This window comes from Triturus cristatus, chromosome 4_2, assembly GCF_964204655.1.
Source record: "Triturus cristatus chromosome 4_2, aTriCri1.1, whole genome shotgun sequence".
In the NCBI taxonomy this organism is placed as follows: domain Eukaryota; kingdom Metazoa; phylum Chordata; class Amphibia; order Caudata; family Salamandridae; genus Triturus; species Triturus cristatus.
In genome coordinates, this window is record NC_140586.1 from 507598105 (window position 1) to 507669917 (window position 71813).

Below are 71813 nucleotides of genomic sequence, written 5' to 3' on the forward strand. Positions count from 1 at the left end.
TGACTGGAGAAGAATGTTTTGATTTGTTCTGCATTCCGTCCATCAATTGTGAGTCTTTTGCTCTCTCGCCTTAAGTGCGCCGAGTATGCCCAGACGTGGGTCCCAAGCTCACTGTGCCACTGGTTTCAAGCTATCCTAGATGAAGATGGGTCAAATCCCGAAACCGGTCCTAGGATGCTTGTTTCCGGTCCAGTGATGACCTGGCTTGGCAGTTCGGGCTGGACTGTTCCCAAGAGGCACAGGGTCAAGACTGATTTGCATATGTTCACGTCTAAACTGTGGTGGCGTGATGAGCAAAAGAAGGATGGATTTAACCCAGATCTCTTGACTGGGGGAGAATGTTTTGATTTGTTCTGCAGTCCATACATCAATTGTGTGTCTTTTGCTTTCTCGCCCTAAGAGTGTCGGGTATGCCCAGAGGTGGGTCCTGGGTTCACTGTGCCACTGGATTCAAGCTATCCTGGCTGAAGAGGGGTGAAACCCCGAAACCTGTTCTAGGATGCTTGTTTCTGGTCCAGTGAGGACCTGGCTTGACAGTTCGGGCTGGACTGTTACCATGAGGCACAGGGTCAAGACTGATTTGCATATGGCCAGGTCTAAACTGGGTTGGTATGGTGAGCAAAAGAATGATGATTTTAAGCCAGATCTCTTAACTGGGGGAGAATGTTTTGATTTCTTCTTCATTCCGTGCATTAATTGTGTGTCTTTTGATTTCTCGCCGTAAGTGCGCCGGGTATGCCCAGTCGTGGGTCCCGGTCTCACTGTGCCACTGGATTAAAGCTATCCTGGCTGTAGAGGGGTGAAACCCCGAAACCGGTCCTAGGATGCTTGTTTCCGGTCCAGTGAGGACCTGGCTTGGCAGTTCGGGCTGGACTGTTCCCATGAGGCACAGGGTCAAGACTGATTTGCATATGGCCAGGTCTATACTGGGGTGGCATGGTGAGTAAAATAACAATGGATTTAACCCATATCTCTTGACTGGGGAAAATGTTTTGATTTGTTCTTCATTCCGTCCATTAATTGTGTGTCTTTTGCTTTCTCGCCCTAAGTGCGCCGGGTATGCCCAATCCTTGGTCCCGGGCTCACTGTGCCACTGGATTCAAGCTATCCTGGCTGAAGAGGGATGAAACACCGAAACCGGTCCTAGGATGCTTGTTTCCGGTCCAGTGAGGACCTGGCTTGGCAGTTCGGGCTGGACTGTTCCCATGATGCACAGGGTCAAGACTGATTTGCATATGGCCAGGTCTATACTGGGGTGGCATGGTGAGCAAAAGAATGATGGATTTAACCCAGAACTCTTGACTGGAGGAGAATGTTTTGATTTGTTCTGCATTCCGTCCATCAATTGTGTGTCTTTTGCTTTCTCGCCATAAGTGCGCCGGGTATGCCCAGTCGTGGGTCCCGAGCTCACTGTGCCTCTGGATTCAAGCTATCCTGGCTGAAAAGGGGTGAAACCCCAAAACCGGTCCTAGGATGCTTGTTTCCGGTCCAGTGAGGACCTGGCTTGGCAGTTCGGGCTGGTCTGTTCCCATGAGGCACAGGGTCAAGACTGTTTTGCATATGGCCAGGTCTAAACTGGGGTGGCATGGTGAGCAAAATAATGATCGATTTAACCCATATCTCTTGACTGGGGAGAATGTTTTGATTTCTTCTTCATTCCGTGCATTAATTGTGTGTCTTTTGATTTCTCGCCGTAAGTGCGCCGGGTATGCCCAGTCGTGGGTCCTTGTCTCACTGTGCCACTGGATTAAAGCTATCCTGGCTGTAGAGGGGTGAAACCCCGAAACCGGTCCTAGGATGCTTGTTTCCGGTCCAGTGAGGACCTGGCTTGGCAGTTCGGGCTGGACTGTTCCCATGAGGCACAGGGTCAAGACTGATTTGCATATGGCCAGGTCTATACTGGGGTGGCATGGTGAGTAAAATAACGATAGATTTAACCCATATCTCTTGACTGGGGAAAATGTTTTGATTTGTTCTTCATTCCGTCCATTAATTGTGTGTCTTTTGCTTTCTCGACCTAAGTGCGCCGGGTATGCCCAATCCTTGGTCCCGGGCTCACTGTGCCACTGGATTCAAGCTATCCTGGCTGAAGAGGGATGAAACACCGAATCCGGTCCTAGGATGCTTGTTTCCGGTCCAGTGAGGACCTGGCTTGGCAGTTCGGGCTGGACTGTTCCCATGATGCACAGGGTCAAGACTGATTTGCATATGGCCAAGTCTATACTGGGGTGGCATGGTGAGCAAAAGAATGAAGGATTTAACCCAGAACTCTTGACTGGAGGAGAATGTTTTGATTTGTTCTGCATTCCGTCCATCAATTGTGTGTCTTTTGCTTTCTCGCCATAAGTGCACCGGGTATGCCCAGTCGTGGGTCCCGAGCTCACTGTGCCTCTGGATTCAAGCTATCCTGGCTGAAGAGGGGTGAAACCCCGAAACCGGTCCTAGGATGCTTGTTTCCGGTCCAGTGAGGACCTGACTTGGCAGTTCGGGCTGGTCTGTTCCCATGAGGCACAGGGTCAAGACTGTTTTGCATATGGCCAGGTCTAAACTGGGGTGGCATGGTGAGCAAAATAATGATCGATTTAACCCATATCTCTTGACTGGGGAGAATGTTTTGATTTTTTCTGCATTCCGTCCATCAATTCTGTGTCTTTTGCTTTCTCGCCCTAAGTGCGCTGGGTATGCCCAGATGTGGGTCCCGGGCTCACTGTGCCACTGGATTCAAGCTCTCCTGGCTGAAGAGGGGTGAATCCCCAAAACCGGTCCTAGGATGCTTTTTTTCCGGTCCAGTGAGGACCTAGCTTGGCAGTTCGGGATGGACTGTTCCCATGAGTCACACGGTCAAGACTGATGTGCATATGGCCAGGTCTGAACTGGGGTGGCATCTTGGACAAAAGAATGATGGATTTAATCCAGATCTCTTGATTGGGGGAGAATGTTTTGATTTGTTTTGCATTCTGTCCATCAATTGTGTGACTTTTGTTTCTCACCCTAAGTCCGCCGGGTATGCCCAGTCGTGGGTCCCGAGCTCACTGTGACTCTGGATGCAAGCTATCCTGGCTGAAGAGGGGTGAAACCCCGAAACCGGTCCTAGGATGCTTGTTTCCGGTCCAGTGTGGACCTGGTTTGGCAGTTCGGGCTGGACTGTTCCCATGAGGCACAGGGTCAAGACTTATTTGCATATGGCCAGGTCTAAACTGGGGTAGCATGGTGAGCAAAAGAATGATGGATTTAACACAGATCTCTTGACTGGGGAATAATGTTTTGATTTGTTCTGTATTTCGTCCATCAATTGTGTGTCTTTTGCTTTCTTCCCCTAAGTGCGCCGGGTATGCCCAGACGTGGGTCCCGGGCTCACTGTGACACTGGATTCAAGCTATCCAGGCTGAAGATGGGTGAATCTCCAAAACCGGTCCTAGGATGCTTTTTTGCGGTCCAGTGAGGACCTGGCTTGTCAGTTCGGGCTAGACTGTTCCAATGAGGCACAGGGTCAAGACTGATGTGCATATGGCCAGGTCTGAACTGGGGTGGCATAGTGAGCAAAAGAATGATGGATTTAATCCAGATCTTTTGACTGGGGGAGAATGATTTGATTTGTTCTGCATTCCGTCCATCAATTGTGTGTCTTTTGCTTTCTCGCCCTAAGAGCGTCGGGTATGCCCAGAGGTGGGTCCTGGGTTCACTGTGCAACTGGATTCAAGCTATCCTGGCTGAAGAGGGGTGAAACCCCGAAACCTGTTCTAGGATGCTTGTTTCTGGTCCAGTGAGGACCTGGCTTGGCAGTTCGGGCTGGACTGTTACCATGAGGCACAGGGTCAAGACTGATTTGCATATGGCCAGGTCTAAACTGTGTTGGTATGGTGGGCAAAAGAATGATGATTTTAACCCAGATCTCTTGACTGGGGAAGAATGTTTTGATTTGTTCTTCATTCCGTCCATTAATTGTGTGTCTTTTGATTTCTCGCCGTAAGTGCACCGGGTATGCCCAGTCGTGGGTCCCGGGCTCACTGTGCCACTGGATTAAAGCTATCCTGGCTGTAGAGGAGTGAAACCCCGAAACCGGTCCTAGGATGCTTGTTTCCGGTCCAGTGTGGACCTGGTTTGGCAGTTCGGGCTGGACTGTTCCCATGAGGCACAGGGTCAAGACTGATTTGCATATGGCCAGGTCTAAACTGGGGTAGCATGGTGAGCAAAAGAATGATGGATTTAACACAGATCTCTTGACTGGGGAATAATGTTTTGATTTGTTCTGCATTTCGTCCATCAATTGTGTGTCTTTTGCTTTCTCCCCCTAAGTGCGCCGGGTATGCCCAGACGTGGGTCCCGGGCTCACTGTGACACTGGATTCAAGCTATCCAGGCTGAAGATGGGTGAATCCCCAAAACCGGTCCTAGGGTGCTTGTTTCCGGTCCAGTGAGGACCTGGCTTGTCAGTTCGGGCTGAACTGTTCCAATGAGGCACAGGGTCAAGACTGATGTGCATATGGCCAGGTCTGAACTGGGGTAGCATAGTGAGCAAAAGAATGATGGATATAATCCAGATCTCTTGATGGGGGAGAATGATTTGATTTGTTCTGCATTCCATCAATCAATTGTGTGTCTTTTGCTTTCTCGCCCTAAGTGCGCCAGGTATGCCCAGACGTGGGTCCCGGCCTCACTGTGCCACTGGATTCAAGCTATCCTGGCAGAAGACGGGTGAAACCCCGACACCGGTCCTAGGATGCTTGTGTCCGGTCCAGTGAGGGCCTGGCTTGGGAGTTCGGGCTGGACTGTTCCCATGAGGCACAGGGTCAAGACTGATTTGCATATGGCCAGGTCTAAACCGGGGTGGCATAGTGAGCAAAAGAATGGATTTAACCCAGATCTCCTGACTGGAGGAAATGTTTTGATTTGTACTGCATTCCGTCCATCAATTGTGTGTCTTTTGCTTTCTCGCCCTAAGTGCGCCAGGTATGCCCAGACGTGGGTTCCGGGCTCACTGTGCCACTGGATTCAAGCTATCCTGGCTGAAGATGGGTGAAACCACGGAACCGGTCCTAGGATGCTTGTTTCCTGTCCAGTGAGGACCTGGCTTGGAAGTTCGGGCTGGACTGTTCCCATGAGGCACAGGGTCAAGACTGAATTGCATATTGCCAGGTCTAAACTGGGGTGGCATGGTGAGCAAAAGCATGATGGATGTAACCCAGATTTCTTGACTGAGGGAGAATGTTTTGATTTGTTCTGCATTCCGTCCATCAATTCTGTGTCTTTTGCTTTCTCGCCCTAAGTGCGCCGTGTATGCCCAGACGTTGGTCTTGGGCTCACTGTGCCCCTGAATTCAAGCTATTCTGGCTGATTAGGGGTGAAATCCCAAAACCTGTACTAGGATGCTTGTTTCCGGTCCAGTGAGAACCTGGCTTGGCAGTTCGGGGTGGACTGTACCCATGAGGCACAGGGTCAAGACTGATTTGCATATGGCCAGGTCTAATCTGGGGTTGCTTGGTGAGCAAAGAATGATGGATTTTACCCAGATCTCCGTCCATCAATTGTGAGTCTTTTGCTCTCTCGCCCTAAGTGAGCTGAGTATGCCCAGACGTGGGACCCAAGCTCACTGTGCCACTGGTTTCAAGCTATCCTGGCTGAAGATGGGTGAAACCCCGAAACCGGTCCTAGGATGCTTGTTTCCGGTCCAGTGAGGACCTGGCTTGGAAGTTCGGGCTGGACTGCCCATGAGGCACAGGGTCAAGACTGATTTGCATATGGTCACGTCTAAACTGTGGTGGCATGATGAGCAAAAGAATGATGGATTTAACCCAGATCTCTTGACTGGGGGAGAATGTTTTGATTTGTTCTACATTCCGTCCATCAATTGTGTGTCTTTTGCTTTCTCGCCCTAAGAGCGTCGGGTATGCCCAGAGGTGGGTCCTGGGTTCACTGTGACACTGGATTATGTGAGAAGTTGGCCTGGCATATGCTGGTCACTAGTTATAGTGGCCACCTTGCACCAGTCCAATTTGACTCTTATGGTAGATAGGTTTAAGACAACCTTTTAAAGAAAGCTATCCTAGTGGTAGCTGTAGAGAGCAGCCTTCAGGCTAAGTCTCTGAGGAATGTAAAGCAGCTTTGTTTACCTTATAATCTCTTGAATTACCAAATGAAAGGACAACACACAGGTATATATATCAAATATACATGTATTTATTTCTAGACACACTCTGCTAATCTCTTTATGAGATTAGAATCCAGGTACACATTTAAATGTCAACAGTTCTCAATAAATTAAGCACAAATATGGCTGGAGCCCTAGGGGCGTACCAGACCATATACTAAAAAAATGGGTTAACAAACCCGACTTGCAAAATGACAAAGCCTAGGGCCTTGGGAATCGCTTGGGCTTCACTACTGCAGTGTTAGCAGGTAAGTAACAAGCCCACGGGAGACGCGTGCAGTGTCTAAACACAGCCACAGGTTTCCCATTAGTTTCAATGGAGCAAGTTGCGGTTTGAATTTTAAAGTTTTAGGGCACTTCGCGGAAGTCAACAAGCAAGCCACTTACAGGGTAAGTATTTCGAGAGCCAACACACACTTGGGCACCGGAGTGCACGAGTTACCTCACCCAGGGAAGCCGGGTGCATAGGTGTCTTTTGGTGTCGGGTCGAGATGCTGTTTTCAATGGAGATCACTGAAGACTTGCTGCTTGCGACGACTGAAGAGGTGTCCGCTGGAATCCGAAGGTGGATTGATAATGAAGAGGACCTGAAAATTGAGGGGACAGTGTTCAAGGTCACTTTCCAGTGACCGGTGGCCAGCAAGATGGATTACCACCAATGTTGCGTCATTTCAGGTCATCGATGGTGTTTTGTCTCTTTGCTCACAAGGTCCAGGAGTGATCGACGATGACCAGCAGCTGGATTTGGTGGGAGCTGCAAGGTCTACAGCTGATGGAGGTGTCGGCAACCGGACTGGTGCCAATCGGCCTTGGTAACTGCAAGTCTTGTGTAGACTTAAGATTGACGATGAAGCAGACCATCAAAGTATGATGGACTTACCCAGCAAGGGTAGGTGAGGACAGGCCCGGAGGAACCAGGAGAACCCTTGAAGTTGATTAGAAAGTCTTCGGGAGGGTCACTAGCCAACAGGCAAGCAACCGCGAAGACACCTTCACAGGAAAAACCTCACAGGAGCCCACGGCCACTCGGGGCAAGGTAGGCAGCTGATTTTTGGTATACTACCTGCTGGGGACTTGGGCCACAAATGGTCCAAAGCACAACTTCATAGATAATGGTTTAGGGTTTGCACTCGACAATAGTTCACGGTCCCCAGGTATTACTGTTCCTCGTCACTCGTGGGGTCCACTCACCACAGCTTTGCTGGGGACTCACAGGGGCTGTCGCGAAGTCAGTAAATTTGCTTCCAGGGCAGCAGGGACTTCGAACTCCGGTGGGAGCGGCAGCGTTTGCAACCGTTGATTCAAGTTACTGGTGCCTGCCAAGCAGGGGAGTCACTCCTTGACTCCAAGGGAGATTATACTGTCTTCCAAAGACAGTGGAACGTCGAAGGGCCAGGATTCTTCTTTGTAGAGCGTCGTCCAGGGGTAATCTGAATTGCATTGGCAATGCTTGCTATCTTATAGTGAAGATAGGGGAGGGACTAGCTCTATGACCACTCCTCTAGGAGGGTCAGGATAGTGGGTGGTTACACCCACTTCCCTTTGTCCAGTTTCATACCAGAGCTGGGGAAGGTAGCCCCTGAAACGGTTTGAGCAGGCATATGCACAGAGGAGCCTACTGCTCCCCCAGTGCAGGACTTCAAAGCACTCTAAGAGTGCACCCACCCAGCCCCAATACACTAAATCCTGTCTGGGAGGTGGTAACACCTCCCTGTGACAGGATGCATTTTGTTGGGCTTCCTCCACTGCGAGTTTCGGTCAGCAGCAGGAGGGCAGCCCAGTGTCTGTGCTGGTGGCATCCATTTTGTGATGCCAGGGCTCTTGGAGATTTCTACCGTTTAGTACAGTGGGTACATGTCGTCCCCTCTAGAAGGGTGGGATCATACTCCCACACCAGTTACTGGTGTGGGGGTATGATTCCAAGTTGTTTGACACCAAACATGACATGTTTTGATGCAGTCATTCCAAAGTTAGCATTTACCGCGAGGTTATAATGCACTTAAGAGTATATGGTTTAACCGCATCCACAAACAGCAGCAGAGATAGACTCTGCCAGCTGCAGAGGGGTCCTGCTCATGCAGAAGCACCCACTCACATAGTAAACCAAGCACCCTGCCCTCAGGATTGTTAGGGCCTGCAAGAGGGGTGACTGAGTGATAGGTTTATATGTGTGTGTATGGTAACATATAGGAACCTATACCTCAGTGAGGAGTGCTAACACTACCTCACACAGGCTGCAGTAGCAGGCATGTGGTGTCAGATTTAGAATGCTTCCCAGGGGTGGCATAATACATGCTGCAGCCCCTGGTAGGCCTGTGAAGTACCAATGCCCTAGGTACCTAAGTTACCATATACTAGGGGCTCATAAGGTACCACAGTATACAATCAATAGTGCATCTAATATGGACACCAATCATTTAAGGGAGTAAGCAGATAGGCTGGGGTCCTGGATAGCAGGATCCCAGCCAGACTCGTCAAAAACAATTCAAACACCAGGAAAAAAATGGGGGCAACCATATAGTCAGATTCCACCTTCATACAGATTCAAGCTATCCTGGCTGAAGAGGGGTGAAACCCCGAAACCAGTCCTAGGCTGCTTGTTTCTGGTCCAGTGAGGACCTGGCTTGGCAGTTCGGGCTGGACTGTTACCATGAGGCACAGGGTCAAGACTGATTTGCATATGGCCAGGTCTAAACTGGGTTGGTATGGTGAGCAAAAGAATGATGATTTTAGCCCAGATCTCTTGACTGGGGGAGAATGTTTTGATTTGTTCTTCATTCCGTCCATTAATTGCGTGTCTTTTGATTTCTCGCCCTAAGTGCGCCGGGTATGCCCATTCGTGGGTCCCGGCTCACTGTGCCACTGGATTAAAGCTATCCTGGCTGTAGAGGGGTAAAACCCCGAAACCAGTCCTAGGATGCTTGTTTCCGGTCCAGTGAGGACCTGGCTTGGCAGTTCGGGCTGGACTGTTCCCATGAGGCACAGGGTCAAGGCTGATTTGCATATGGCCAGGTCTATACTGGGGTGGCATGATGAGTAAAAGAATGATGGAATTAACCCAGATCTCTTGACTGGGGGAGAATGTTTTGATTTGTTCTGCATTCCGTCCATCAATTGTGTGACTTTTGCTTCCTCGCCCTAAGTGCGCCGGGTATGCCCAGTCGTGGGTCCCCAGCTCACTGTGCCTCTGGATTCAAGCTATCCTGGCTGAAGAGGGGTGAAACCGGGAAACCAGTCCTAGGATGCTTGTTTCCGGTCCAGTGTGGACCTGGTTTGGCAGTTCGGGCTGGACTGTTCCCATGAGGCACAGGGTCAAGACTGATTTGCATATGGCCAGGTCTAAACTGGGGTGGCATGGTGAGCAAAAGAATGATGGATTTAACACAGATCTCTTGACTGGGGAATAATGTTTTGATTTGTTCTGCATTCCGTCCATCAATTATGTGTCTTTTACTTTCTCCCCCTAAGTGCGCCGGGTATGCCCGGACGTGGGTCCCGGGCTCACTGTGACACTGGATTCAAGCTATCCTGGCTGAAGAGGGGTGAATCCCCAAAACCGGTCCTAGGATGCTTGTTTCCGGTCCAGTGAGGACCTGGCTTGTCAGTTCGGGCTGGACTGTTCCAATGAGGCACAGGGTCAAGACTGATGTGCATATGGCCAGGTCTGAACTGGGGTGGCATAGTGAGCAAAAGAATGATGGATTTAATCCAGATCTCTTGACTGGGGGAGAATGTTTTGATTTGTTCTGCATTCCTTCCATCAATTGTGTGTATTTTGCTTTCTCGCCCTAAGTGCGCCAGGTATGCCCAGACGTGGGTCCCGGCCTCACTGTGCCACTGGATTCAAGATATCCTGGCAGAAGACGGGTGAAACCCCGACACCGGTCCTAGGATGCTTGTGTCCAGTCCAGTGGGGGCCTGGCTTGGCAGTTCGGGCTGGACTGTTCCCATGAGGCACAGGTTCAAGACTGATTTGCATATGGCCAGGTCTAAACTGGGGTGGCATGGTGAGCAAAATAATGATGGAATTAACCCAGATCTCTTGACTGGGGGAGAATGTTTTGATTTGTTCTGCATTCCGTCCATCAATTGTGTGACTTTTTCTTTCTCGCCCTAAGGGCGCCGGGTATGCCCAGTCGTGGGTCCCGAGCTCACTGTGCCTCTGGATTCAAGCTATCCTGGCTGAAGAGGGATGAAACCCCGAAACCAGTCCTAGGATGCTTGCTTCCGGTCCAGTGTGGACCTGGTTTGGAAGTTTGGGCTGGACTGTTCCCATGAGGCACTGGGTCAAGACTGATTTGCATATGGCCAGGTCTAAACTGGGGTGGCATGGTGAGCAAAAGAATGATGGATTTAACACAGATCTCTTGACTGGGGAATAATGTTTTGATTTGTTCTGCATTCCGTCAATCAATTGTGTGTCTTTTACTTTCTCCCCCTAAGTGCGCCGGGTATGCCCAGACGTGGGTCCCGTGCTCACTGTGACACTGGATTCAAGCTATCCAGGCTGAAGAGGGGTGAATCCCCAAAACCGGTCCTAGGATCCTTGTTTCCGGTCCAGTGAGGACCTGGCTTGTCAGTTCGGGCTGGACTGTTCCAATGAGGCACAGGGTCAAGACTGATGTGCATATGGCCAGGTCTGAACTGGGGTGGCATAGTGAGTAAAAGAATGATGGATTTAATCCAGATCTCTTGACTGGGGGAGAATGTTTTGATTTTTTCTGCATTCCATCCATCAATTGTGTGTATTTTGCTTTCTCGCCCTAAGTGCACCAGGATGCCCAGACGTGGGTCCCGGCCTCACTGTGCCACTGGATTCAAGATATCCTGGCAGAAGACGGGTGAAACCCCGACACCGGTCCTAGGATGCTTGTGTCCGGTCCAGTGGGGGCCTGGCTTGGCAGTTCGGGCTGGACTGTTCCCATGAGGCACAGGTTCAAGACTGATTTGCATATGGCCAGGTCTAAACTGGGGTGGCATGGTTAGCAAAAGAATTATGGATTTAACCCAGATCTCTTGACTGGGGGAGAATGTTATGATTTGTTCTGCATTCTGTCCATCAATTGTGTGTCTTTTGCTTTCTCGCCCTAAGTGCGCCGGTATGTCCAGATATGGGTCCCGGGCTCACTGTGCCACTGGATTCAAGCTATCCTGCCTGAAGAGGGCTGAAACCCCGAAACCGGTCCCAGGATGCTTGTTTCCGGTCCAGCGAGGACCTGGCTTGCAAGTTCGGGCTAAACTGTTCCCATGAGGCACAGGGTCATGACTGATATGCATATGGCCAGGTCTAAACTGGGGTGGCATGGTGGGCAAAAGAATGAAGGATTTAACCCAGATCTCTTGACTGGGGTAGAATATTTTGATTTGTTCTTCATTCTGTCCATTAATTGTGCGTCTTTTTCTTTCTCGCCCTAAGTGTGCCGTGTATGCCCAGACGTGGGTCTAGGGCTCACTGTGCCACTGGATTCAAGCTATCCTGGCTGAAGAGGGGTGAAACCCCAAAACTGGTCTTAGGATGCTTGTTTCCGGTCCAGTGAGGACCTGGCTTGGCAGTTTGGGCTGGACTGTTCCCATGAGGCACAGGGTCAAGACTGATTTACATATGGCCAGGTCTACATTGGGGTGGCATGATGAGCAAAAGAATGATGGAATTAACCCAGATTTCTTGACTGGGGGAGAACGTTTTGATTTGTTCTGCATTCTGTCCATCAATTGTGTGTCTTTTGCTTTCTCGCCCTAAGTGCGTCGGGTATGCCCAGACGTGGGTCCCGGCCTGACTGTGCCACTGGATTCATGCTATCCTTGCTGAAGATGGGTGAAACCCCGGAACTGTCCTAGGATGCTTTTTTCCGGTCCAGGGAGGACCTGGCTTGGCATTTCGGGCTGGACTGTTCCTATGAGGCACAGGGTCAAGACTGATTTGCATATGGCCAGGTCTAAACTGGGATGGCATTGTGAGCAAAAGAATGATGGATTTAATCCAGATCTCTGGACTGGGGGAGAATGTTTTGATTTGTTCTACATTCCGTCCATCAATTGTGTGTCTTTTGCTTTCTCGCCCTAAGTGCATTGGGTATGCCCAGACGTGGGTCCCGACCTGACTGTGCCACTAGATTCATGCTATCCTTGCTGAAGAGGGGTGAAACCCCGAAACCGGTCCTAGGATGCTTTTTTCCGGTCCAGGGAGGACCTGGCTTGGCATTTCGGGCTGGACTGCTCCCATGAGGCACAGGGTCAAGACTGATTTGCAGATGGCCAGGTCTAAACTGGGGTGGCATTGTGAGAAAAAAAACTGTGGATTTAGACCCAGATCTCTGTACTGGGGTGAATGTATGACATTGTTCTGCCTTCTGTCCATCAACTGTTGGTTTTGCATTTGTCACCCCGAGTGGGACAGATATGCTCTGAGTCCCGTGCTCTCCATGCCACTGGAATCAAGCTATCCTGGCTGAAGAGGGGTGAAACCCCGAAACCGGTCCTAGGATACTTGTTTCCGTTCCAGGGAGGACCTGGCTTGGCAATTCGGGCTGGACTGTTCCCATGAGGCACAGGGTCAAGTCTGATTTGCATATGGCCAGGTCTAAACTGGGGTGTCATGGTAGGCAAAAGAACGATTGATTTAACCCAGATCTCTTGACTGGGGGAGAATGTTTTGACTTGTTCTGCATTAAGTCAATCAATTTTGTGTCTTTTGCTTTCTCGCCCTAAGTGTTCCGGGTATGCCCAGATGGGGGTCCCGGGCTCACTGTGCCACAGGATCCAAGCTACCCTGGCTGAAGAGGGGTGAAACCACGAAACCGGTCCTAGGATGCTTGTTTCCGGTCCAGTGAGGACCTGGCTTGGCAGTTCGGGCTGGACTGTTCCCATGAGGCACAGGGTCAAGACTGATTTGCATATGGTCACGTCTAAACTGGGGTGGCATGGTGAGCAAAAGAATGATGGATTTAACCCAGGACTCTTGACTGTGGGACAATGTTTTGATTTGTTCTGCATTCCGTTCATCAATTGTGTGTCTTTTGCTTTCTCACCCTAAGTGCGTCGGGTATGCCCAGCGGTGGGCCCAGGGTTCACTGTGCCACTGGATTCCACCTATCCTGGCTGAAGAGGGGTGAATCCCCAAAACCGGTCCTAGGATGCTTGTTTCCGGTCCAGTGAGGACCTGGCTTGGCAGTTCGGGCTGGACTGTTCCCATGAGGCACAGGGTCATGACTGATTTGCATATGGCCAGGGCTAATCTGGGGTGGAATGGTGAGCAAAGAAGGATGGATTTAACCCCGATCTCTTGACTGGAGAATAATGTTTTGATTTGTTCTGCATTCCGTCCATCAATTGTGAGTTTTTTGCTCTAAAGCCCTAAGTGTGCCGAGTTTGCCCAGACGTGGGTCCCAAGCTCACTGTGCCACTGGTTTCAAGCTATCCTGGCTGAAGATGGGTGAAACCCCGAAACCGGTCCTAGGATGCTTGTTTCCGGTCCAGTGAGGACCTGGCTTGGCAGTTCGGGCTGGACTGTTCCCATGAGGCACAGGGTCAAGACTGATTTGCATATGGTCACGTCTAAACTGTGGTGGCATGGTGAGCAAAAGAATGATGAATTTAACCCAGATCTCTTGACTGGGGGAGAATGTTTTGATTTGTTCTGCATTCCGTCCATCAATTGTGTGTCTTTTGCTTTCTCGCCCTAAGAGCGTCGGGTATGCCCAGAGGTGGGTCCTGGGTTAACTGTGCCACTGGATTCAAGCTATCCTGGCTGAAGAGGGGTGAAACCCCGAAACCTGTCCTAGGATGCTTGTTTCTGGTCTGGTGAGGACCTGGCTTGGCAGTTCGGACTGGACTGTTACCATGAGGCACAGGGTCAAGACTGATTTGCATATGCCCAGGTCTAAACTGGGATGGCATTGTGAGCAAAAGAATGATGGATTTAATCCAGATCTCTGGACTGGGGGAGAATGTTTTGATTTGTTCTACATTCCGTCCATCAATTGTGTGTCTTTTGCTTTCTCGCCCTAAGTGCATTGGGTATGCCCAGACGTGGGTCCCGGCCTGACTGTGCCACTAGATTCATGCTATCCTTGCTGAAGAGGGGTGAAACCCCGAAACCGGTCCTAGGATGCTTTTTTCCGGTCCAGGGAGGACCTGGCTTGGCATTTCGGGCTGGACTGTTCCTATGAGGCACAGGGTCAAGACTGATTTGCATATGGCCAGGTCTAAACTGGGATGGCATTGTGAGCAAAAGAATGATGGATTTAATCCAGATCTCTGGACTGGGGGAGAATGTTTTGATTTGTTCTACATTCCGTCCATCAATTGTGTGTCTTTTGCTTTCTCGCCCTAAGTGCATTGGGTATGCCCAGACGTGGGTCCCGGCCTGACTGTGCCACTAGATTCATGCTATCCTTGCTGAAGAGGGGTGAAACCCCGAAACCGGTCCTAGGATGCTTTTTTCCGGTCCAGGGAGGACCTGGCTTGGCATTTCGGGCTGGACTGCTCCCATGAGGCACAGGGTCAAGACTGATTTGCAGATGGCCAGGTCTAAACTGGGGTGGCATTGTGAGAAAAAAAACTGTGGATTTAGGCCCAGATCTCTGTACTGGGGTGAATGTATGACATTGTTCTGCCTTCTGTCCATCAACTGTTGGTTTTGCATTTGTCACCCCGAGTGGGACAGATATGCTCTGAGTCCCGTGCTCTCCATGCCACTGGAATCAAGCTATCCTGGCTGAAGAGGGGTGAAACCCCGAAACCGGTCCTAGGATACTTGTTTCCGGTCCAGGGAGGACCTGGCTTGGCAATTCGGGCTGGACTGTTCCCATGAGGCACAGGGTCAAGTCTGATTTGCATATGGCCAGGTCTAAACTGGGGTGTCATGGTAGGCAAAAGAACGATTGATTTAACCCAGATCTCTTGACTGGGGGAGAATGTTTTGACTTGTTCTGCATTAAGTCAATCAATTTTGTGTCTTTTGCTTTCTCGCCCTAAGTGTTCCGGGTATGCCCAGATGGGGGTCCCGGGCTCACTGTGCCACAGGATCCAAGCTACCCTGGCTGAAGAGGGGTGAAACCACGAAACCGGTCCTAGGATGCTTGTTTCCGGTCCAGTGAGGACCTGGCTTGGCAGTTCGGGCTGGACTGTTCCCATGAGGCACAGGGTCAAGACTGATTTGCATATGGTCACGTCTAAACTGGGGTGGCATGGTGAGCAAAAGAATGATGGATTTAACCCAGGACTCTTGACTGTGGGACAATGTTTTGATTTGTTCTGCATTCCGTTCATCAATTGTGTGTCTTTTGCTTTCTCACCCTAAGTGCGTCGGGTATGCCCAGCGGTGGGCCCTGGGTTCACTGTGCCACTGGATTCCACCTATCCTGGCTGAAGAGGGGTGAATCCCCAAAACCGGTCCTAGGATGCTTGTTTCCGGTCCAGTGAGGACCTGGCTTGGCAGTTCGGGCTGGACTGTTCCCATGAGGCACAGGGTCATGACTGATTTGCATATGGCCAGGGCTAATCTGGGGTGGAATGGTGAGCAAAGAAGGATGGATTTAACCCCGATCTCTTGACTGGAGAATAATGTTTTGATTTGTTCTGCATTCCGTCCATCAATTGTGAGTTTTTTGCTCTAAAGCCCTAAGTGTGCCGAGTTTGCCCAGATGTGGGTCCCAAGCTCACTGTGCCACTGGTTTCAAGCTATCCTGGCTGAAGATGGGTGAAACCCCGAAACCGGTCCTAGGATGCTTGTTTCCGGTCCAGTGAGGACCTGGCTTGGCAGTTCGGGCTGGACTGTTCCCATGAGGCACAGGGTCAAGACTGATTTGCATATGGTCACGTCTAAACTGTGGTGGCATGGTGAGCAAAAGAATGATGAATTTAACCCAGATCTCTTGACTGGGGGAGAATGTTTTGATTTGTTCTGCATTCCGTCCATCAATTGTGTGTCTTTTGCTTTCTTGCCCTAAGAGCGTCGGGTATGCCCAGAGGTGGGTCCTGGGTTCACTGTGCCACTGGATTCAAGCTATCCTGGCTGAAGAGGGGTGAAACCCCGAAACCTGTCCTAGGATGCTTGTTTCTGGTCCGGTGAGGACCTGGCTTGGCAGTTCGGACTGGACTGTTACCATGAGGCACAGGGTCAAGACTGATGTGCATATGGCCAGGTCTAAACTGGGGTGGCATGATGAGCAAAAGGATGATGGATTTAACCCATATCTCTTGACTGGGGGAGAATGTTTTCATTTGTTCTGCATTCCGTCCATCAATTCTGTGTCTTTTGCTTTCTCGCCCTAAGTGCGCCGGGTATGCCCAGACGTGGGTCCCGGCCTCACTGTGCCACTGGATTCAAGCTATCCTTGCTGAAGAGGGGTGAAACCCCGAAACCGGTCCTAGGATGCTTGTTTCCGGTCCAGGGAGGACCTGGCTTGGCATTTCGGGCTGGACTGTTCCCATGAGGCACAGGGTCAAGACTGATTTACATATGGCCAGGTCTAAACTGGGGTGGCATGGTGAGAAAAAAAACTGTGGATTTAGGCCCAGATCTCTGTACCGGGGTGAATGTATTACATTGTTCTGCCTTCTGTCCATCAACTGTTGGTTTTACATTTGTCACCCCGAGTGGGACAGGTATGCTCAGACGTGAGTCCCGTGCTCTCATTGCCACTGGAATCAAGCTATCCTGGCTGAAGAGGGGTGAAACCCTGAAACCGGTCCTAGTATACTTGGTTCTGGTCCAGGTAGGACCTGGCTTGGCAATTCGGGCTGGACTGTTCCCATGAGGCACAGGGTCAAGACTGATTTGCATATGGCCAGGTCTAAACTGGGGTGGCATGGTGGGCAAAAGAATGAATGATTTAACCCAGATCTCTTGACTGGGGGAGAATGTTTTGACTTGTTCTGCATTAAGTCAATCAATTTTGTGTCTTTTGCTTTCTCGCCCTAAGTGTGTTGGGTATGCCCAGACGTGGGTCCCAAGCTCAATGTGCCACTGGATTCAAGCTATCCTGGCTGAAGAGGGGTGAAACCCCGAAACCGGTCCTAGGATGCTTGTTTCCAGTCCAGTGAGGACCTGGCTTGTCAGTTCGGGCTGGACTGTTCCCATGAGTCACAGGGTCAAGACTGATTTACATATGGCCAGGTCTAAACTGGGGTGGCATGGTGGGCAAAAGAATGATGGATTTAACCCAGATCTCTTGACTGGGGGAGAATGTTTTGATTTGTTCTGCATTACATCCATCAATTATGTGTCTTTTACTTTCTCGCCCTAAGTGCTCCGGGTATGCCCAGACGTGGGTCTCGGCCTCACTGTGCCACAGGATTCAAGCTATCCTGGCTGAAGAGGGGTGAAACCACGAAACCGGTCCTAGGATGCTTGTTTCCGGTCCAGTGAGGACCTGGCTTGGCAGTTCGGGCTGGACTGTTCCCATGAGGCCCAGGGTCAAGACTGATTTGCATATGGCCAGGTCTAAACTGGGGTGGCATGGTGGGCAAAAGAATGATGGATTTAACCCAGGACTCTTGACTGTGGGAGAATATTTTGATTTGTTCTGCATTCCGTCCATCAATTGTGTGTCTTTTGCTTTCTCACCCTAAGTGCGTCGGGTATGCCCAGCGGTGGGTCCTGGGTTCACTGTGCCACTGGATTCAAGCTATCCTGGCTGAAGAGGGGTGATACCCCGAAACCTGTCCTAGGATTCTTGTTTCTGGTCCAGTGAGGACCTGGCTTGGCAGTTCAGGCTGGACTGTTCCCATGAGGCACAGGGTCAAGACTGATTTGCATATGGCCAGGTCTAAACTGGGGTGTCATGGTAGGCAAAAGAACGATTGATTTAACCCAGATCTCTTGACTGTGGGAGAATGTTTTGACTTGTTCTGCATTAAGTCAATCAATTTTGTGTCTTTTGCTTTCTCGCCCTAAGTGTTCCGGGTATGCCCAGATGGGGGTCCCGGGCTCACTGTGCCACAGGATTCAAGCTATCCTGGCTGAAGAGGGGTGAAACCAAGAAACCGGTCCTAGGATGCTTGTTTCCGGTCCAGTGAGGACCTGGCTTGGCAGTTCGGGCTGGACTGTTCCCATGAGGCACAGGGTCAAGACTGATTTGCATATGGTCACGTCTAAACTGGGGTGGCATGGTGAGCAAAAGAATGATGGATTTAACCCAGGACTCTTGACTGTGGGACAATGTTTTGATTTGTTCTGCATTCCGTTCATCAATTGTGTGTCTTTTGCTTTCTCACACTAAGTGCGTCGGGTATGCCCAGCGATGGGCCCTGGGTTCACTGTGCCACTGGATTCAAGCTATCCTGGCTGAAGAGGGATGAATCCCCAAAACCGGTCCTAGGATGCTTGTTTCTGGTCCAGTGAGGACCTGGCTTGGCAGTTCGGGCTGGACTGTTCCCATGAGTCACAAGGTCAAGACTGATGTGCATATGGTCACGTCTAAACTGGGGTGGCATGGTGAGCAAAAGAATGATGGATTTAACCCAGGACTCTTGACTGTGGGACAATGTTTTGATTTGTTCTGCATTCCGTTCATCAATTGTGTGTCTTTTGCTTTCTCACCCTAAGTGCGTCGGGTATGCCCAGCGGTGGGCCCTGGGTTCACTGTGCCACTGGATTCAAACTATCCTGGCTGAAGAGGGGTGAATCCCCAAAACCGGTCCTAGGATGCTTGTTTCCGGTCCAGTGAGGACCTGGCTTGGCAGTTCGGGCTGGACTGTTCCCATGAGTCACAAGGTCAAGACTGATGTGCATATGGCCAGATCTGAACTGGGGTGGCATGGTGAGCAAAAGAATGATGGATTTAATCCAGATCTCTGGACTGGGGGAGAATGTTTTGATTTGTTCTACATTCCGTCCATCAATTGTGTGTCTTTTGCTTTCTCGCCCTAAGTGCATTGGGTATGCCCAGACGTGGGTCCCGGCCTCACTGTGCCACTAGATTCATGCTATCCTTGCTGAAGAGGGGTGAAACCCCGAAACCGGTCCTAGGATGCTTTTTTCCGGTCCAGGGAGGACCTGGCTTGGCATTTCGGGCTGGACTGCTCCCATGAGGCACAGGGTCAAGACTGATTTGCATATGGCCAGGTCTAAACTGGGGTGGCATTGTGAGAAAAAAAACGGTGGATTTAGGCCCAGATCTCTGTACTGGGGTGAATGTATGACATTGTTCTGCCTTCTGTCCATCAACTGTTGGTTTTGCATTTGTCACCCCGAGTGGGTCAGATATGCTCTGAGTCCCGTGCTCTCCATGCCACTGGAATCAAGCTATCCTGGCTGAAGAGGGGTGAAACCCCGAAACCGGTCCTAGGATACTTGTTTCCGGTCCAGGGAGGACCTGTCTTGGCAATTCGGGCTGGACTGTTCCCATGAGGCACAGGGTCAAGTCTGATTTGCATATGGGCAGGTCTAAACTGGGGTGTCATGGTAGGCAAAAGAACGATTGATTTAACCCAGATCTCTTGACTGGGGGAGAATGTTTTGACTTGTTCTGCATTAAGTCAATCAATTTTGTGTCTTTTGCTTTCTCGCCCTAAGTGTTCCGGGTATGCCCAGATGGGGGTCCCGGGCTCACTGTGCCACAGGATTCAAGCTACCCTGGCTGAAGAGGGGTGAAACCACGAAACCGGTCCTAGGATGCTTGTTTCCGGTCCAGTGAGGACCTGGCTTGGCAGTTCGGGCTGGACTGTTCCCATGAGGCACAGGGTCAAGACTGATGTGCATATGGTCACGTCTAAACTGGGGTGGCATGGTGAGAAAAAGAATGATGGATTTAACCCAGGACTCTTGACTGTGGGACAATGTTTTGATTTGTTCTGCATTCCGTTCATCAATTGTGTGTCTTTTGCTTTGTCACCCTAAGTGCGTCGGGTATGCCCAGCGGTGGGCCCTGGGTTCACTGTGCCACTGGATTCCACCTATCCTGGCTGAAGAGGCGTGAATCCCCAAAACCGGTCCTAGGATGCTTGTTTCCGGTCCAGTGAGGACCTGGCTTGGCAGTTCGGGCTGGACTGTTCCCATGAGGCACAGGTTCATGACTGATTTGCATATGGCCAGGGCTAATCTGGGGTGGAATGGTGAGCAAAGAAGGATGGATTTAACCCCGATCTCTTGACTGGAGAATAATGTTTTGATTTGTTCTGCATTCCGTCCATCAATTGTGAGTTTTTTGCTCTAAAGCTCTAAGTGTGCCGAGTTTGCCCAGACGTGGGTCCCAAGCTCACTGTGCCACTGGTTTCAAGCTATCCTGGCTGAGGATGGGTGAAACCCTGAAACCGGTCCTAGGATGCTTGTTTCCGGTCCAGTGAGGTCCTGGCTTGGCAGTTCGGGCTGGACTGTTCCCATGAGGCACAGGGTCAAGACTGATTTGCATATGGTCACGTCTAAACTGTGGTGGCATGGTGAGCAAAAGAATGATGAATTTAACCCAGATCTCTTGACTGGGGGAGAATGTTTTGATTTGTTCTGCATTCCGTCCATCAATTGTGTGTCTTTTGCTTTCTCGCCCTAAGAGTGTCGGGTATGCCCAGAGGTGGGTCCTGGGTTCACTGTGCCACTGGATTCAAGCTATCCTGGCTGAAGAGGGGTGAAACCCCGAAACCTGTCCTAGGATGCTTGTTTCTGGTCCGGTGAGGACCTGGCTTGGCAGTTCGGGCTGGACTGTTACCATGAGGCACAGGGTCAAGACTGATGTGCATATGGCCAGGTCTAAACTGGGGTGGCATGATGAGCAAAAGAATGATGGATTTAACCCATATCTCTTGACTGGGGGAGAATGTTTTCATTTGTTCTGCATTCCGTCCATCAATTCTGTGTCTTTTGCTTTCTCGCCCTAAGTGCGCCGGGTATGCCCAGACGTGGGTCCCGGCCTCACAGTGCCACTGGATTCAAGCTATCCTTGCTGAAGAGGGGTGAAACCCCGAAACCGGTCCTAGGATGCTTGTTTCCGGTCCAGGGAGGACCTGGCTTGGCATTTCGGGCTGGACTGTTCCCATGAGGCACAGGGTCAAGACTGATTTACATATGGCCAGGTCTAAACTGGGGTGGCATGGTGAGAAAAAAAACTGTGGATTTAGGCCCAGATCTCTGTACTGGGGTGAATGTATTACATTGTTCTGCCTTCTGTCCATCAACTGTTGGTTTTGCATTTGTCACCCCGAGTGGGACAGGTATGCTCAGACGTGAGTCCCGTGCTCTCATTGCCACTGGAATCAAGCTATCCTGGCTGAAGAGGGGTGAAACCCTGAAACCGGTCCTAGGATACTTGGTTCTGGTCCAGGTAGGACCTGGCTTGGCAATTCGGGCAGGACTGTTCCCATGAGGCACAGGGTCAAGACTGATTTGCAAATGGCCAGGTCTAAACTGGGGTGGCATGGTGGGCAAAAGAATGAATGATTTAACCCAGATCTCTTGACTGGGGGAGAATGTTTTGACTTGTTCTGCATTAAGTCAATCAATTTTGTGTCTTTTGCTTTCTCGCCCTAAGTGTGTTGGGTATGCCCAGACGTGGGTCCCAAGCTCAATGTGCCACTGGATTCAAGCTATCCTGGCTGAAGAGGGGTGAAACCCCGAAACCGGTCCTAGGATGCTTGTTTCCAGTCCAGTGAGGACCTGGCTTGTCAGTTCGGGCTGGACTGTTCCCATGAGTCACAGGGTCAAGACTGATTTACATATGGCCAGGTCTAAACTGGGGTGGCATGGTGGGCAAAATAATGATGGATTTAACCCAGATCTCTTGACTTGGGGAGAATGTTTTGATTTGTTCTGCATTACATCCATCAATTATGTGTCTTTTACTTTCTCGCCCTAAGTGCTCCGGGTATGCCCAGACGTGGGTCTCGGCCTCACTGTGCCACAGGATTCAAGCTATCCTGGCTGAAGAGGGGTGAAACCACGAAACCGGTCCTAGTATTCTTGTTTCTGGTCCAGTGAGGACCTGGCTTGGCAGTTCGGGCTGGACTGTTCCCATGTGGCACAGGGTCAAGACTGATTTGCATATGGCCAGGTCTACACTGGGGTGGCAAGGTGAGCAAAAGAATGATTGATTTAACCCAGATCTCTTGACTCTGGGAGAATGTATGATTTGTTCTGCATTCCGTCCATCAATTGTGTGTCTTTTGCTTTCTCGTCCTAAGTGCGCCGGGTATGCCCAAACGTGGGTCCCGGGCTCACTGTGCCCCTGGATTCAAGCTATTCTGGCTGAAGAGGGGTGAAACCCCAAAACCGGTCCTAGGATGCTTGTTTCCGGTCCAGTGAGGACCTGGCTTGGCAGTTCGGGCTGTACTGTTCCCATGAGGCACAGGTTCAAGACTGATTTGCATATGGCCAGGTCTAAACTGGGGCGGCATGGTGAGCAAAAGAATTATGCATTTAACCCAGATCTCTTGACTGGGGGAGAATGTTTTGATTTGTTCTGCATTCTGTCCATCAATTGTGTGTCTTTTGCTTTCTCACCCTAAGTGCGCCGGGCATGTCCAGATGTGGGTCCCGGGCTCACTGTGCCACTGGATTCAAGCTATCCTGCCTGAAGAGGGCTGAAACCCCGAAACCGGTCCTAGGATGCTTGTTTCCGGTCCAGCGAGGACCTGGCTTGCAAGTTCGGGCTAAACTGTTCCCATGAGGCACAGGGTCATGACTGATATGCATATGGCCAGGTCTAAACTGGGGTGGCATGATGGGCAAAAGAATGAAGGATTTAACCCAGATCTCTTGACTGGGGTAGAATATTTTGATTTGTTCATCATTCTGTCCATTAATTGTGCGTCTTTTGCTTTCTCGCCCTAAGTGTGCCGGGTATGCCCAGACGTGGGTCTAGGGCTCACTGTGCCACTGGATTCAAGCTATCCTGGCTGAAGAGGGGTGAAACCCCGAAACCGGTCTTAGGATGCTTGTTTCCGTTCCAGTAAGGACCTGGCTTGGCAGTTTGGGCTGGACTGTTCCCATGAGGCACAGGGTCAAGACTGATTTACATATAGCCAGGTCTATGCTGGGGTGGCATGATGAGCAAAAGAATGATGGAATTAACCCAGATTTCTTGACTGGGGGAGAATGTTTTGATTTGTTCTGCATTCTGTTTATCAATTCTGTGTCTTTTGCTTTCTCGCCCTAAGTGCGTCGGGTATGCCCAGACGTGAGTCCCGGCCTCACTGTGCCACTGGATTCATGCTATCCTTGCTGAAGAGGGGTGAAACCCCGAAACCGGTCCTAGGATGCTTGTTTCCGGTCCAGGGAGGACCTGGCTTGGCATTTCGGGCTGGACTGTTCCCATGAGGCACAGGGTCAAGACTGATTTGCATATGGCCAGGTCTAAACTGGGGTGGCATGGTGAGAAAAAAAACTGTGGATTTAGGCCCAGATCTCTGTACTGGGGTGAATGTATGACATTGTTCTGCCTTCTGTCCATCAACTGTTGGTTTTGCATTTGTCACCCCGAGTGGGACAGGTATGCTCTGAGTCCCGTGCTCTCCATGCCACTGGAATCAAGCTATCCTGGCTGAAGAGGGGTGAAACCCCGAAACCGGTCCTAGGATACTTGTTTCCGGTCCAGGGAGGACCTGGCTTGGCAATTCGGGCTGGACTGTTCCCATGAGGCACAGGGTCAAGTCTGATTTGCATATGGCCAGGTCTAAAGTGGAGTGTCATGGTAGGCAAAAGAATGATTGATTTAACCCAGATCTCTTGACTGGGGGAGAATGTTTTGACTTGTTTTGCATTAAGTCAATCAATTTTGTGTCTTTTGCTTTCTCGCCCTAAGTGTTCCGGGTATGCCCAGATGTGGGTCCCGGGCTCACTGTGCCACAGGGTTCAAGCTATCCTGGCTGAAGAGGGGTAAAACCACGAAACCGGTCCTAGGATGCTTGTTTCCGGTCCAGTGAGGACCTGGCTTGGCAGTTCGGGCTGGACTATTCCCATGAGGCACAGGGTCAAGACTGATTTGCATATGGTCACGTCTAAACGGGGTGGCATGGTGAGCAAAAGAATGAAGGATTTAACCCAGGACTCTTGACTGTGGGACTGTAACGTCCTGGCTTTCTCGGGGTTGGGACCAACAGACGACGGACCAGAGAAATGGAGGTTAAGGATGATTTAATAAACAGATAAACAACTACAGACAACAAAGAATACCGGTACTGGAATCACCAGTTAAAGTACGATACCCATTCACAGCTCTTCTAACCGTCCTCCGCATGCCCACCGGACCCGGTATGCTACAATGGAGGGCACAGTGCTATGCAGTGGCCGACAATGCCACTCGACTGCTGTGAAGGGTAGTTCCAAGGTTGTGGAATCTACGGGGGGGGCACGTGGGAGTCACCCGGCCGGGCTCTCTACCACCTGAGAACAGCCGCTCTACCAGTATCCCCCAGAGTACTGCCACAACACAGAGGCGCTGGGAACACTTCCTAGTGTGCGTCTCTTGTATCCGGGTTTGAGTGATGCTACCCAAGGTGGTGCAGAGAATGGATGGGATCAGCCGCTCTACCTATCCCAGTTCTCCTACGAGTGTCGATGGCTAAGACGCGGAAACACCTCCTGGATAGCGTCTTAGCTCTAGGCGTGTGTTTACCCAAGTAACGAGGGTGGGGAGCTTCGGCTCACACCCACCTCGTTTTCTCCAATTGTCAGGCCGTTGGGAGCTTCGGCTCTACCAACGGTACCTGTGCCCAATGACGTTGAATACGGCTCTCAGAACGGGACAGGACACGGGCAGGAAGCACACGCAGCACCTCTCCTCCGCTCCTTAGAATGTTCCTTCCGACGCTCAACTCTCCAACGGGTCCGTGTACCTCAACCAGGTACTCCGGTAAAGATCAGAATATCCGACGCCGAGTCCTTAAGTAGTACTCTCGGCGTTGTATAACGATGACTCTTGAGTTGTATAACACGAAAACTAGGCGTTACCCTTGGTGTTATGTAACCAGAACTCTTGAGTTGCATAAGGCATTGTTGCCGGAGGGTATTCTGGGAGTTGTAGTCCGCTATCCTCCAAACGCACCAGGTTCACGGCAGTGGCATCATGGGAGGGAATCCATGTGCGGGAGGGGATTCCTGACAGTACATCCCCCTCCCATCAGCGCCCCCCAGCAGGACCAGCACAGGAAGGAAATCGACGATGGAACGACAACACCAGACGAGGAGCGTGAACCCCCGCCGCAGGTTCCCATGACTGCTCCTCGGGTCCGTACCCCTTCCATGCCACCAGATACCATAGTTTGCCCCTGCGCCACGTGGAATCCAAGACCAGCCACCTCGTACTCCACCTCCGAATCCACATTCGCCGACACCGGCGCACGAGGCCTCACTGCGTTCGCGGGTTTCAAGAGGGAAACGTGGAACACGGGATGGATCCGCAGGGACTGGGGCAGGCACAATTTCACGTTCACCGGGCTGATGCATCGAAGGATCCTATATGGGCCCATGAAGCGGGGATAGAACACGCTACTTTTCTTGAATCTCATGTGCCGTGTAGAGACCCAGACGTAATCCCCAGGTTTGTCGACCGGTCCAGTCCTTCTCCTCCTATCAGAAAAGGCTTTATACGAGGCTTTAGCCCCCTCCAGGGCAACTCGAGAACTCAGCAAGGCCTCCTTGATGCGGGCCACCCGCTTGGCTGTTGTCGGCAATCTGTCTTCCCTGACCGGGTGCAGAAACGGCAAGAACCGGGGATGATGGCTGCAGTTACAATAGAAAGGGGAGGCCTTGGTGGAACAATGTGTGGCGTTGTTGTACGCGATTTCCGCGATCCAAAGTAGGTCCACCCACTCATCCTTCCCTTGCTCTACAAAACAACGTAGATATTGTTTGAGCGACTGGTTCAGGCGCTCCGTCTGGCCGTCCGTCTGCGGGTGATAACTCGTGCACATGGCAGACTTGACGTGTAACGCCGAACACCAAGTTTTCCAGAAGTGCGACGTGAACTGAGACCCCCTGTCCGACACAATCACGTTGGGTAGGCCATGTAGTCTCACTACATTCCTCAATAACAACGACGCCAGCTCTCCTGCCGAAGGTACCTGATTGCAAGCGAGGAAGTGCCCCATCTTCGTGAGATAGTCCACCACCACCAGTATGGCCGTCTTTCCTTAATCCTTTGGTAGCCCGACAATGAAGTCTAAGGATTTGTTTTCCCAGGGTTTGGTCGGTGTAGGAAGGGGTTGGAGTAGTCCTTGCGATCTTCTGTGGTCCGATTTCATGGATGCGCAAACGGTACATGATGAACACCAATTCCGGACGTCTGTTCTCATGGCAGGCCACCAGAACTGCCATCCTAGGCTCGCTACTGTCTTTTCGACACCCAGATGGCCGGCACAGGGAGACACGTGGCACCAGGTGAAGGCCTGTTTTCGAAGCCTAGGGGTGGGTAACAACATACATCGTCCTTTCACCGGAATCCCGTCCTTCATCTGCCACTCCTTGTGACTTTGAAGCCACCTCCGCCACATGAAGGTATGGGTCCCCTTCTGAACCCCCCTGAGGAACGTCTGTGGTTGAATCGCCCCTATCACAACTCCTGGAGGGATGATGGAATGTTCGGCAACCAGCTGCGGATCCCTGGCATTCGATTGCCTCGAAAGCGCGTCCGCTTTCCTGTTCTCCGTACCGGGTCGGTATGTGATGTGGAAATTGAAACTGGAGAAAAAGAGCATCCACCTCATTTGACGGGGAGACAAGTGCCGCGCCGCCGTCAGAAACTGGAGGTTCTGTGGTCCGTATATACTGTAACCACGTGTCTGGCCCCCATTAACAAATGCCTCCACTCAGCAAATGCGTCCTTTATTGCGAGTAGTTCCTTCTCCGCCATATGGTAATTGCGTTCCGCGTCGTTCAATTTACGAGACATGTACGCCACAGGATGGAGCAACCCTGACACCTCATTCCTCTGAGATAGAATGGCACCCAGCGCCACATCAGAGGCATCTGCTTCTACCACATAGGGTAATTCCGGATTCGAGTGAGCTAGCACCGGGGCGATGCTGAAGGCCTTCTTGAGGGCCACAAATGCTTTTTGTGCTTCCGGTCCCCACACAAACTCCTGAGACTTCCTTAGTAGTTGCGTGATCAGGGCAACCAAGCCAGAAAACCCCTCAATAAAACGCCTATAAAAGTTGGCGAAGCCTATGAAGCTCTGGACTTCCTTAACTCCTCGGGGCACCGGCCACTCCTCCACCGCTCTGATCTTGCGTTCCGCCATCTCCTGTCCCTTGGGGCTCAGCATCACCCCAAGGAATTCCACTGATGTGACGTCACATTTGCTGAGTTTGCAGTATAGCATGTTTTCCCTCAGTTTGTTGAGAACCGCGGATACGTGCTGTACGTGTTCTTCCTCTGAGTTGGAATAGATGAGTATGTCATCTATGTAAACGACCACGTAAATATCTTATACCTCCCGGAACACCTCATTGAGGAAGTATTGGAAGGCGGCAGGGGCATTGCATAGTCCGAACGGCATGACGAGGTACTCAAAGAGCCCGAACCTGGTCTTAAAGGCGGTTTTCCATTCGTCGCCGTCCCTCATGCGCACAAGATGGTATGCCCCCTTGAGATCAAGCTTTGTGTATATTTGGGCCTTTTTTACCTGTTCCAGGAGGACGCTCATGAGAGGCAGGGGGTACCGTTTTTTTATGGTTATCGCGTTCAAGGCCCTAAAGTCCACGCAGGCCCTCAATTCGCCATTCGCTTTTGGGATGAAAAAGTGAGGCGATGCGGCGGGGGATTTTGACGGCCTGATGAATCCCAGCCCTAGTAACTTATCCAAATATCCCCGTAGATGTACGTTTTCGGGTTCTGTGAGCGCATACAGTCTGCCGCTGGGAACGCTAGCCCCCGGAACCAGGTCGATTTGGCAGTCGAACGGTCTATGTGGAGGGAGCACCTTCGCTCGGATTTCATCGAAGACGTCCCCGAAACCGTGATACACTCTGGGCAGCTTTACGGCCTTTTCTGCTGCCGTGGCGACCGTGTGACCTTCGCCTACCTCACCTTCGTGGGGGTCCTGCCGCATGTCGCACCATTGTTCACAAAACGGGGAAGTCATCTCAATGTGATGCGTAGGCCAATCCACCGTTGGGTTATGTTTTTGGAGCCAGGGTAGGCCCAATATGACCCCGTACTGCGGGGCTCTGATTATGCTAAAATCGATACGTTCGTTATGCTGTTTTCCGAACCTCACCGGTACTTCTCCTGTGTGCTGTCCGATAGGTCCGGTCACCAGACTTCTCCCATCCACGGCATACACCTCCTCTGGTATCTGTTTGGGAAGGAGAGTGAGACCCAGTCTCCGTGCTTCATTGTAGTCCATGAACATGCCCGTGGCTCCTGAATCAATCATGGCTACCACAGGTATCCACTGGTCCTGCACTCCTACGTGTAAGGTAATAAACAAATGTCTTCACCCTCCTTGATTCGGGCTCAACATGGAAGGGATGTGGGTGTGACTCCAAGATGCCCCTTCCCTAGACCCGGAGTCAATCAGTTTTCCGCCGGTGCGTCCACCACTGCTGTCACCGTTTTGTTCGCTCGGTACCGTGAGGTTTTTGGCTTGGCTGGACACTCGCGTACATAGTGCCCCATTTTTCCGCAGTAAAGGCAAAGGCCTTGCTTGCGGCGTGATTCTTTTTCAGTGGCTGTAAGGCTCGCCCTTATAGCTCCTATGTCCATGGGTTCCGTCCTGGTGGAGGAGTTGGTCTCAGGGCCACCCATCGAAACATACGATGGCAGCGCTTTCCCTTTCCTCTTGTGATCGCCCTTTCTTTCGTTCAATCCATGGTCCAGCCGTAGCACCAGGTTGATCAAGCCCTCACATGTCTTGGGTTGGGGGTCGATTTGTGCTACCACATCTTTGAGCTCTTCGCTCAAGCCCTGGTGAAACAGCGCGGTTTGTTTGGCTATGGGCCACTTGGTTTCGGCCACTAACCTTCGAAAAGCATTAAGGTACTGCACCAGATCATTGTTGCCTTGCCTCAGCTCCAACATCTCTCGATCGGCAGTATACAAGTCCGCCCTTCGATCAAACACCTTCAAGAATTCCTCGCGGAAGGCTCCCCAATCGCATAGGATAGGGTCGTCCCTGCTCACCAGTGGGACTGCCCATTGCGCCGCGTTCCCAGTAAGATACGAGATCAGAAAGGCCACTCTGGCTTGGCTGGTAGGAAAGGCCTTTGGTTTGCAGGACAGATGCAGTGCTACTTGAGTGAGGAATACCTGCACTGTGTTGGGGTCTCCGCTGTACCTCTCTGGTGTCGCCAAAGGAATGGCTACGGGCATCTCTACCACAACCGCAGGGGCCGTGGCCGTGTGAGAGGCACCCGCCTATAGCGGATCGTTCTGCATAGCATCCATTCTAGCCTTAACGTCGGCTGTTTCCTGTCCGGAAGCGGTGAGCTCGATTTGCATCGCGGCTAAGACGGCCAACACATCCTCAATCGTGGCCATGTCGTTCGCCCAACCAGGAGATTGTTATGGAAGAGGTCGGATATTATGTAACGTCCTGGCTTTCTCGGGGTTGGGACCAACAGACGACTGACCAGAGAAATGGAGGTTAAGGAGATGTAATAAACAGATAAACAACTACAGACAACAAAGAATACCGGTACTGGAATCACCAGTTAAAGTACAATACCCATTCATAGCTGTGAAGGGTAGTTCCAAGGTTGTGGAATCTACGGGGGGGGGCACGTGGGAGTCACCCGGCCGGGCTCTCTACCACCTGGGAACAGCCGCTCTACCAGTATCCCCCATAGTACTGCCACAACACAAAGGCGCTGGGAACACTTCCTAGTGTGCGTCTCTTGTATCCGGGTTTAAGTGATGCTACCCAAGGTGGTGCAGAGAATGGATGGGAGCAGCCGCTCTACCTATCCCAGTTCTCCTACGAGTGTCGATGGCTAAGACGCGGAAACACCTCCTGGATAGCGTCTTAGCTCTAGGCGTGTGTTTACCCAAGTAACGAGGGTGGGGGGATTCGGCTTGCACCCACCTCGTTTTCTCCAATTGTCAGGCCGTTGGGAGCTTCGGCTCTACCAACGGTACCTGTGCCCAATGACGTTGAATACGGCTCTCAGAACGGGACAGGACACGGGCAGGAAGCACACACAGCACCTCTCCTCTGCTCCTTAGAATGTTACTTCCGCCGCTCAACTTTCCAACGGGTCCGTGTACCTCAACCAGGTACTCCGGTAAAGATCAGAATATCCGACGCCGAGTCCCAGTGGTCTTCTCCTTAAGTAGTACTCTCGGCGTTGTATAACCATGACTCTTGAGTTGCATAACACGAAAACTAGTCGTTACCCTTGGTGTTATGTAACCAGAACTCTTGAGTTGCATAAGGCATTGTTGCCGGAGGGCATTCTGGGAGTTGTAGTCCGCTCTCCTCCAAACGCACCACATTCACGGCAGTGGCATCGTGGGAGGGAATCCATGTGCGGGAGGGGATTCCTGACAGGGACAATGTTTTGATTTGTTCTGCATTCCGTTCATCAAATGTGTGTCTTTTGCTTTCTCACCCTAAGTGCGTCGGGTATGCCCAGCAGTGGGCCCTGGGTTCACTGTGCCACTGGATTCAAGCTATCCTGGCTGAAGAGGGGTGAATCCCCAAAACCGGTCCTAGGATGCTTGTTTCCGGTCCAGTGAGGACCTGGCTTGGCAGTTCAGGCTGGACTGTTCCCATGAGTCACAGGGTCAAGACTGATGTGCATATGGCCAGGTCTGAACTGGGGTGGCATGGTGAGCAAAAGAATGATGGATTTAATCCAGATCTCTGGACTGGGGAAGAATGTTTTGATTTGTTCTGCATTCCGTCCATCAATTGTGTGTCTTTTGCTTTCTTGCCCTAAGTGCGCAGGGTATGCCCAGACGTGGGTTCCGGGCTCACTGTGCCACTGGATTCAAGATATTCTGGCAGAAGAGGGGTGAAACCCCGAAACCGGTCGTAGGATGCTTTTTTCCGGTCCAGTGAGGAACTGGCTTGGCATTTCGGGCTCTACTGTTCCCATGAGGCACAGGGTCAAGACTGATTTGCATATGGCCAGGTCTAAACTGGGGTGGCATGGTGTGCAAAAGAATGATTGATTTAACCCAGATCCCTTGACTCGTTGAGAATGTTTTGATTTGTTCTGCATTCCGTCCATCAATTGTGTGTCTTTTGCTTTCTCGCCCTAAGTGTGCCGTGTATGCCCAGACGTTGGTCTTGGGCTCACTGTGCCCCTGGATTCAATCTATTCTGGCTGATTAGGGGTGAAACCCCAAAACCGGTCCTAGGATGCTTGTTTCCGGTCCAGTGAGGACCTGGCTTGGCAGTTCGGGCTGGACTGTTCCCATGAGGCACAGGGTCAAGACTGATTTGCATATGGCCAGGGCTAATCTGGGGTGGAATGGTTAGCAAAGAATGATGGATTTAACCCCGATCTCTTGACTGGAGAAGAATGTTTTGATTTGTTCTGCATTCTGTCCATCAATTGTGAGTCTTTTGCTGTATCGCCCTAAGTGCGCCGAGTATGCCCAGACGTGGGTCCCAAGCTCACTGTGCCACTGGTTTCAAGCTATCCTGGCTGAAGATGGGTGAAACCCCGAAACCGGTCCTAGGATGCTTGTTTTCGGTCCAGTGAGGACCTGGCTTGGCAGTTCAGGCTGGACTGTTCCCATGAGGCACAGGGTCAAGACTGATTTGCATATGGTCACGTCTAAACTGTGGTGGCATGGTGTGCAAAAGAATGATGAATTTAACCTCTTCGGTGCCCGTGACGAGCTGGACTCGTCATGGGCCGCGGTGGCGCTGTGCCCATGACGAGTCCAGCTCGTCACAAACCCCGCCCGCTAATGTAACGGCCGGCACAGGGCGGGGAAAGGGGCGGGCACCGAAGGGGTTAACCCAGATCTCTTGACTGGGGGAGAATGTTTTGATTTGTTCTGCATTCCGTCCATCAATTGTGTGTCTTTTGCTTTAGCGCCCTAAGAGCGTCGGGTATGCCCAGAGGTGGGTCCTGGGTTCACTGTGCCACTGGATTCAAGCTATCCTGGCTGAAGAGGGGTGAAACCCCGAAACCTGTCCTAGGATGCTTGTTTCTGGTCCGGTGAGGACCTGGCTTGGCAGTTCGGGCTGGACTGTTACCATGAGGCACAGGGTCAAGACTGATGTGCATATGGCCAGGTCTGAACTCGGGTGGCATAGTGAGCAAAAGAATGATGGATTTAATCCAGATCTCTTGACTAGGGGAGAATCTTTTGATTTGTTCTGCATTCCTTCCATTAATTGTGTGTCTTTTGCTTTCTCGGCCTAAATGCGCCGGGTATGTCCAGACGTGAGTCCCGTGCTCTCCATGCCACTAGAACCAAGCTATGCTGGCTGAAGAGGGGTGAAACCCCGAAACCGGTCCTAGGATACTTGTTTCCGGTCCAGGGAGGACCTGGCTTGGCAATTTGAGCTGGACTGTTCCCATGAGGCACAGGGTCAAGACTGATTTGCATATGGCCAGGTCTAAACTGGGGTGGCATGATGAGCAAAAGAATGATGGATTTAACCCATATCTCTTGAATGGGGGAGAATGTTTTCATTTGTTCTGCATTCCGTCCATCAATTCTGTGTCTTTTGCTTTCTCACCCTAAGTGCGCCGGGTATGCCCAGACGTGGGTCCCGGCCACACTGTGCCACTGGATTCAAGCTATCCTTGCTGAAGAGGGGTGAAACCCCGAAACCGGTCCTAGGATGCTTGTTTCCGGTCCAGGGAGAACCTGGCTTGGCATTTCGGGCTGGACGGTTCCCATGAGGCACAGGGTCAAGACTAATTTGCATATGGCCAGGTCTAAACTGGGGTGGCATGGTGAGAAAAAAAACTGTGGATTTAGGCCCAGATCTCTGTACTGGGGTGAATGTATGACATTGTTCTGCCTTCTGTCCATCAACTGTTGCATTTGTCACCCCGAGTGGGACAGGTATGCTCGGACGTGAGTCCCGTGCTCTCCATGCCACTGCTTTCTCGCCCTAAGTGCGCCAGGTATGCCCAGACGTGGGTCCCAGCCACACTGTGCCACTGGAATCAAGCTATCCTGGCTGAAGAGGGGTGAAACCCCGAAACCGGTCCTAGGATACTTGGTCCCGGTCCAGGGAGGACCTGGCTTGGCAATTCGGGCTGGACTGTTCCCTTGAGGCACAGGGTCAAGACTGATTTGCATATGGCCAGGTCTAAGCTGGGGTGGCATGGTGGGCAAAAGAATGAATGATTTAACCAGATCTCTTGACTGGGGGAGAATGTTTTGACTTGTTCTGCATTAAGTCAATCAATTTTGTGTCTTTTGCTTTCTCGCCCTAAGTGCGTCGGGTATGCCCAGACGTGGGTCCCAAGCTCAGTGTGCCACTGGATTCAAGCTATCCTGGCTGAAGAGGGGTGAAACCCCGAAACCGGTCCTAGGATGCTTGTTTCCAGTCCAGTGAGGACCTGGCTTGTCAGTTCGGGCTGGACTGTTCCCATGAGTCACAGGGTCAAGACTGATTTCCATATGGCCAGGTCTAAACTTGGGTGGCATGGTGGGCAAAAGAATGATGGATTTAACCCAGATCTCTTGAGTGGGGGAGAATGTTTGATTTGTTCTGCATTACATCCATCAATTATGTGTCTTTTACTTTCTCGCCCTAAGTGCTCCGGGTATGCCCAGACGTGGGTCCCGGCCTCACTGTGCCACAGGATTCAAGCTATCCTGGCTGAAGAGGGGTGAAATCATGAAACCGGTCCTAGGATGCTTGTTTCCGGTCCAGTGAGGACCTGGCTTGGCAGTTCGGGCTGGACTGTTCCCATGAGGCACAGGGTCAAGACTGATTTGCATATGGTCACGTCTAAACTGGGGTGGCATGGTGAGCAAAAGAATGATGGATTTAACCCAGGACTCTTGACTGTGGGAGAATATTTTGATTTGTTCTGCATTCCGTCCATCAATTGTGTGTCTTTTGCTTTCTCACCCTAAGTGCGTCGGGTATGCCCAGCGGTGGGCCCTGGGTTCACTGTGCCACTGGATTCAAGCTATCCTGGCTGAAGAGGGGTGAAACCCCGAAACCTGTCCTAGGATTCTTGTTTCTGGTCCAGTGAGGACCTGGCTTGGCAGTTCGGGCTGGACTGTTCCCATGTGGCACAGGGTCAAGACTGATTTGCATATGGCCAGGTCTACACTGGGGTGGCAAGGTGAGCAAAAGAATCATGGATTTAACCCAGATCTCTTGACGGGGTAGAATGTTTTGATTTGTTCTGCATTCCGTCCATCAATTGTGTGTCTTTTGCTTTCTCGTCCTAAGTGCGCCGGGTATGCCCAGACGTGGGTCCCGGGCTCACTGTGACACTGGATTCAAGCTATCCAGGATGAAGAGGGGTGAATCCCCAAAACCGGTACTAGGATGCTTGTTTCCGGTCCAGTAAGGACCTGGCTTGGCAGTTCGGGCTGGACTGTTCCCATGAGGCACAGGGTCAAGACTGATTTGCATATGGTCACGTCTAAACTGGGGAGGCATGGTGAGCAAAAGAATGATGGATTTAACCCAGATCTCTTGACTGTGGGAGAATGTTTTGATTTGTTCTGCATTCCGTCCATTAATTGTTTGTCTTTTGCTTTCTCGTCCTAAGTGCGCCGGGTATGCCCGAACAGGGGTCCCGGGCTCACTGTGCCCCTGGATTCAAGCTATTCTGGCTGAAGAGGGGTGAAACCCCAAAACCGGTCCTAGGATGCTTGTTTCCGGTCCAGTGAGGACCTGGCTTGGCAGTTCGGGCTGGACTGTTCCCATGAGGCACAGCGTGAAGACTGATTTGCATTTGGCCAGGTCTAAACTGGGGTGGCATGGTGAGCAAAAGAATGATGGATTTAACCCTGTTCTCTTGCCGGGGGAGAATTTTTTATTTGTTCTGCATTCCGTCCATCAATTGTGTGTCTTTTGCTTTCTCACCCTAAGTGCGCCGGGTATTCCCAGACGTGGGTCCTGGGCTCACTGTGCCACTGGATTAAAGCTATTTTGGCTGAAGAGGGGTGAAACCCCAAAACCGGTCCTAGGATGCTTTTTTTAGGTTCAGTGAGGACCTGGCTTGGTAGTTCGGGCTGGACTTTTCCCATAACGCACAGGGTCAAGACTGATTTGCATATGTCCAGGTCTAAACTGGGCTGGCATGGTGAGCAAAAGAATGATGAATTTAACCCAGATCTCTTGACTGGGGGAAAATGTTTTGATTTGTTCTGCATTCCGTCCATCAATTGTGTGTCTTTTGAATTCTCGCCCTAAGTGCGCCGGGTATGCCCAGACGTGGGTCCCGGGTTCACTATGCCACTGGATTCAAGCTATCCTGGCTGAAGAGGGGTGAAACCCCAAAACCGGTCCTAGGATGCTTGTTTCCGGTCCAGTGAGGATTTGGCTTTGCAGTTTGGGCTGGCCTGTTCCCATGAGGCACAGGGTCAAGACTGATTTGCATATGGCCAGGTCTAAAGTGGGGTGGCATGGTGAGCAAAAGAATGATGAATTTAACCCGGATCTCTTGACTGGAGGAGAATGTTTTGATCTATTCTGCATTCCGTCCCTCAATTGTGTGTCTTTTGCTTTCTCATCCTAAGTGCGCCGTGTATGCCCAGACGTGGGTCCCGAGCTAACTGTGCCACTGGATTCATGCTATCCTGTCTGAAGAGGCGTCAAGCCCCGAAACCGGTCCTAGGATACTTGGTTCGGGTCCAGTGAGGACCTGGCTTGGCAGTTTGGGCTGGACTGTTCCCATGAGGCACAGGGTCAAGACTGATTTGCATATGGCCAGGTCTAAAGTGGGGTGGCATGGTGAGCAAAAGAATGATGGATTTAACCCAGACCTCTTGACTGGGGGAGAATGTTTTGATTTGTTCTGCATTCCATCCATCAATTGTGTGTCTTTTGCTTTCTCGTCCTAAGTGCGCCGGGTATGCCCAGACGTGGGTCCCGGGCTCAATGTGCCCCTGGATTCAAGCTATTCGTGCTGAAGAGGGGTGAAACCCCAAAACCGGTCCTAGGATGCTTGTTTCCGGTCCAGTGAAGACCTGGCTTGGCAGTTAGGGTTGGACTGTTCCCATGAGGCACAGGGTCAAGACTGATTTGCATATGGTCACGTCTAAACTGGGGTGGCATGGTGAGCAAAAGAATGATGGATTTAACCCAGATCTCTTGACCGTGGGAGAATGTTTTGATTTGTTCTGCATTCCTTACATTAATTGTGTGTCTTTTGCTTTCTCGTACTAAGTGCGCCTTGTATGCCCAGACGTGGGTCCCGGGCTCACTGTGCCCCTGGATTCAAGCTATTCTGGCTGAAGAGGGGTGAAACTCCAAACCTGTCCTAGAATGCTTGTTTCCGGTCCAGTGAGGACCTGGCATGGCAGTTCGGGCTGGACTGTTTCCATGAGGCACAGGGTAAAGACTGATTTGCATTTGGCCAGGTCTAAACTGGGGTGGCATGGTGAGCAAAAGTATGATGGATTTAACCCAGATCTCTTGACGGGGGGAGAATGTTTTGATTTGTTCTGCATTCCGTCCATCAAATGTGTGTCTTTTGCTTTCTCGCCCTAAGTGCCCCGGGTATTCCTAGACGTGGGTCTCGGGCTCACTGTGCCACTGGATTAAAGCTATCCTGGCTGAAGAGGGGTGAAACCCCAAAACCGGTCCTAGGATGCTTTTTTTTCAGTCCAGTGAGGACCTGGCTTGGTAGTTCGGGCTGGACTTTTCACATAAGGCACAGAGTCAAGACTGATTTTCATATGGCCAGGTCTAAACTGGGTTGGCATGGTGAGCAAAATAATGATGGATTTAACCCAGATCTCTTGACTGGGGGAGAATGTTTTGATCTGTTCTGCATTCCGTCCATCAATTGTGTGTCTTTTGCTTTCTCGCCCTAAGTGCGCCGGGTATGTCCAGATGTGGGTCCCGGGCTCACTGTGCCACTGGATTCAAGCTATCATGGCTGAAGAGGGGTGAAACCCCAAAACCGGTCCTAGGATGCTTGTTTCCGGTCCAGTGAGGACCTGGCTTGGCAGTTCGGGCTGGACTGTTCCCATGAGGCACAGCGTGAAGACTGATTTGCATTTGGCCAGGTCTAAACTGGGGTGGCATGGTGAGCAAAAGAATGATGGATTTAACCCTGTTCTCTTGCCGGGGGAGAATTTTTTATTTGTTCTGCATTCCGTCCATCAATTGTGTGTCTTTTGCTTTCTCACCCTAAGTGCGCCGGGTATTCCCAGACGTGGGTCCTGGGCTCACTGTGCCACTGGATTAAAGCTATTTTGGCTGAAGAGGGGTGAAACCCCAAAACCGGTCCTAGGATGCTTTTTTTAGGTTCAGTGAGGACCTGGCTTGGTAGTTCGGGCTGGACTTTTTCCTATAACGCACAGGGTCAAGACTGATTTGCATATGTCCAGGTCTAAATTGGGCTGGCATGGTGAGTAGGGGTGGGCGGAATTTGCGGAATTAACCTTCGCAAATTATCGCGAGAATGTTTAAAATTATCGCAAACAAGCAGAAATATCGCGAAGATGCGGAAGTTTTTTTCCGGCATGTTCGCGAGATTTTCTGCATGGTTGCGGGTCGCCAACTTACCCATGTGGTTGCTTGCGGGCGCGGCCATCTTGTTTTGAGTTGTTCTCGCGGTGCATGATCGCGAGAAGAAAGACGTGATCGCGCGACGCATGACGTCACTGCGGGCGCGAACTGTCGCGAGACAGCGCAAATGGCTAAAAACAATACAACATCTCATGGAGAACGCGACCGGATCAAGAAAACTTGTCGGCGAACGCAGGGATTCAGGTAAGGCGATCGCGCGCGCGCGAGAATGTATCATTTTACAGCGCGAGCAAGAAACAAATTATCGCCAAGCTGCGGAAACCGGAATTTTTGACATTTTCGCGCTCTCCGCGGAACGCAAAAATGTCAAATTATCGCAATTTCCGCGAACGGAACGAAATTTTTGCCCAGGCCTAATGGTGAGCAAAAGAATGATGAATTTAACCCAGATCTCTTGACTGGGGGAAAATGTTTTGATTTGTTCTGCATTCCGTCCATCAATTGTGTGTCTTTTGAATTCTCGCCCTAAGTGCGCCGGGTATGCCCAGACGTGGGTCCCGGGCTCACTATGCCACTGGATTCAAGCTATCCTGGCTGAAGAGGGGTGAAACCCCAAAACCGGTCCTAGGATGCTTGTTTCCGGTCCAGTGAGGATTTGGCTTTGCAGTTTGGGCTGGACTGTTCCCATGAGGCACAGGGTCAAGACTGATTTGCATATGGCCAGGTCTAAAGTGGGGTGGCATGGTGAGCAAAAGAATGATGAATTTAACCCGGATCTCTTGACTGGGGGAGAATGTTTTGATCTATTCTGCATTCCGTCCCTCAATTGTGTGTCTTTTGCTTTCTCATCCTAAGTGCGCCGTGTATGCCCAGACGTGGGTCCCGAGCTAACTGTGCCACTGGATTCATGCTATCCTGTCTGAAGAGGCGTCAAGCCCCGAAACCGGTCCTAGGATACTTGGTTCGGGTCCAGTGAGGACCTGGCTTGGCAGTTTGGGCTGGACTGTTCCCATGAGGCACAGGGTCAAGACTGATTTGCATATGGCCAGGTCTAAAGTGGGGTGGCATGGTGAGCAAAAGAATGATGGATTTAACCCAGACCTCTTGACTGGGGGAGAATGTTTTGATTTGTTCTGCATTCCATCCATCAATTGTGTGTCTTTTGCTTTCTCGTCCTAAGTGCGCCGGGTATGCCCAGACGTGGGTCCCGGGCTCACTGTGCCCCTGGATTCAAGCTATTCGTGCTGAAGAGGGGTGAAACCCCAAAACCGGTCCTAGGATGCTTGTTTCCGGTCCAGTGAAGACCTGGCTTGGCAGTTAGGGTTGGACTGTTCCCATGAGGCACAGGGTCAAGACTGATTTGCATATGGTCACGTCTAAACTGGGGTGGCATGGTGAGCAAAAGAATGATGGATTTAACCCAGATCTCTTGACCGTGGGAGAATGTTTTGATTTGTTCTGCATTCCGTACATTAATTGTGTGTCTTTTGCTTTCTCGTACTAAGTGCGCCTTGTATGCCCAGACGTGGGTCCCGGGCTCACTGTGCCCCTGGATTCAAGCTATTCTGGCTGAAGAGGGGTGAAACTCCAAACCTGTCCTAGAATGCTTGTTTCCGGTCCAGTGAGGACCTGGCATGGCAGTTCGGGCTGGACTGTTCCCATGAGGCACAGGGTAAAGACTGATTTGCATTTGGCCAGGTCTAAACTGGGGTGGCATGGTGAGCAAAAGTATGATGGATTTAACCCAGATCTCTTGACGGGGGGAGAATGTTTTGATTTGTTCTGCATTCCGTCCATCAATTGTGTGTCTTTTGCTTTCTCGCCCTAAGTGCGCCGGGTATTCCTAGACGTGGGTCTCGGGCTCACTGTGCCACTGGATTAAAGCTATCCTGGCTGAAGAGGGGTGAAACCCCAAAACCGGTCCTAGGATGCTTGTTTCCGGTCGAGTTAGGACCTGGCTTGGCAGATCAGGCTGAACTGTTCCCATGAGGCACAGGGTCAAGACTGATTTCCATATGGCCAGGTCTAATCTGGGGTGGCATGGTTAGCAAAAGAATGATGGATTTAACCCAGATCTCTTGACTGGGGGAGGATGTTTTGATTTGTTCTGCATTCCGTCCATCAATTATGTGTCTTTTGCTTTCTCGCTCTAAGTGCGCCGGGTATGCCTAGACGTGGGTCCTGGGCTCACTGTGCCACTGGATTCAAGTTTTCCTTTCAGTAGAGGGGTGAAACCCCGTAACCGGTCCTAGAATGCTTGTTTCCGGTCCAGTGAGGACCTGGCTTGGCAGTTAGGGCTGGACTGTTCCCATGAGGCACAGGTTCAAGACTGATTTGCATATGGCCAGGTCTAAACTGGCGTGGCATGGTGAGCATAAGAATGATTGATTTAACCCAGATCTCTTGACTCTGGGAGAATGTATGATTTGTTCTGCATTCCGTCCATCAATTGGGTGTCTTTTGCTTTCTCGCCCTAAGTGTGCCGGGTATGCCCAGACATGGGTCCCGGGCTCACTGTGCCACTGGATTCAAGCTCCTCCAGGCTGAAGAGGGGTGAAACCCCAAAACCGGTCCTAGGATGCTTTTTTCCAGTCCAGCGAGGACCTGGCTTGGTAGTTCAAGCTGGACTTTTCCCATAAAGCACAGGGTCAAGACTGATTTGCATATGGCCAGGTCTAAACTGGGGTGGCATGGTGAGCAAAAGAATGATGGATTTAACCCAGATCTCTTGACTGGGGGAGAATGTTTTGATCTGTTCTGCATTCCGTCCATCAATTTTGTGTCTTTTGCTTTCTTACCCTAAGTGCGCCGGGTATGTCCAGACATGGGTCCCGGGCTCACGGTGCCACTGGATTCAAGCTGTCATGGCTGAAGAAGGGTGAAACCCCGAAACTGATCCTAGGATGCTTGTTTCCGGTCCAGTGAGGACCTGGCTTGGCAGATCACGCTAGACTGTTCCCATGAGTCACAAGGTCAAGACTAATTTGCATATGGCCAGGTCTAAACTGGAGTGGCAGGGTGAGCAAAAGAATGATGGATTTAACCCAGATCTCTTGACTGGGGGAGAATGTTTTGGTTTGTTCTGCATTCCGTCCATCAATTGTGTATCTTTTGCTTTCTCGTCCTAAGTGCGCCGGGTATGCCCAGACGTGGGTCCCGGGCTCACTGTGCCCCTGGATTTAAGCTATTCTGGCTGAAGAGGGGTTAAATCCCAAAACCGGTCCTAGGATGCTTGTTTCCAGTCCAGTGAAGACCTGGCTTGGCAGTTAGGGTTGGACTGTTCCCATGAGGCACAGGGTCAAGACTGATTTGCATATGGTCACGTCTAAACTGGGGTGGCATGGTGAGCAAAAAAATGATGGATTTAACCCAGATCTCTTGACTGTGGGAGAATTTTTTGATTTGTTCTGCATTCCGTCCATCAATTGTGTGTCTTTTGCTTTCTCGTCATAAGTGCGCCGGGTATGCCCAAACGTGGGTCCCGGGCACACTGTGCCCCTGGATTCAAGCTATTCTGGCTGAAGAGGGGTAAAACCCCAAAACCATTCCTAGGATGCTTGTTTCCGGTCCAGTGAGGACCTGGCTTGGCAGTTCGGGGCGGACTGTTCCCATGAGGCACAGGGTGAAGACTGATTTGCATTTGGCCAGGTCTAAACATGGGTGGCATGGTTAGCAAAAGAATGATGGATTTAACCCAGATCTCTTGATGGGGGAGAATGTTTTGATCTGTTCTGCATTCCGTCCATCAATTGTGTGTCTTTTGCTTTCTCGCCCTAAGTGCGCTGGGTATGTCCAGACGTGGGTCCCGGGCTCACTGTGCCACTGGATTCAAGCTATCATAGCTGAAGAGGGGTGAAACCCCGAAGCCGATCCTAGGATGCTTGTTCCCGGTCCAGTGATGACCTGGCTTGGCAGATCAGGCTGAACTGTTCCCATGAGGGACAGGGTCAAGACTGATTTGCATATGGCCAGGTCTAAACTGGGGTGGCATGGTGAGCAAAAGAATGATGGATTTAACCCAGATATCTTGACTGGGGGAGAATGTTTTGATTTGTTCTTCATTCCGTCCATCAATTGTGTGTCTTTTGCTTTCTCACCCTAAGTGCGCCGGGTATTCCCAGACGTGGGTCCTGGGCTCACTGTGCCACTGGATTAAAGTTATTCTGGCTGAAGAGGGGTGAAACCCCAAAACCGGTCCTAGGATGCTTTTTTTTCAGTCCAGTGAGGACCTGGCTTGGTAGTTCAGGCTGGACTTTTCCCATAAGGCACAGGGTCAAGACTGATTTGCATATGGCCAGGTCTAAACTGGGCTGGCATGGTGAGCAAAAGAATGATGGATTTAAACGAGATATCTTGACTGAGGGAATATGTTTTGATCTGTTCTGCATTCCGTCCATCAATTGTGTATCTTTTGCTTTCTCGCCCTAAGTGCGCCGGGTATGCCTAGACGTGGGTCCTGGGCTCACTGTGCCACTGGATTCAAGTTATCCTGGCAGTAGAGGGGTGAAACCCCATAACCGTTCCTAGGAGGTTTGTTTCCGGTCCAGTGAGGACCTGTCTTGGCAGTTAGGGCTGGACTGTTCCCATGAGGCACAGGATCAAGACTGATTTGCATATGGCCAGGTCTAAACTGGCGAGGCATGGTGAGCAAAAGAATGATTGATTTAACCCAGATCTCTTGACTCTGGGAGAATGTATGATTTGTTCTGCATTCCGTCCATCAATTGTGTATCTTTTGCTTTCTTGCCCTAAGTGCGCCGAGTATGCTGAGACGTGGGTCCCGGCCTCACTGTGCCACTGGATTCAAGCTATCCTGGCTGAAGAGGGGTGAAACCCCGAAACCGTTCCTAGGATGCTTGTTTCCAGTCCAGTGAGGACCTGTCTTGGCAGTTCGGGCTGGACTGCTCCCATGAGGCACAGGGTCAAGACTGCTTTGCATATGGCCAGGTCTAAACTGGGGTGGCATGGTGAGCAAAAGAATGATGGATTTATCCCAGATCTCTTGACTGGGGGAGAATTTTTTGATTTGTTCTGCATTCCGTCCAACAATTGTGTGTCTTTTGCATTCTCGCCTTAAGTGCGCCGGGTATGCCCAGACGTGGGTCCCGGGCTCACTATGCCACTGGATTCAAACTATCCTGGCTGAAGAGGGGTGAAACCCCAAAACCGGTCCTAGGATGTTTGTTTCCAGTCCAGTGAGGACCTGTCTTGGCAGTTCGGGCTGGACTGCTCCCATGACACACAGGATCAAGACTGATTTGCAGATGGCCAGGTCTAAACTGCGGTGGCATGGTGAGCAAAAGAATGATGGATTTATCCCAGATCTCTTGACTGGGGGAGAATGTTTTGATTTGTTCTGCATTCCGTCCAACAATTGTGTGTCTTTTGCATTCTCGCCCTAAGTGCGCCGGGTATGCCCAGACGTGGGTCCCGGGCTCACTATGCCACTGGATTCAAGCTATACTGGCTGAAGAGGGGTGAAACCCCAAAACCGGTCGTAGGATGCTTGCTTCCGGTCCAGTGACGACCTGTCTTGGCAGTTCGGGCTGGACTGCTCCCATGAGGCACAGGGTCAAGACTGATTTGCATATGGCCAGGTCTAAACTGGGGTGGCATGGTGAGCAAAATAATGATGGATTTATCCCAGATCTCTTGACTGGGGGAGAATGTTTTGATTTGTTCTGCATTCCATCCATCAATTGTGTTTCTTTTGCATTCTCGCCCTAAGTGTGCCGGGTATGCCCAGACGTGGGTCCCGGGCTCACTATGCCACTGGATTCAAGCTATCCTGGCTGAAGAGGGGTGAAACCCCAAAACCGGTCCTAGGATGCTTGTTTCCGGTCCAGTGAGGATCTTGCTTGGCAGTTCAGGCTGGACTGTTCCCATGAGGCACAGGGTCAAGACTGATTTGCATATGGACAGGTCTAAAGTGGGGTGGCATGGTGAGCAAAAGAATGATGGATTTAACCCAGATCTCTTGACTGGGGGAGAATGTTTTGATCCGTTCTGCATTCCGTCCCTCAATTGTGTGTCTTTTGCTTTCTCACCCTAAGTGCGCCGGGTATGCCCAGACGTGGGTCCCTTGCTCACTGTGCCCCTGGATTCAAGCTATTCTGGCTGAAGAATGGTAAAACCCCATAACCGGTCCTAGGATGCTTGTTTCCGGTCCAGTGAGGAGCTGGCTTGACAGTTCGAGCTGGACTGTTCCCATGAGGCACAGCGTCAAGACTGATTTGCATATGGCCAGGTCTAAACTGGGGTGGCATGGTGAGCAAAAGAATGATGGATTTAACTCAGATCTCTTGACTGTGGGAGAATGTTTTGATTTGTTCTGCATTCCGTCCATCAATTGTGTGTCTTTTGCTTTCTAATCCTAAGTGCGCCGGGTATGCCCAGACGTGGGTCCCTTGCTCACTGTGCCCCTGGATTCAAGCTATTCTGGCTGAAGAATGGTAAAACCCCATAACCGGTCCTAGGATGCTTGTTTCCGGTCCAGTGAGGACCTGGCTTGGCAGTTCGGGCCGGACTGTTCCCTTGAGGCACAGGGTCAAGGCTGAATTGCATATGGCCAAGTCTAAACTGGGGTGGCATGGTGAGCAAAGAATGATGGATTTAACCCAGATCTCTTGACTGAAGGAGAATGTTTTGATTTGTTCTGCATTCCGTCCATCAATTGTGTGTCTTTTGCTTTCTTGCCCTAAGTGCGCCGGGTATGCCCAGATGAGGGTTCCGAGCTCACTGTGCCACTGGATTCATGCTATCCTGTCTGAAGAGGGGTCAAGCCCCGAAACCGGTCCTAGGATGCTTGGTTCGGTTCCAGTGAGGACCTGGCTTGGCAGATCAGGCTGGACTGTTCCCATGAGTCACAGTGTCAAGACTAATTTGCATATGGCCAGGTCTAAACTGGAGTGGCATGGTGAGCAAAAGAATGATGGATTTAACCCAGACCTCTTGACTGGGGGAGAATGTTTTGATTTGTTCTGCATTCCATCCATCAATTGTGTGTCTTTTGCTTTCTCGTCCTAAGTGCGCCGGGTATGCACAGACGTGGGTCCCGGGCTCACTGTGCCCCTGGATTTAAGCTATTCTTGCTGAAGAGGGGTGAAACCCCAAAACCGGTCCTAGGATGCTTGTTTCCGGTCCAGTGAAGACCTGGCTTGGCAGTTAGGGTTGGACTGTTCCCATGAGGCACAGGGTCAAGACTAATTTGCATATGGTCACGTCTAAACTGGGGAGGCATGGTGAGCAAAAGAATGATGGATTTAACCCAGATCTCTTGACCGTGGGAGAATGTTTTGATTTGTTCTGCATTCCGTCCATTAATTGTGTGTCTTTTGCTTTCTCGTACTAAGTGCGCCTTGTATGCCCAGACGTGGGTCCCGGGCTCACTGTGCCCCTGGATTCAAGCTATTCTGGCTGAAGAGGGGTGAAACTCCAAACCTGTCCTAGAATGCTTGTTTCCGGTCCAGTGAGGACCTGGCATGGGAGTTCGGGCTGGACTGTTCCCATGAGGCACAGGGTAAAGACTGATTTGCATTTGGCCAGGTCTAAACTGGGGTGGCATGGTGAGCAAAAGAATGATGGATTTAACCCAGATCTCTTGACGGGGGGAGAATGTTTTGATTTGTTCTGCATTCCGTCCATCAATTGTGTATCTTTTGCTTTCTCGCCCTAAGTGCACCGGGTATGCCTAGACGTGGGTCCTGGGCTCACTGTGCCACTGGATTCAAATTATCCTGGCAGTAGAGGGGGGAAACCCCATAACCGGTCCTAGGAGGTTTGTTTCCGGTCCAGTGAGGACCTGTCTTGGCAGTTAGGGCTGGACTGTTCCCATGAGGCACAGGATCAAGACTGATTTGCATATGGCCAGGTCTAAACTGGCGAGGCATGGTGAGCAAAAGAATGATTGATTTAACCCAGATCTCTTGACTCTGGGAGAATGTATGATTTGTTCTGCATTCCGTCCATCAATTGTGTATATTTTGCTTTCTTGCCCTAAGTGCGTCGAGTATGCTGAGACGTGGGTCCCGGCCTCACTGTGCCACTGGATTCAAGCTATCCTGGCTGAAGAGGGGTGAAACCCCGGAACCGTTCCTAGGATGCTTGTTTCCAGTCCAGTGAGGACCTGTCTTGGCAGTTCGGTCTGGACTGCTCCCATGAGGCACAGGGTCAAGACTGCTTTGCATATGGCCAGGTCTAAACTGGGGTGGCATGGTGAGCAAAAGAATGATGGATTTATCCCAGATCTCTTGACTGGGGGAGAATTTTTTGATTTGTTCTGCATTCCGTCCAACAATTGTGTGTCTTTTGCATTCTCGCCTTAAGTGCGCCGGTTATGCCCAGACGTGGGTCCCGGGCTCACTATGCCACTGGATTCAAGCTATCCTGGCTGAAGAGGGGTGAAACCCCAAAACCGGTCCTAGGATGCTTGTTTCCAGTCCAGTGAGGACCTGTCTTGGCAGTTCGGGCTGGACTGCTCCCATGAGACACAGGATCAAGACTGATTTGCAGATGGCCAGGTCTAAACTGCAGTGGCATGGCGAGCAAAAGAATGATGGATTTATCCCAGATCTCTTGACTGGGGGAGAATGTTTTGATTTGTTCTGCATTCCGTCCAACAATTGTGTGTCTTTTGCATTCTCGCCCTAAGTGCGCCGGGTATGCCCAGACGTGGGTCCCGGGCTCACTATGCCACTGGATTCAAGCTATCCTGGCTGAAGAGGGGTGAAACCCCAAAACCGGTCCTAGGATGCTTGCTTCCGGTCCAGTGACGACCTGTCTTGGCAGTTCGGGCTGGACTGCTCCCATGAGGCACAGGGTCAAGATTGATTTGCATATGGCCAGGTCTAAACTGGGGTGGCATGGTGAGCAAAATAATGATGGATTTATCCCAGATCTCTTGACTGGGGGAGAATGTTTTGATTTGTTCTGCATTCCGTCCATCAATTGTGTTTCTTTTGCATTCTCGCCCTAAGTGTGCCGGGTATGCCCAGACGTGGGTCCCGGGCTCACTATGCCACTGGATTCAAGCTATCCTGGCTGAAGAGGGGTGAAACCCCAAAACCGGTCCTAGGATGCTTGTTTCCGGTCCAGTGAGGATCTTGCTTGGCAGTTCAGGCTGGACTGTTCCCATGAGGCACAGGGTCAAGACTGATTTGCATATGGACAGGTCTAAAGTGGGTGGCATGGTGAGCAAAAGAATGATGGATTTAACCCAGATCTCTTGACTGGGGGAGAATGTTTTGATCCGTTCTGCATTCCGTCCCTCAATTGTGTGTCTTTTGCTTTCTCACCCTAAGTGCGCCGGGTATGTCCAGACGTGGGTCCCGGACTCACTGTGCCCCTGGATTCAAGCTATCATGGCTGAAGAGGGGTGAATCTCCGAAACCGGTCCTAGGATGCTTGTTTCCGGTCCAGTGAGGAGCTGGCTTGACAGTTCGAGCTGGACTGTTCCCATGAGGCACAGCGTCAAGACTGATTTGCATATGGCCAGGTCTAAACTGGGGTGGCATGGTGAGCAAAAGAATGATGGATTTAACTCAGATCTCTTGACTGTGGGAGAATGTTTTAATTTGTTCTGCATTCCGTCCATCAATTGTGTGTCTTTTGCTTTCTAATCCTAAGTGCGCCGGGTATGCCCAGACGTGGGTCCCTTGCTCACTGTGCCCCTGGATTCAAGCTATTCTGGCTGAAGAATGGTGAAACCCCATAACCGGTCCTAGGATGCTTGTTTCCGGTCCAGTGAGGACCTGGCTTGGCAGTTCGGGCCGGACTGTTCCCTTGAGGCACAGGGTCAAGGCTGATTTGCATATGGCCAAGTCTAAACTGGGGTGGCATGGTGAGCAAAGAATGATGGATTTAACCCAGATCTCTTGACTGAAGGAGAATGTTTTGATTTGTTCTGCATTCCGTCCATCAATTGTGTGTCTTTTGCTTTCTTGCCCTAAGTGCGCCGGGTATGCCCAGATGAGGGTTCCGAGCTCACTGTGCCACTGGATTCATGCTATCCTGTCTGAAGAGGGGTCAAGCCCCGAAACCGGTCCTAGGATGCTTGGTTCGGTTCCAGTGAGGACCTGGCTTGGCAGATCAGGCTGGACTGTTCCCATGAGTCACAGTGTCAAGACTAATTTGCATATGGCCAGGTCTAAACTGGAGTGGCATGGTGAGCAAAAGAATGATGGATTTAACCCAGACCTCTTGACTGGGGGAGAATGTTTTGATTTGTTCTGCATTCCATCCATCAATTGTGTGTCTTTTGCTTTCTCGTCCTAAGTGCGCCGGGTATGCCCAGACGTGGGTCCCGGGCTCACTGTGCCCCTGGATTCAAGCTATTCTTGCTGAAGAGGGGTGAAACCCCAAAACCGGTCCTAGGATGCTTGTTTCCGGTCCAGTGAAGACCTGGCTTGGCAATTAGGGTTGGACTGTTCCCATGAGGCACAGGGTCAAGACTAATTTGCATATGGTCACGTCTAAACTGGGGAGGCATGGTGAGCAAAAGAATGATGGATTTAACCCAGATCTCTTGACCGTGGGAGAATGTTTTGATTTGTTCTGCATTCCGTCCATTAATTGTGTGTCTTTTGCTTTCTCGTACTAAGTGCGCCTTGTATGCCCAGACGTGGGTCCCGGGCTCACTGTGCCCCTGGATTCAAGTTATTCTGGCTGAAGAGGGGTGAAACTCCAAACCTGTCCTAGAATGCTTGTTTCCGGTCCAGTGAGGACCTGGCATGGGAGTTCGGGCTGGACTGTTCCCATGAGGCACAGGGTAAAGACGGATTTGCATTTGGCCAGGTCTAAACTGGGGTGGCATGGTGAGCAAAAGAATGATGGATTTAACCCAGATCTCTTGACGGGGGGAGAATGATTTGATTTGTTCTGCATTCCGTCCATCAATTGTGTGTCTTTTGCTTTCTCACCCTAAGTGCGCTGGGTATTCCCAGACGTGGGTCCTGGGCTCACTGTGCCACTGGATTAAAGTTATTCTGGCTGAAGAGGGGTGAAACCCCAAAACCGGTCCTAGGATGCTTTTTTTTTCAGTCCAGTGAGGACCTGGCTTGGTAGTTCAGGCTGGACTTTTCCCATAAGGCACAGGGTCAAGACTGATTTGCATATGGCCACGTCTAAACTGGGCTGGCATGGTGAGCAAAAGAATGATAGATTTAAACCAGATATCTTGACTGAGGGAATATGTTTTGATCTGTTCTGCATTCCGTCCATCAATTGTGTATCTTTTGCTTTCTCGCCCTAAGTGCGCCGGGTATGCCTAGACGTGGGTCCTGGGCTCACTGTGCCACTGGATTCAAGCTATCCTGGCAGTAGAGGGGTGAAACCCCATAACCGGTCCTAGGAGGCTTGTTTCCATTCCAGTGAGGACCTGTCTTGGCAGTTCGGGCTGGACTGCTCCCATGAGGCACAGGGTCAAGACTGCTTTGCATATGGCCAGGTCTAAACTGGGGTGGCATGGTGAGCAAAAGAATGATGGATTTATCCCAGATCTCTTGACTGGGGGAGAATGTTTTGATTTGTTCTGCATTCTGTTCAACAATTGTGTGTCTTTTGCATTCTCGCCCTAAGTGCGCCGGGTATGCCCAGACGTGGGTCCCGGGCTCACTATGCCACTGGATTCAAGCTATCCTGGCTGAAGAGGAGTGAAACCCCAAAACTGGTCCTAGGATGCTTGTTTCCAGTCCAGTGAGGACCTGTCTTGGCAGTTCGGGCTGGACTGCTCCCATGAGGCACAGGGTCAAGACTGATTTGCATATGGCCAGGTCTAAACTGGGGTGGCATGGTGAGCAAAAGAATGATGGATTTATCCCAGATCTCTTGACTGGGGGAGAATGTTTTGATTTGTTCTGCATTCTGTCCAACAATTGTGTGTCTTTTGCATTCTCGCCCTAAGTGCCCCGGGTATGCCCAGACGTGGGTCCCGGGCTCACTATGCCACTGGATTCAAGCTATCCTGGCTGAAGAGGGGTGAAACCCAAAAACCGGTCCTAGGATGCTTGCTTCCTGTCCAGTGACGACCTGTCTTGGTAGTTCGGGCTGGACTGCTCCCATGAGGCACAGGGTCAAGACTGATTTGCATATGGCCAGGTCTAAACTGGGGTGGCATGGTGAGCAAAATAATGATGGATTTATCCCAGATCTCTTGACTGGGGGAGAATGTTTTGATTTGTTCTGCATTCCGTCCATCAATTGTGTTTCTTTTGCATTCTCGCCCTAAGTGCGCCGGGTATGCCCAGACGTGGGTCCCGGGCTCACTATGCCACTGGATTCAAGCTATCCTGGCTGAAGAGGGGTGAAACCCCAAAACCGGTCCTAGGATGCTTGTTTCTGGTCCAGTGAGGATCTTGCTTGGCAGTTCAGGCTGGACTGTTCCCATGAGGCACAGGGTCAAGACTGATTTGCATATGGACAGGTCTAAAGTGGGGTGGCATGGTGAGCAAAAGAATGATGGATTTAACCCAGATCTCTTGACTGGGGGAGAATGTTTTGATCCGTTCTGCATTCCGTCCCTCATTTGTGTGTCTTTTGCTTTCTCACCCTAAGTGCGCCGGGTATGTCCAGACGTGGGTCCCGGACTCACTGTGCCCCTGGATTCAAGCTATCATGGCTGAAGAGGGGTGAATCTCCAAAACCGGTCCTAGGATGCTTGTTTCCGGTCCAGTGAGGAGCTGGCTTGACAGTTCGAGCTGGACTGTTCCCATGAGGCACGGCGTCAAGACTGATTTGCATATGGCCAGGTCTAAACTGGGGTGGCATGGTGAGCAAAAGAATGATGGATTTAACCCAGATCTCTTGACTGTGGGAGAATGTTTTGATTTGTTCTGCATTCCGTCCATCAATTGTGTGTCTTTTGCTTTCTAATCCTAAGTGCGCCGGGTATGCCCAGACGTGGATCCCTTGCTCACTGTGCCCCTGGATTCAAGCTATTCTGGCTGAAGAATGGTGAAACCCCATAACCGGTCCTAGGATGCTTGTTTCCGGTCCAGTGAGGACATGGCTTGGCAGTTCGGGCCGGACTGTTCCCTTGAGGCACAGGGTCAAAGCTGATTTGCATATGGCCAAGTCTAAACTGGGGTGGCATGGTGAGCAAAGAATGATGGATTTAACCCAGATCTCTTGACTGAAGGAGAATGTTTTGATTTGTTCTGCATTCCGTCCATCAATTGTGTGTCTTTTGCTTTCTTGCCCTAAGTGCGCCGGGTATGCCCAGATGAGGGTCCCGAGCTCACTGTGCCACTGGATTCATGCTATCCTGTCTGAAGAGGGGTCAAGCCCCGAAACCGGTCCTAGGATGCTTGGTTCGGGTCCAGTGAGGACCTGGCTTGGCAGATCAGGCTGGACTGTTCCCATGAGTCACAGTGTCAAGACTGATTCGCATATGGCCAGGTCTAAACTGGAGTGGCATGGTGAGCAAAAGAATGATGGATTTAACCCAGACCTCTTGACTGGGGGAGAATGTTTTGATTTGTTCTGCATTCCATCCATCAATTGTGTGTCTTTTGCTTTCTCGTCCTAAGTGCGCCGAGTATGCCCAGACGTGGGTCCCGGGCTCCTTGTGCCCCTGGATTTAAGCTATTCTTGCTGAAGAGGGGTGAAACCCCAAAACCGGTCCTAGGATGCTTGTTTCCGGTCCAGTGAAGACCTGGCTTGGCAGTTAGGGTTGGACTGTTCCCATGAGGCACAGGGTCAAGACTAATTTGCATATGGTCACGTCTCAACTGGGGAGGCATGGTGAGCAAAAGAATGATGAATTTAACCCAGATCTCTTGACCGTGGGAGAATGTTTTGATTTGTTCTGCATTCCGTCCATTAATTGTGTGTCTTTTTCTTTCTCGTACTAAGTGCGCCTTGTATGCCCAGACGTGGTCCCGGGCTCACTGTGCCCCTGGATTCAAGCTACTCTGGCTGAAGAGTGGTGAAACTCCAAACCTGTCCTAGAATGCTTGTTTCCGGTCCAGTGAGGACGTGGCATGGGAGTTCGGGCTGGACTGTTCCCATGAGGCACAGGGTAAAGCCTGATTTGCATTTGGCCAGGTCTAAACTGGGGTGGCATGGTGAGCAAAAGAATGATGGATTTAACCCAGATCTCTTGACGGGGGGAGAATGTTTTGATTTGTTCTGCATTCTGTCCATCAATTGTGTGTCTTTTGCTTTCTCGCCCTAAGTGCTCCGGGTACTCCTAGACGTGGGTCTCGGGCTCACTGTGCCACTGGATTAAAGCTATCCTGGCTGAAGAGGGGTGAAACCCCAAAACCGGTCCTAGGATGCTCTTTTTTCAGTCCAGTGAGGACCTGGCTTGGTAGTTTGGGCTGGACTTTTCACATAAGGCACAGGGTCAAGACTGATTTTCATATGGCCAGGTCTAAACTGGGTTGGCATGGTGAGCAAAAGAATGATGGATTTAACCCAGATCTCTTGACTGGGGTGAATGTTTTGATCTGTTCTGCATTCCGTCCATCAATTGTGTGTCTTTTGCTTTCTCGCCCTAAGTGCGCCGGGTATGTCCAGATGTGGGTCCCGGGCTCACTGTGCCACTGGATTCAAGTTATCCTGGCAGTAGAGGGGTGAAACCCCGTAACTAGTCCTAGAATGCTTGTTTCTGGTCCAGTGAGGACCTGGCTTGGCAGTTAGGGCTGGACTGTTCCCATGAGGCACAGGGTCAAGACTGATTTGCATATGGCCGGGTCTAAACTGGCGTGGCATGGTGAGCATAAGAATGATTGATTTAACCCAGATCTCTTGACTCTGGGAGAATGTATGATTTGTTCTGCATTCCGTCCATAAATTGTGTGTCTTTTGCTTTCTTGCCCTAAGTGCGCCAGGTATGCTCAGACGTGGGTCCCGGCCTCACTGTGCCACTGGATTCAAGCTATCCTGGCTGAAGAGGGGTGAATCCCCGAAACCGGTCCTAGGATGCTTTTTTCTGTTCCAGTGAAAACCTGGCTTTGCAGTTCGGGCTGGACTGCTCCCATGAGGCACAGGGTAAAGACTGATTTGCATATGGCCAGGTCTAAACTGGAGTGGCATGGTGAGCAAAAGAATGATGGATTTAACCCAGACCTCTTGACTGGGGGAGAATGTTTTGATTTGTTCTGCATTCCATCCATCAAGTGTGTGTTTTTTCCTTTCTCGTCCTAAGTGCGCCGGGTATGCCCAGACGTGGGTCCCGTGCTCACTGTGCCCCTGGATTCAAGCTATTCTTGCTGAAGAGGGGTGAAACCCCAAAACCGGTCCTAGGATGCTTGTTTCCGGTCCAGTGAAGACCTGGCTTGGCAGTTAGGGTTGGACTGTTCCCATGAGGCAAAGGGTCAAGACTGTTTTGCATATGGTCACGTCTAAACTGGGGTGGCATGGTGAGCAAAAGAATGATGGATTTAACCCAGATCTCTTGACCGTGGGAGAATGTTTTGATTTGTTCTGCATTCCGGCCATCAATTGTGTGTCTTTTGCTTTATCGTACTAAGTGCGCCTTGTATGCCCAGACGTGGGTCCCGGGCTCACTGTGCCCCTGGATTCAAGCTATTCTAGCTGAAGAGGGGTGAAACTCCAAACCTGTCCTAGAATGCTTGTTTCCGGTCCAGTGAGGACCTGGCATGGCAGTTCGGGCTGGACTGTTCCCATGAGGCACAGGGTAAAGACTGATTTGCATTTGGCCAGGTCTAAACTGGGGTGGCATGGTGAGCAAAAGAATGATGGATTTAACCCAGATCTCTTGACTGGGGGAGAAGGTTTTGATTTGTTCTGCATTCTGTCCATCAATTGTGTGTCTTTTGCTTTCTCGTCCTAAGTGCGCCGGGTATTCCTAGACGTGGGTCTCGGGCTCACTGTGCCACTGGATTAAAGCTATCCTGTCTGAAGAGGGGTGAAACCCCAAAACCGGTCCTAGGATGCTTGTTTCCGGTCGAGTTAGGACCTGGCTTGGCAGATCAGGCTGAACTGTTCCCATGAGGCACAGGGTCAAGACTGATTTCCATATGGCCAGGTCTAATCTGGGGTGGCATGGTTAGCAAAAGAATGATGGATTTAACCCAGATCTCTTGACTGGGGGAGGATGTTTTGATTTGTTCTGCATTCCGTCCATCAATTATGTGTCTTTTGCTTTCTCGCCCTAAGTGCGCCGGGTATGCCTAGACGTGGGTCCTGGGCTCACTGTGCCACTGGATTCAAGTTTTCCTGGCAGTAGAGGGGTGAAACCCCGTAACCGGTCCTAGAATGCTTGTTTCCGGTCCAGTGAGGACCTGGCTTGGCAGTTAGGGCTGGACTGTTCCCATGAGGCACAGGGTCAAGACTGATTTGCATATGGCCAGGTCTAAACTGGAGTGGCATGGTGAGCATAAGAATAATTGATTTAACCCAGATCTCTTGACTCTGGGAGAATGTATGATTTGTTCTGCATTCCGTCCATCAATTGGGTGTCTTTTGCTTTCTCGCCCTAAGTGTGCCGGGTATGCCCAGACATGGGTCCCGGGCTCACTGTGCCACTGAATTCAAGCTCCTCCAGGCTGAAGAGGGGTGAAACCCCAAAACCGGTCCTAGGATGCTTTTTTCCAGTCCAGCGAGGACCTTGCTTGGTAGTTCAAGCTGGACTTTTCCCATAAGGCACAGGGTCAAGACTGATTTGCATATGGCCAGGTCTAAACTGGGGTGGCATGGTGAGCAAAAGAATGATGGATTTAACCCAGATCTCTTGACTGGGGGAGAATGTTTTGATCTGTTCTGCATTCCGTCCATCAATTTTGTGTCTTTTGCTTTCTCACCCTAAGTGCGCCGGGTATGTCCAGACGTGGGTCCTGGGCTCACGGTGCAACTGGATTCAAGCTGTCATGGCTGAAAAAGGGTGAAACCCCGAAACTGATCCTAGGATGCTTGTTTCCGGTCCAGTGTGGACCTGGCTTGGCAGATCAGGCTAGACTGTTCCCATGAGTCACAAGGTCAAGACCAATTTGCATTTAGCCAGGTCTAAACTGGAGTGGCAGGGTGAGCAAAAGAATGATGGATTCAACCCAGATCTCTTGACTGGGGGAGAATGTTTTGGTTTGTTCTGCATTCCGTCCATCAATTGTGTGTCTTTTGCTTTCTCGTCCTAAGTGCGCCGGGTATGCCCAGACGTGGGTCCCGGGCTCACTGTGCCCCTGGATTCAAGCTATTCTGGATGAAGAGGGGTGAAACCCCAAAACCGGTCCTAGGATGCTTGTTTCCGGTCCAGTGAAGACCTGGCTTGGCAGTTAGGGTTGGACTGTACCCATGAGGCACAGGGTCAAGACTGATTTGCATATGGTCCAGCTAAACTGGGGTGGCATGGTGAGCAAAAGAATGATGGATTTAACCCAGATCTCTTGACTGTGGGAGAATTTTTTGATTTGTTCTGCATTCCGTCCATCAATTGTGTGTCTTTTGCTTTCTCGTCCTAAGTGCGCCGGGTATGCCCAAACGTGGGTCCCGGGCTCACTGTGCCCCTGGATTCAAGCTATTCTGGCTGAAGAGGGGTGAAACCCCAAAACCAGTCCTAGGACGCTTGTTTCTGGTCCAGTGAGGACCTGGCTTGGCAGTTCGGGCTGGACTGATCCCATGAGGCACAGGGTGAAGACTGATTTGCATTTGGCCAGGTCTAAACTAGGGTGGCATGGTTAGCAAAAGAATAAATGATTTAACCCAGATCTCTTGACGGGGGAGAATGTTTTGATTTGGTCTTCATTCCGTCCATCAATTGTGTGTCTTTTGCTTTCTCACCCTTAGTGCGCCGGGTATTCCTAGACGTGGGTCCTGGGCTCACTGTGCCACTGGATTAAAGCTATTCTGGCTGAAGAGGGGTGAAACCCCAAAACCGGTCCTAGGATGCTTTTTTTTTCAGTTCAGTGAGGACCTGGCTTGGTAGTTCGGGCTGGACTTTTCCCATAAGGCACAGGGTCAAGACTGATTTGCATATGGTCAGGTCTAAACTGGGGTGGCATGGTGAGCAAAAGAATGATGGATTTAAACAAGATATCTTGACTGGGGGAATATGTTTTGATCTGTTCTGCATTCCGTCCATCAATTGTGTGTCTTTTGCTTTCTCGCCCTAAGTGCGCCGGGTATGTCCAGACGTGGGTCCCGGGCTCACTGTGCCACTGGATTCAAGCTATCCTGGCAGTAGAGGGGTGAAACCCCGAAACTGATCCTAGGATGCTTGTTTCCGGTCCAGTGAGGACCTGGCTTGGCAGATCAGTCTGAACTGTTCCCATGAGGGACAGGGTCAAGACTGATTTGCATATGGCCAGGTCTAAACTGGGGTGGCATGGTGAGCAAAAGAATGATGGAGTTAACCCAGATCTCTTGACTGGGGGAGGATGTTTTGATTTGTTCTGCATTCCGTCCATCAATTGTGTGTCTTTTGCTTTCTCGCCCTAAGTGCGCCGGGTATGCCTAGATGTGGGTCCTGGGCTCACTGTTCCACTGGATTCAAGTTATCCTGGCAGTAGAGGGGTGAAACCCCGCAACCGGTCCTAGGTTGCTTGTTTCCGGTCCAGTAAGGACCTGTCTTGGCAATTAGGGCTGGACTGTTCCCATGAGGCACAGGATCAAGACTGATTTGCATATGGCCAGGTGTAAACTGGCGTGGCATGGTGAGCAAAAGAATGATTGATTTAACCCAGATCTCTTGACTCTGGGAGAATGTATGATTTGTTCTGCATTCCGTCCATCAATTGTGTGTCTTTTGCATTCTCGCCCTAAGTGCGCCGGGTATGCCCAGACATGGGTCCCGGGCTCACTATGCCACTGGATTCAAGCTATCCTGGCTGAAGAGGGTTAAAACCCCGAAACCGGTCCTAGGATGCTTGTTTCCGGTCCAGTGAGGAGCTGGCTTGGCAGTTCGAGCTGGACTGTTCCCATGAGGCACAGCGTCAAGACTGATTTGCATATGGCCAGGTCTAAACTGGGGTGGCATGGTGAGCAAAAGAATGATGGATTTAACCCAGATCTCTTGACTGTGGGATAATGTTTTGATTTGTTCTGCATTCCGTCCATCAATTGTGTGTCTTTTGCTTTCTCGTCCTAAGAGCGCAGGGTATGCCCAGACGTGGGTCCCGGGCTCACTGTGCCCCTGGATTCAAGCTATTCTTGCTGAAGAGGGGTGAAACCCCAAAACCAGTCCTAGCATGCTTGTTTCCGGTACATTGAAGACCTGGCTTGGCAGTTAGGGTTGGACTGTTCCCATGAGGCACAGGGTCAAGACTGATTTGCATATGGTCACGTCTAAACTGGGGTGGCATGGTGAGCAAAAGAATGATGGATTTAACCCAGATCTCTTGACCGTGGGAGAATGTTTTGATTTGTTCTCCATTCCGTCCATCAATTGTGTGTCTTTTGCTTTCTCGTACTAAGTGCGCCTTGTATGCCCAGACGTGGGTCCCGGGCTCACTGTGCCCCTGGATTCAAGCTTTTCTTGCTGAAGAGGGGTGAAACCCCAAACCTGTCCTAGGATGCTTGTTTGCGGTCCAGTGAGGACCTGGCTTGGCAGTTTGGGCTGGACTGTTCCCATGAGGCACAGGGTGAAGACTGATTTGCACTTGGCCAGGTCTAAACTGGGGTGGCATGGTGAGCAAAAGAATGATGGATTTAACCTAGATCTCTTGATGGGGGGAGAATGTTTTGATTTGTTCTACATTCCGTCCATGAATTGTGTGTCTTTTGCTTTCTCGCCCTAAGTGCGCCGGGTATTCCCAGACGTGGGTCTCGGGCTCACTGTGCCACTGGATTAAAGCTATCCTGGCTGAAGAGGGGTGAAACCCCAAAACCGGTACTAGGATGCTTTTTTTTCAGTCCAATGAGGACCTGGCTTCGTAGTTCGGGCTGGACTTTTCACATAAGGCACAGGGTCAAGACTGATTTGCATATGGCCAGGTCTAAACTGGACTGGCATGGTGAGCAAAAAAATGATGGATTTAACCCAGATCTCTTGACTGGGGGAGAATGTTTTGATCTGTTCTGCATTCCGTCCATCAATTGTGTGTCTTTTGCTTTCTCGCCCTAAGTGCGCCAGGTATGTTCAGATGTGAGTCCCGGGCTCACTGTGCCACTGGATTCAAGCTATCATGGCTGAAGAGGGGTGAAACCCTGAAACCGGTCCTAGGATGCTTGTTTCCGGTCCAGTTAGGACCTGGCTTGGCAGATCAGGCTGAACTGTTCCCATGAGGCACAGGGTCAAGACTGATTTCCATATGGCCAGGTCTAAATTGGGGTGACATGGCGAGCAAAAGAATGATGGATTTAACCCAGATCTCTTGACTGGGGGAGGATGTTTTGATCTGTTCTGCATTCCGTCCATCAATTATTTGTCTTTTGCTTTCTCGCCCTAAGTGCGCCGGGTATGCCTAGACGTGGGTCCTGGGCTCACTGTGCCACTGAATTCAAGTTATCCTGGCAGTAGAGGGGTGAAACCCCGTAACCGGTCCTAGAATGCTTGTTTCCGGTCCAGTGAGGACCTGGCTTGGCAGTTAGGGCTGGACTGTTCCCATGAGGCACAGGGTCAAGACTGATTTGCATATGGCCAGGTCTAAACTGGCGTGGCATGTTGAGCATAAGAATGTTTGCTTTTACCCAGATCTCTTGAATTTTGGGAGAATGTATGATTTGTTCTGCATTCCGTCTATCAATTGTGTGTCTTTTGCTTTCTTGCCCTAAGTGCGCCGGGTATGCTCAGACGTGGGTCCCTGCCTCACTGTGCCACTGGATTCAAGCTATCCTGGCTCAAGAGGGGTGAAACCCCGAACTCGGTCCTAGGATGCTTGTTTCCGTTCCAGTGAAAACCTGGCTTGGCAGTTCGGGCTGGACTGCTCCCATGAGGCACAGGGTCAAGACTGATTTGCATATGGCTAGGTCTAAACTGGGGTGGCATGGAGAGCAAAAGAATCATGGATTTAACCCAGATCTCTTGACTGGGGGAGAATGTTTGGATTTGTTCTGCATTCCGTACATCAATTGGGTGTCTTTTGCTTTCTCGCCCTAAGTGTGCCGGGTATGCCCAGACATGGGTCCCGGGCTCACTGTGCCACTGGATTCAAGCTATCCTGGCTGAAGAGGGGTAAAACCCCAAAACCGGTCCTAGGATGCTTTTTTCCAGTCCAGTGAGGACCTGGCTTGGTAGTTCAAGCTGGACTTTTCCCATAAAGCACAGGGTCAAGACTGATTTGCATATGGCCAGCTCTAAACTGGGGTGGCATGGTGAGTAAAAGAATGATGGATTTAACCCAGATCTCTTGACTGGGGGAGAATGTTTTGATTTGTTCTGCATTCCGTCCATCAATTGGGTGTCTTTTGCTTTCTCACCCTAAGTGTGCCGGGTATGCCCACACATGGGTCCCGGGCTCACTGTACCACTGGATTAAAGCTATTCCGGCTGAAGAGGGGTGAAACCCCAAAACCGGTCCTAGGATGCTTTTTTTCCAGTCCAGTGAGGACCTGGCTTGGTAGTTTGGGCTGGACTTTTCCCATAAGGCACAGGGTCAAGACTGATTTGCATATGGCCAGGTCTAAACTGGGCTGGCATGGTGAGCAAAAGAATGATGGATTTAAACCAGATATCTTGACTGGGGGAATATGTTTTGATCTGTTCTGCATTCTGTCCATCAATTGTGTGTCTTTTGCTTTCTCGCCCTAAGTGCGCCGGGTATGTCCAGAAGTGGGTCCCGGGCTCACTGTGCCACTGGATTCAAGCTATCATAGCTGAAGAGGGGTGAAACCCCGAAACCGGTCCTAGGATGCTTGTTTCCGGTCCAGTGAGGACCTGGCTTGGCAGATCAGGCTGAATAGTTCCCATGAGGGACAGGGTCAAGACTGATTTGCATATGGCCAGGTCTAAACTGGGGTGGCATGGTGAGCAAAAGAATGATGGATTTAACCCAGATCTCTTGACTGGGGGAGGATGTTTTGATTTGTTCTGCATTCCGTCCATCAATTTTGTGTCTTTTGCTTTCTCGCTCCAAGTGCGCCGGGTATGCCTATACGTGGGTCCTGGGCTCACTGTGCCACTGGATTCAAGTTATCCTGGCAGTAGAGTGGTGAAACCCTGTAACCGGTCCTAGGATTCTTGTTTCCGGTCCAGTTAGGACCTGGCTTGGCAGATCAGGCTGAACTGTTCCCATGAGGCACAGGGTCAAGACTGATTTCCATATGGCCAGGTCTAAACTGGGGTGACATGGCGAGCAAAAGAATGATGGATTTAACCCAGATCTCTTGACTGGGGAGGATGTTTTGATCTGTTCTGCATTCCGTCCATCAATTATTTGTCTTTTGCTTTCTCGCCCTAAGTGCGCCGGGTATGCCTAGACGTGGGTCCTGGGCTCACTGTGCCACTGAATTCAAGTTATCCTGGCAGTAGAGGGGTGAAACCCCGTAACCGGTCCTAGAATGCTTGTTTCTGGTCAAGTGAGGACCTGGCTTGGCAGTTAGGGCTGGACTGTTCCCATGAGGCACAGGGTCAAGACTGATTTGCATATGGCCAGGTCTAAACTGGCGTGGCATGTTGAGCATACGAATGTTTGCTTTTACCCAGATCTCTTGAATTTTGGGAGAATGTATGATTTGTTCTGCATTCCGTCTATCAATTGTGTGTCTTTTGCTTTCTTGCCCTAAGTGCGCCGGGTATGCTCAAACGTGGGACCCTGCCTCACTGTGCCACTGGATTCAAGCTATCCTGGCTCAAGAGGGGTAAAACCCCGAACTCGGTCCTAGGATGCTTGTTTCCGTTCCAGTGAAAACCTGGCTTGGCAGTTCGGGCTGGACTGGTCCCATGAGGCACAGGGTCAAGACTGATTTGCATATGGCCAGGTCTAAACTGGGGTGGCATGGAGAGCAAAAGAATGATGGATTTAACCCAGATCTCTTGACTGGGGGAGAATGTTTGGGTTTGTTCTGCATTCCGTCCATCAATTGGGTGTCTTTTGCTTTCTCGCCCTAAGTGTGCCGGGTATGCCCAGACATGGGTCCCGGGCTCACTGTGCCACTGGATTCAAGCTATCCTGGCTGAAGAGGGGTGAAACCCCAAAACCGGTCCTAGGATGCTTTTTTCCAGTCCAGTGAGGACCTGGCTTGGTAGTTCAAGCTGGACTTTTCCCATAAAGCACAGGGTCAAGACTGATTTGCATATGGCCAGCTCTAAACTGGGGTGGCATGGTGAGTAAAAGAATGATGGATTTAACCCAGATCTCTTGACTGGGGGAGAATGTTTTGATTTGTTCTGCATTCCGTCCATCAATTGGGTGTCTTTTGCTTTCTCGCCCTAATTGTGCCGGGTATGCCCACACATGGGTCCCGGGCTCACTGTACCACTGGATTAAATCTATTCCGGCTGAAGAGGGGTGAAACTAGGGGTGGGCGGAATTTGCGGAATTAACCTTCGCAAATTATCGCGAAAATGTTTAAAATTATCGCAAACAAGCGGAAATATCGCGAAGATGCGGAAGTTTTTTTCCGGCATGTTCGCGAGATTTTCTGCATGGTTGCGGGTCACTAAATTACCCATGTGGTTGCTTGCGGGCGCGGCCATCTTGTTTTGAGTTGTTCTCGCGGTGCATGATCGCGAGAAGAAAGACGTGATCGCGCGACGCATGACGTCACTGCGGGCGCGAACTGTCGCGAGACAGCGCAAATGGCTAAAAACAATACAACATCTCATGGAGAACGCGACCGGATCAAGAAAACTTGTCGGCGAACGCAGGGATTCAGGTAAGGCGATCGCGCGCGCGCGAGAATATATTATTTTACAGCGCGAGCAAGAAACAAATTATCTCCAAGCTGCGAAAACCGGAATTTTTGACATTTTCGCGCTCTCCGCGGAACGCGAAAATGTCAAATTATCGCAATTTCCACGAACGGAACGAAATTTTCGCCCAGGCCTAGGTGAAACCCCAAAACCGGTCCTAGGATGCTTTTTTTCCAGTCCAGTGAGGACCTGGCTTGGTAGTTTGGGCTGGACTTTTCCCATAAGGCACAGGGTCAAGACTGATTTGCATATGGCCAGGTCTAAACTGGGCTGGCATGGTGAGCAAAAGAATGATGGATTTAAACCAGATATCTTGACTGGGGGAATATGTTTTGATCTGTTCTGCATTCCGTCCATCAATTGTGTGTCTTTTGCTTTCTCGCCCTAAGTGCGCCGGGTATGTCCAGAAGTGGGTCCCGGGCTCACTGTGCCACTGGATTCAAGCTATCATAGCTGAAGAGGGGTGAAACCCCGAAACCGGTCCTAGGATGCTTGTTTCCGGTCCAGTGAGGACCTGGCTTGGCAGATCAGGCTGAATAGTTCCCATGAGGGACAGGGTCAAGACTGATTTGCATATGGCCAGGTCTAAACTGGGGTGGCATGGTGAGCAAAAGAATGATGGATTTAACCCAGATCTCTTGACTGGGGGAGGATGTTTTGATTTGTTCTGCATTCCGTCCATCAATTTTGTGTCTTTTGCTTTCTCGCCCTAAGTGCGCCGGGTATGCCTAGACGTGGGTCCTGGGCTCACTGTGCCACTGGATTCAAGTTATCCTGGCAGTAGAGTGGTGAAACCCTGTAACCGGTCCTAGGATGCTTGTTTCCGGTCCAGTGAGGACCTGTCTTGGCAGTTAGGGCTGGACTGTTCCCATGAGGCTCAGGGTCAAGACTGATTTGCATATGGCCAGGTCTAAACTGGCGTGGCATGGTGAGCAAAAGAATGATTGATTTAACCCAGATCTCTTGACTCTGGGAGAATGTATGATTTGTTCTGCAGTCCGCCAATCAATTGTGTGTCTTTTGCTTTCTTGCCCTAAGTGCGCCGGGTATGCTGAGACGTGGGTCCCGGCCTCACTGTGCCACTGGATTCAAGCTATCCTGGCTGAAGAGGGGTGAAACCCCGAAACCGTTCCTAGGGTGCTTGTTTCCGGTCCAGTGAGGACCTGTCTTGGCAATTCGGGCTGGACTGCTCCCATGAGGCACAGGGTCAAGACTGATTCGCATTTGGCCAGGTCTAAACTGGGGTGGCATGGTGAGCAAAAGAATGATGGATTTAACCCAGATCTCTTGATGGGGGAGAATGTTTTGATTTGTTCTGCATTCTGTCCATCAATTGTGTGTCTTTTGCTTTCTCGCCCTAAGTGCGCCAGGTATTCCCAGACGTGGGTCCCGGGCTCACTGTGCCACTGGATTCAAGCTATCCTGGCTGAAGAGGGGTGAAACCTCAAAACAGGTCCTAGGATGCTTTTTTTTCAGTCCAGTGAGGACCTGGCTTGGTAGTTCGGGCTGGACTTTTCACATGAGGCACAGGGTCAAGACTGATTTGCATATGGCCAGGTCTAAACTGGGCTGGCATGGTGAGCAAAAGAATGATGGATTTAACCCAGATCTCTTGACTGGGGGAGAATGTTTTGATCTGTTCTGCATTCCGTCCATCAATTGTGGGTCTTTTGCTTTCTCGCCCTAATTGCGCCGGGTATGTCCAGACGTGGGTCCCAAGCTCACTGTGCCACTGGATTCAAGCTGTCATGGCTGAAGAGCGGTGAAACCCTGAAACTGGTCCTAGGATGCTTGTTTCCGGTCCAGTGAGGACCTGGCTTGGCAGATCAGGCTGGACTGTTCCCATGAGTCACAGGGTCAAGACTGATTTGCATCTGGCCAGATCTAAACTGGAGTGGCATGGTGAGCAAAAGAATGATGGATTTAACCCAGATCTCTTGACTGGGGAAGAATGTTTTGATTTGTTCCGCATTCCGTCCATCAATTGTGTGTCTTTTGCTTTCTCGTCCTAAGTGTCAAGAATTCCTGTCATACAAGGGAAACACGCCCTTATGTAAACAGGAGAGCTGTTACATAACTCAAGGGAAACACGCCCTTATGTAAACAGGAGAGCTGTTACATAACTCAAGGGAAACACGCCCTGATGTAAACAGGAGAGCTGTTACATAACTCAAGGAAAACACGCCCTATAAAGGGAGGAACCGGGAGGTACAAGGCTGTCGGATATTGTGTTTACACCGACGTACCTGCTTCGTGAAGAGCAGTGTTCCGGAGTGGTGCTCCAGTAAGGCAAGAACGGAGGTAGGTCGAGTCGTTACTCCCTGGGCCGTGTCTTGCCCCATCGTCACCTGTGAAGGACCCGGAAGCTCTACCGGTCAACCATTGAGCTTCGCTTTTTGACTCGGCTGAGTCCAAGCGCAGTGGCGCTTTTGCTGGTTGGAGTCGTAACTCCCAGCCCGACCAGAGACACAGGGACTGCCAGCTGTAACGCACACCAGGAGGTGTTTGCCGCGTTACAGACTCGGAAGTCCACAGGATCGATCGAGCGGCTGCTCTCGGTTCAGTCTTCTTGCTTGTGATTGGGGTATCGGTGACGCATCACCAGGAGGTGACTCCGCGTCCCGGTGCAGTCTGAGGAAGAGGTTGAGCGGCTGCTCCCTTCAGGTAGAGACCCCGGCTGGGTGTTTCCCTGACTCCTCGATTCTCCCCAACACTCTTCGTGCCCCTCACAGCCTACCGATTGGCATTGTCGGCCATTTCATTTCTGCCCTCTGTTGGCATACGCCGGGATCGGCGTATATGCAGAGGACGGTTAGGACCATCCGTGCTGTGGGCTGGTAACGTACTTAGCCTGGAGGATTCCAGTGACTATAACTTTTGTTTGTTCTTTGTATTTTATTTGCCTTCATTAAAAGAACTAACCCTTCACAAGTGGTTGCGTCCTCATTGTCGTGTCTGTTAAACGATCCTGAGACGTTCAGGGCGTTACAAAATATCCGACCTTAATAACACTAACTGTCTCCCGGTCGATAACAGACATGGCAACACTTGATGATGTGCTGGCTGCTTTAGCGGCCATGCAAGTTGAAGTGGCTGCCTCTAGGCAAGAAACAGCCGATGTAAAAGCCAGACTGGATGCTATCCAATTGGACCCGCTCATGCCCAGCACCTCCCTCACGAACCAGACCCCTGCGGTTGTAGTGGAAATGCCGGTAGCCATCCCCTTGGCAACACCAGAGAGGTACAGTGGGGATCCTAACACAGTGCAGGTATTCCTCACACAAGTGGCGCTACATTTATCGTGCAAACCAAAGGCGTTCCCCACGAGTCAGGCTCGTGTGGCTTTCCTTATATCCTATTTGGCTGGAAACGCGGCACAATGGGCCGTACCTCTGGTGAGCAGGGACGACCCCCTCTTATGTGATTGGGGTGCTTTTCGCGAGGAATTCCTGAAGGTATTCGACAGAAGGGCTGACTCGTACACGGCGGACCGTGAAATGCTTGAGTTGAGACAGGGATCCAACGACCTGGTGCAGTATCTCAACGCGTTCCGAAGGCTGGTTGCGGAAACCAAGTGGCCTGTTGCTAAACAGACGGCGCTCTTCCATCAAGGGCTGTGCGATGAGCTCAAGGACGCCGTGGCTCATATTGACCCTCAACCCAAGACATGTGAGGGCCTTATCAACCTGGTATTACGGCTGGAACATAGGCTAAGTGAAAGAAAGGGGGATCATGGGAGAAAAGGAAAATCCCTTCCATCCTATGTGACGGTGGGAAGTCCTGAAACTTCCACCGCATCCAAGGGAGAACCCATGGACATCAGCGCAATACGAGCGAGCCTCACAGCCACGGAGAAAGAGTCACGCCGTAAACAAGGATTGTGCCTATATTGTGGCAAAAAAGGCCACTACGTACGTGAATGCCCTGCCAAACCGAAGACGTCACGTTATCGGGCCAACCGGTCGGTAACAGCCGTGGTGGACATACCGGCGGAAAACTAGAGGACTCCAAGACCAGAGAAGAGGCATCTCGGAGTCACTCATCCATCCCTTCACTTTCCAACTCGGTCACTAAGGGACAACGACACCTGTTTATCACGGTGCACGTGGGAGTGCATGACCAGTGGATACCCGTTGTGGCCATGGTGGATTCAGGGGCCACTGGCATGTTTATGGACCACAACGAGGCATGCAGGCTAGGGCTAGTGCTTCTTCCCAAAGCAGTACCCGAAGACGTCTATGCGGTAGACGGAAGGCGATTGGTGACGGGGCCCATCGGACAGCACACGGGGGTCCTTCCGATGAGATATGGGAGGAACCATTTGGAACAAATCGATTTTAACATCATCCGAGCGCCCCAATATGGCGTCATATTGGGATTGCCGTGGCTACAGAAACACAACCCCTTTGTGGATTGGCCAACACATCGCATCGAAATGACGTCACCGTATTGCATCCTGCATTGTGGAATAAGAACGGAATCCCTTGACGCAGATGAGAGCGGGAGTCAGACGGTGGCTACAGCGGCAGAAAAAGATGTGGCTCTCCCCCAGGCTTATCACAGTTTTGAGGATGTATTTGATGAGGTGAAGGTGGAAGTGCTACCACCACATAGACAGTTTGACTGCCAGATCGACCTGGTGCCAGGGGCCAGCGTTCCCAGCGGCAGGCTGTATGCCCTGACGGAGCCTGAAAACGTGCATCTCCGGGGGTACCTGGATAAACTCCTCAAGCTAGGATTCATCCGCCCGTCCAAGTCTCCGGCCGCCTCGCCACTCTTCTTCATCCCGAAGGCTAATGGGGAGCTGAGAGCCTGTGTGGACTTTAGGGCATTGAATGCGATAACCATAAAAAATCGGTACCCCTTGCCTCTCATCAGTGTACTTCTGGAACAGGTCAAGAAAGCTCGTATCTACACCAAGTTGGATTTGAAAGGGGCATACCATCTGGTGCGCATGAGGGACGGAGACGAGTGGAAGACCGCCTTTAAGACCAGGTTCGGCCTTTTTGAGTACCTCGTCATGCTGTTCGGTCTGTGCAACGCCCCGGCAGCCTTTCAGTACTTTTTGAATGAGGTATTCAGAGAGGAGTTGGATATCTACGTGGTCGTATATATCGACGACATCCTCATCTATTCATCCAGTGTGGAGGAGCACGTACACCACGTCAAAGCTGTGCTCCAAAAGCTGAGGGAAAACATGCTGTTTTGTAAACTCAGCAAGTGTGACTTCCACGTCACATCCGTGGAATTCCTCGGAGTGATGCTGAGTCCAGAGGGACAGGAGATGGCAGAACGAAAGATCAAGGCGGTGAAAGAATGGCCGGTGCCCCAAAGCGTGAAGGACGTCCAAAGTTTCATTGGCTTCGCCAACTTTTACAGGCGGTTTATAGATGGATTTTCAGGAGTGGTGGCCCCAATCACACAGCTACTGAGGAAGTCCAAGGAGTTTGTCTGGTCCCCTGAAGCGAACAAAGCCTTTGAGGCCCTGAAAAGCGCCTTTGGTAAGGCGCCGGTGTTGGCTCACCCCGATCCGGATCTCCCCTACGTGGTGGAAGCGGACGCGTCGGATGTGGCGCTGGGGGCTATCTTGTCCCAACGCAACCACGACACAGGGGTGCTTCATCCCGTTGCGTACATGTCCCGCAAACTCAACGACGCCGAACGCAACTACCATATTGCGGAGAAGGAGCTTCTCGCAATCAAGGACGCCTTCACCGAATGGAGGCATTGGTTGATGGGGGCAAGACATGTGGTATCGGTGTACACGGACCATCGGAACCTACAGTTCATGACGGCCACTAGACACCTTTCTCCCAGGCAGCTGCGGTGGATGATCTTCTTTGCGGGGTTCAACTTCCGCATCACATATCGGCCGGGGACGGAAAACCGGAAGGCGGACGCCCTGTCCCGTCAATCTGCAGTTAAGGAACCATTGCCTGCAACCGAGCGTTCCATCATTTCCCCGAGGATGGTATTGGGGGTTATCCAACCGGATACTTTCCTGAGGGGAATAAAGAGAGGGATCAGGTCATTCGCATGGCGGAGGTGGCTCCTCAGTCACAGAGAATGGCAGCTGAAGGACGGGATACCCCTGAAGGGCAGGTGCCTATTGATACCCACGCCTAGGCTAAGGAAACAAGCATTCATCTGGTGCCATGACTCTCCATGCGCAGGTCATTTGGGCTTTGAAAAAACGGTGGCTAGCATGGGACGGCATTTCTGGTGGCCAACCATGAGAGTGGATGTCAGGAGGTGGGGACAGGAGTGTCCTACGTGTGCTACCATGAAGGCCGACCATGGCCGAACCCAAGGGCTCTTACATCCACTTCCGACCCCGGATAGACCATGGGATAGCATATCACTGGACTTCGTGGTGGGCCTACCGGTAGACCAGGGGATGACGGCAATACTGGTGGTGGTGGATTACTTGACGAAAATGGGGCACTTCATCCCCTGCAAGAGAGTCCCTACGGCCGGGGAATTGGCGTCACTACTCCTAAAGAATGTGGTACGACTGCATGGATTACCTGGGGTGATCGTGTCGGACCGGGGGTCGCAGTTTACTGCGCAATTCTGGAAGACTTGGTGCACTGCGCTGCATGTTAAGACCGCCCTGTCCACCAGCTACCACCCTCAAACGGACGGCCAAACCGAGCACCTGAACCAAACGCTCAAACAGTATCTGCGATGTTTTGTGGACCAGGGCAGGGAAGAATGGGTCGACTTGCTATGGGTTGCAGAGATAGCCTATAACAACGCCACTCACAGCTCCACACAGTCATCTCCGTTCTATAGCAACTATGGCCAACATCCCAGGTTCTTGCCATTTCTACATCCGTTCAGAGAGGACAGGATTCCCGCCACAGCGGACAGGGTGGCACACATAAAAGACACGTTGATGCGCTCAAGGGCTGTCCTAATAGAGGCCAAGAGAAGATACAAGGCTGCGGCAGATAGGAAGAGAAGGCCCGGGCCACTGTACCGCACTGGAGACTACGTCTGGATATCCACAAGAAACATGAGGTTTCGAAAGAACAGTGTGTTCCATCCCAAGTACATGGGCCCCTATCGAATTACCAAGTGTATGGGTCCCGTGAACGTGAAGGTGTGCTTGCCCCAGTCATTGCGGATACACCCTGTCTTTCATGTATCATTGCTCAAACCAGCACCCTCCAAGCCGTCTGGGACACCTAGGCCGGTATGCGTGGAGTCGGAGGTGGAGTATGAAGTGTCGGGCATACGGGCGTCCAAATGGCGCAGGGGGAAGCTGTGGTACCTGGTTGCGTGGAAAGGCTATGGCCCGGAGGAGCATTCATGGGAACCGGCTGAAGGGGTTTATGCTCCGCGCTTGGTCTCCTTGTTCCATCGGCGTTTTCCTGCCAGCGCTGGACCCGTGGGGAGCCGCTGAGAGGGAGGATGTACTGTCAAGAATTCCTGTCATACAAGGGAAACACGCCCTTATGTAAACAGGAGAGCTGTTACATAACTCAAGGGAAACACGCCCTTATGTAAACAGGAGAGCTGTTACATAACTCAAGGGAAACACGCCCTGATGTAAACAGGAGAGCTGTTACATAACTCAAGGAAAACACGCCCTATAAAGGGAGGAACCGGGAGGTACAAGGCTGTCGGATATTGTGTTTACACCGACGTACCTGCTTCGTGAAGAGCAGTGTTCCGGAGTGGTGCTCCAGTAAGGCAAGAACGGAGGTAGGTCGAGTCGTTACTCCCTGGGCCGTGTCTTGCCCCATCGTCACCTGTGAAGGACCCGGAAGCTCTACCGGTCAACCATTGAGCTTCGCTTTTTGACTCGGCTGAGTCCAAGCGCAGTGGCGCTTTTGCTGGTTGGAGTCGTAACTCCCAGCCCGACCAGAGACACAGGGACTGCCAGCTGTAACGCACACCAGGAGGTGTTTGCCGCGTTACAGACTCGGAAGTCCACAGGATCGATCGAGCGGCTGCTCTCGGTTCAGTCTTCTTGCTTGTGATTGGGGTATCGGTGACGCATCACCAGGAGGTGACTCCGCGTCCCGGTGCAGTCTGAGGAAGAGGTTGAGCGGCTGCTCCCTTCAGGTAGAGACCCCGGCTGGGTGTTTCCCTGACTCCTCGATTCTCCCCAACACTCTTCGTGCCCCTCACAGCCTACCGATTGGCATTGTCGGCCATTTCATTTCTGCCCTCTGTTGGCATACGCCGGGATCGGCGTATATGCAGAGGACGGTTAGGACCATCCGTGCTGTGGGCTGGTAACGTACTTAGCCTGGAGGATTCCAGTGACTATAACTTTTGTTTGTTCTTTGTATTTTATTTGCCTTCATTAAAAGAACTAACCCTTCACAAGTGGTTGCGTCCTCATTGTCGTGTCTGTTAAACGATCCTGAGACGTTCAGGGCGTTACACTAAGTGAGCCGGGTATGCCCAGACGTGGGTCCCGGGCTCACTGTGCCCCTGGATTCAAGCTATTCTGGCTGAAGAGGGGTGAAACCCTGAAACCGGTCCTAGGATGCTTGTTTCCGGTCCAGTGAAGACCTGGCTTGGCAGTTAGGGTTGGACTGTTCCCATGAGGCACAGGGTCAAGACTTATATGCATATGGTCACGTCTAAACTGGGGTGGCATGGTGAGCAAAAGAATGATGGATTTAACCCAGATCTCTTGACGGGGGGAGAATGTTTTGATTTGTTCAGCATTCCGTCCGTCAATTATGTGTCTTTTGCTTTCTCGCCCTAAGTGCGCCGGGTATGCCTAAAAGTGGGTCCTGGGCTCACTGTGCCACATCATTCAAGTTATCCTGGCAGTAGAGGGGTGAAACCCCGTAACCGGTCCTAGGATGCTTGTTTCAGGTCCAGTGAGGACCTGGCTTGGCAGTTAGGGCTGGACTGTTCCCATGAGGCACAGGGTCAAGACTGATTTGCAGATGGCCAGGTCTAAACTGGGGTGGCATGGTGAGCAAAAGAATGATGGATTTAAACCAGATATCTTGACTGGGGGAATATGTTTTGATCTGTTCTGCATTCCGTCCATCAATTGTGTGTCTTTTGCTTTCTCGCCCTAAGTGCGCCGGGTATGTCCAGACGTGGGTCCCGGGCTCACTGTGCCACTGGATTCAAGCTATCATGGCTGAAGAGGGGTGAAACCCCGACACCGGTCCTAGGATGCTTGTTTCCAGTCCAGTGAGGACCTGGCTTGGCAGATCATGCTGAACTGTTCCCATGAGGCACAGGGTCAAGACTGATTTGCATATGGCCAGGTCTAAACTGGGGTGGCATGGTGAGCAAAAGAATGATGGATTTAACCCAGATCTCTTGACTGGGCGAGAATGTTTTGATCTGTTCTGCATTCCGTCCATCAATTGTGTGTCTTTTGCTTTCTCACCCTAAGTGCCCCGGGTATGTCCAGATGTGGGTCCCGGGCTCACTGTGCCACTGGATTCAAGCTATCATGGCTGAAGAGGGGTGAAACCCCTCAACCGGTCCTAGGGTGCTTTTTTCCGTCCAGTTAGGACCTGGCTTGGCAGATCAGGCTGAACTGTTCCCATGAGGCCCAGGGTCAGACTGATTTCCATATGGCCAGGTCTAAATTGGGGTGGCATGGTGAGCAAAAGAATGATGGATTTAACCCAGATCTCTTGACTGAAGGATAATGTTTTGATTTGTTCTGCATTCCGTCCATCAATTGTGTGTCTTTTGCTTTCTTGCCCTAAGTGCGCCGGGTATGCCCAGATGTGGGTCCCGAGCTCACTGTGCCACTGGATTCATGCTATCCTGTCTGAAGAGGGGTGAAACTCCAAAACCGGTCCTATGATGCTTTTTTTTCAGTCCAGTGAGGAGCTGGCTTGGTAGTTCGGGCTGGACTTTTCCCATAAGGCACAGGGTCAAGACTGATTTGCATATGGTCAGGTCTAAACTGGGGTGGCATGGTGAGCAAAGAATGATGGATTTAACCCAGATCTCTTGACTGAAGGAGAATGTTTTGATTTGTTCTGCATTCCGTCCATCAATTGTGTGTCTTTTGCTTTCTTGCCCTAAGTGCGCCGGGTATGCCCAGATGAGGGTCCCGAGCTCACTGTGCCACTGGATTCATGCTATCCTGTCTGAAGAGGGGTCAAGCCCTGAAACCGGTCCTAGGATGCTTGGTTCGGGTCCAGTGAGGACCTGGCTTGGCAGATCAGGCTGGACTGTTCCCATGAGTCACAGTGTCAAGACTGATTTGCATATGGCCAGGTCTAAACTGGAGTGGCATGGTGAGAAAAAGAATTATGGATTTAACCCAGACCTCTTGACTGGGGGAGAATGTTTTGATTTGTTCTGCATTCCATCCATAAATTGTGTGTCTTTTGCTTTCTCGTCCTAAGTGCGCCGGGTATGCCCAGACATGGGTCCCGGGCTCACTGTGCCCCTGGATT